We start from the raw sequence: 72,089 nt of genomic DNA on the forward strand, positions 1-72,089 counted from the left end.
CTCCATGATCATCGTTGTCACCGGCATGACACCATGATCTCCATCATCATGATCTCCATCATCGTGTCTTCTTGAAGTTGTCTCGTCATCTATTACTTCTACTACTATGGCTAACGCTTTAGCAATAAAGTAAAGTAATTACATGACGTTTATGTTGACACGCAGGTCATAAATAAATAAAGACAACTCTATGGCTCCTGCCGGTTGTCATACTCATCGACATGCAAGTCGTGATTCCTATTACAAGAACATGATCAATCTCATGAAGCAAATATGCCCTAGAGGCAATAATAAAGTTATTATTTATTTCCTTATAATCATGATAAATGTTTATTATTCATGCTAGAATTGTATTAACCGGAAACATAATACATGTGTGAATACATAGACAAACAAAGTGTCACTAGTATGCCTCTACTTGACTAGCTCGTTAATCAAAGATGGTTATGTTTCCTAACCATGAACAATGAGTTGTTATTTGATTAACGAGGTCACATCATGAGTTGAATGATCTGATTGACATGACCCATTCCATTAGCTTAGCACCCGATCGTTTAGTATGTTGCTATTGCTTTCTTCATGACTTATACATGTTCCTATAACTATGAGATTATGCAACTCCCGTTTGCCGGAGGAACACTTTGGGTGCTACCAAACGTCACAACGTAACTGGGTGATTATAAAGGAGCATTACAGGTGTCTCCAAAGGTAGATGTTGGGTTGGCGTATTTCGAGATTAGGATTTGTCACTCCGATTGTCGGAGAGGTATCTCTGGGCCCTCTTGGTAATGCACATCACATAAGCCTTGCAAGCATTGCAACTAATGAGTTAGTTGCGGGATGATGTATTACAGAACGAGTAAAGAGACTTACCGGTAATGGGATTGAACTAGGTATTGGATACCGACGATCGAATCTCGGGCAAGTAACATACCGATGACAAAGGGAACAACGTATGTTGTTATGCGGTCTGACCGATAAAGATCTTCGTAGAATATGTAGGAGCCAATATGGGCATCCAGGTCCCGCTATTGGTTATTGATCGGAGACGTGTCTCGGTCATGTCTACATTGTTCTCAAACCCGTAGGGTCCGCACGCTTAAGGTTACGATGACAGTAATATTATGAGTTTATGCATTTTGATGTACCGAAGGTTGTTCGGAGTCCCGGATGAGATCACGGACATGACGAGGAGTCTCGAAATGGTCGAGACATAAAGATTGATATATTGGAAGCCTATATTTGGACATCGGAAGTGTTCCGGGTGAAATCGGGATTTTACCGGAGTACCGGGAGGTTACCGGAACCCCCCGGGAGCCATATGGGCCTTAATGGGCTTTAGTGGAAAGGAGAAAGGGGCAGCCCAAGGTGGCTGCGCGCCTCCCCCCTCCCCTAGTCCTATTAGGACTAGGAGAGGTGGCCGCCCCCCCTCTCCCTCTTTCCCCCTCGGGGAATCCTAGTCCAACTAGGATTGGGGGGGGGGGAGGAGTCCTACTCCCGGAAGGAGTAGGACTCCTCCTGCGCCCTCCTCCTGGCCGGCGCCCCCCCTCCCCCTTGGCTCCTTTATATATTGAGGCAGAGGCACCCCAGAAACACACAAGTTGATCCACGTGATCTATTCCTTAGCCGTGTGTGGTGCCCCCAGGCACCATAGTCCTCGATAATACTGTAGCGGAGTTTAGGCGAAGCCCTGCTGCTGTAGTGCATCAAGATCGTCACCACGCCGTCGTGCTGACGGAACTCTTCCCCGACACTTTGCTGGATCGGAGTCCGGGGATCGTCATCGAGCTGAACGTGTGCTCGAACTCGGAGGTGCCGTAGTTTTGGTGCTTGATCGGTTGGATCGTGAAGACGTACGACTACTTCCTCTACGTTGTGTCAGCGCTTCTGCAGTCGGTCTGCGTTGGGTACGTAGACAACACTCTCCCCTCTCGTTGCTATGCATCACATGATCTTGCGTGTGCGTAGGAATTTTTTTGAAATTACTACGAAACCCAACATCTCATACATCACATATATCATTCATCACATCATTTTGGCCATATCACATCACACGGCACATGCTGCAAAAACAAGTTAGACGTCCTCTAATTGTTGTTGCAAGTTTTTACGTGGCTGCTATAGGTTTCTAGCAAGAATGTTTCTTACCTACGCCAAAACCACAACGTGATATGCCAATTTCTATTTACCCTTCATAAGGACCCTTTTCATCGAATCCGATCCGACTAAAGTGGGAGAGACAGACACCCGCCAGCCACCTTATGCAACTAGTGCATGTCAATCGGTGGAACCAGTCTCACGTAAGCGTACGTGTAAGGTCGGTCCAGGCCGCTTCATCCCACGATGCCGCCGAATCAAGATTATACTAGTAACGGCAAGCAAATTGACAATATCCACGCCCACAACTGCTTCGTGTTCTATTCGTGCATAGAAAGTACGCATAGACCTAGCTCATGATGCCACTCTTGGGGAACGTAGCAGAATTCTAAAATTTTCTACGCATCACCAAGATCAATCTATGGAGTCATCTAGCAACGAGGGAGAGAGGAGTGCATCTACATACCCTTGTAGATCGCGCGCGGAAGCGTTCAAGAGAACAGGGTTGATGGAGTCCTACTCGTCGTGATCCAAATCACCGATGACCAAGTGCCGAACGGACAACACCTACGCGTTCAACACACGTACGGTTGGGAAGACGTCTCCTTCTTCTTGATCCAGCAAGGGGGAAGGAGAGGTTGATGAAGATCTAGCAGTACGACGGCGTGGTGTTGGATGCAGCAGGATCCCGGTAGGGCTTCGCCAAGCACAAGCGGGGAGGAGAGGGAGGCTCCAAGAGCAAGGGTACGGTTTCCCTCCCTCTCCCCTCTTTATATAGGGGCCTTGGGGGGCGCCGGCCCTAGGAGATGCAATCTCCATGGGGGCGGCGGCCAAGGGTGTTGGGGAACGTAGCAGAAGTTTACAATTTTTCTACGCATCACCAAGATCAATCTATGGAGTCATCTAGCAACGAGGGAGAGAGGAGTGCATCTACATACCCTTGTAGATCACGAGCGGAAGCGTTCAAGAGAACGGGGTTGATGGAGTCGTACTCGACGTGATCCAAATCACCGAAGATCCTAGTGCCGAACGGACGGCACCTCCGCGTTCAACACACGTACGGAGCGAGGACGTCTCCCGCGCCTTGATCCAGCAAGGAGGAGGGAGAGGTTGAGGAAGAGGGCTCCAATAGCAGCACGACAGCGTGGTGGTGATGAAGCTGCAGTACTCCGGCAGGGCTTCGCCAAGCTCTTATGGAGGAGGAGAGGTGTTGGGGAGGGGAGGGGCTGCGCCTTGGATATTCCTTGCAGCCCTCCCCTCACCCCTCTATTTATAGGGGAAAGGGGAAGGGGGCCGGCCCCCTCTAGATCGCGGCCAAGGGGAGGGGGGCTTGCCCCCCCCCCAAGCAAGGGGGCGCCCCCCTTAGGGTTTCCCCCAACCCTAGGCGCATGGGCCCTAGGGGGGTGTGGCGCCCCAGCCCACTTGGGCTGGTTCCCTTCTCTATACAGCCCATAAGGCCCTCCGGAAGAGGTGGACCCTCCCGGTGGACCCCCGGAACCCCTCCGGTGGCCCCGGTACAATACCGATATGCCCCCGAAACTTTCCGGCGACCATATGACAACTTCCCATATATAAATCTTTACCTCCGGACCATTCCGGAACTCCTCGTGACGTCCGGGATCTCATCTGGGACTCCGAACAACATTCGGTAATAACATACAAGTCTTCCTAACAACCCTAGCGTCATCAAACCTTAAGTGTGTAGACCCTACGGGTTCGGGAGACATGCAGACATGACCGAGACGACTCTCCGGTCAATAACCAACAGCGGGATCTGGATACCCATGTTGGCTCCCACATGCTCCACGATGATCTCATCATATGAACCACGATGTCGAGGATTCAATCAATCCGTATACAATTCCATTTGTCAATCGGTACGTTACTTGCCCGAGATACCGAGTCTGCGGAACGTCTTGGAGGAGGTCTATTCCTTCGTTGACCGTGAGAGCTTGTGGGCTAAGGGGACTCCCCTGCAGGGATTTGAACTTTCGAAAGCCGTGCCCGCGGTTATGGGCAGATGGGTTTGTTAATGTCCTTGTAGATAACTTGAACCTTAACTTAACTAATGAATCAACTGAGTGTTACCGTGATCCTTCTCGGCGGAGTCCGGGAAGTGGACACGGTGTTGGAGTAATGCTTGCGCAGGGTTCTCTAGTCTCGCTCGCTCTTTGCCTCCTCTTCGCTCTCTGCGAATAGGATAGACCATATATGCTAGTCGCTTGCTGCCTCCACTTATTACCTTGCCTTACGTATAAGCTTAAATAGTCGATCGAGGGTGCGAGATTGCCGAGTCCCTGTGGCTCACAGATTACTATTACAAGATGCAGGGCCTGATGACCGCTCCAGGTGACGCGCTCGAGCTCAAGTGGGAGTTCGACGAGGACTCTCAGTGTTTATGTCCTTTGATGTTCAGTAGTGGTGCCCAGTGTAATCGGGACCGTGTCGCATGTTGGGTTATCTTTTATTTTGGCGCCGTAGTCGGGATGAGTGTTTGGGATGTAATGTTATATGTACCTTGATTGAGGAGATAAGCCAACTATGTTGTCTCCCCTTTATTATTATATTACATGGGATGTGTAAAGATTACCACTTGCGACATATGCCTTCAATGATTATGTATAAGTCTATCCCAATACCTCGTTTCAATCTCGTTACTGAACAAGTCACTTTACTTGCGCCGTATGCATGATCCCTGTCAACCACTTGGTCACATTGAGCTCATTATGATGATGCATTACCGAGTGGGCCCAGAGATACCTCTCCGTCACACGGAGTGACAAATCCTAGTCTCGATTCATGCCAACCCAACAGACACTTTCGGAGATACCTGTAGTACCTTTATAGTCACCCAGTTACGTTGTGACGTTTGGCACACCCAAGGCACTCCTACGGTATCCGGGAGTTGCACAATCTCATGGTCTAAGGAAATGATACTTGACATTCGGAAAAGCTACAGCAACGAACTACACGATCTTTGAGCTATGCTTAGGATTGGGTCTTGTCCATCACATCATTCTCCTAATGATGTGATCCCGTTATCAATGACATCCAATGTCCATAGTCAGGAAACCTATGACTATCTTTTGATCAACGAGCTAGTCAACTAGAGGCTCACTAGGGACGTGTTGTGGTCTATGTATTCACATATGTATTACGATTTCCGGATAACACAATTTTAGCATGAACAATAGACAATTATCATGAACAAAGAAATATAATAATAACCATTTTATTATTGCCTCTAGGGCATATTTCCAACAGTCTCCCACTTGCACTAGAGTCAATATTCTAGTTACATTGTGATGAATCGAACACCCATGCAGTTCTGGTGTTGATCATGTTTTGCTCTAGGGAGAGGTTTAGTCAACGGATCTGCCACATTCAGGTCCGTATGTACTTTACAAATCTCTATGTCTCCATTTTGAACACTTTCACGAATGGAGTGGAAGCGACGCTTGATATGCCTGGTCTTCCTGTGAAACATTGGCTCCTTGGCAGGGCAATAGCTCCAGTGTTGTCATAGATGAGAGTCATCGGGGCCTGACGCATTGGGTATGACTCCTAGGTCAGTAATGAACTCCTTCACCCGCGACTGCTTCTTTTGCTGCCTCCGAGGCTGCCATGTACTCCGGCTTCACATGTAGATCCCGCCACAACGCTTTGCTTGCAACTGCACCAGCTTACTGCCCCACCATTCAAAATATACACGTATCCGGTTTGTGACTTAGAGTCATCCAGATCTGTGTCGAAGCTAGCATCGACGTAACCCTTTACGACGAGCTCTTCGTCACCTCCATAAACGAGAAACATATCCTTAGTCCTCTTCAGGTACTTCAGGATATTCTTGACCGCTGTCCAGTGTTCCATGCAGGGATAACTTTGGTACCATCCTACCAAACTTACGACAAGGTTTACATCAGGTCTGGTACACAGCATAGCATACATGATAGACCCTATGGCCGAGGCATAGGGGACGACACTCATCTTTTCTCTATCTTCTGCCGTGGTCGGGCATTGAGCCGTGCTCAATCTCGTACCTTGCAATACAGTCAAGAACCCCTTCTTTGACTGATCCATTTTGAACTTCTTCAATATCTTGTCAAGGTACGTACTCTGTGAAAGACCAATGAGGCGTCTCGATCTATCTCTATAGATCTTGATGCCTAATATATAAGCAGCTTCTCCAAGATCCTTCATTGAAAAACTCTTGTTCAAGTAGGCCTTTATGCTTTCCAAGAATTCTATATCATTTCCCATCAACAGTATGTCATCCACATACAATATAAGAAATGCTACAGAGCTCCCACTCACTTTCTTGTAAATGCAGGCTTCTCCATAAGTCTGCGTAAACCCAAACGCTTTGATCATCTCATCAAAACGAATGTTCCAACTCTGAGATGCTTGCACCAGCCCATAAATCGAGCGTTGGAGCTTGCACACCTTGTCAACATTCTTAGGATCGACAAAACCTTCCGGCTGCATCATATACAATTCTTCCTTCAGGAAACCATTAAGGAATGCCGTTTTGACGTCCATTTTCCATATCTGATAATCATAGAATGCGGCAATTGCTAACATGATTCGGACGGACTTCAGCTTCGCTACGGGTGAGAAAGTCTCATCGTAGTCAACCCCTTGAACTTGTCGATAACCCTTAGCGACAAGCCTAGCTTTATAGATGGTCACATTACCATCCGCGTCTGTCTTCTTCTTAAAGATCCATTTATTTTCTATGGCTCGCCGATCATCGGGCAAGTCAGTCAAAGTCCATACTTCGTTTTCATACATGGATCCTATCTCGGATTTCATGGCTTCCAGCCATTTGTCGGAATCCGGGCCCGCCATCGCTTCTTCATAGTTCGAAGGTTCACCGTTGTCTAACAACATGATTTCCAGGACAGGGTTGCCGTACCACTCTGGTGCGGAACGTGTCCTTGTGGACCTACGAAGTTCCGTAGCAACTTGATCTGAAGTTTCATGATCATCATCATCAACTTCCTCTCTAGTCGGTGCAGGCACCTCAGGAACATTTTCTTGAGCTACGCCACTTACCGGTTCAAGAGGTAATACTTCATCAAGTTCTACCTTCCTCCCACTTATTTCTTTCGAGAGAAACTCTTTCTCTAGAAAGGACCCATTCTTGGCAACAAAGATCTTGCCTTCGGATCTGAGGTAGAAGGTATACCCAACAGTTTCTTTAGGGTATCCTATGAAGACGCATTTTTCCGATTTGGGTTCGAGCTTTTCAGGTTGAAGTTTCTTGACATAAGCATCGCATCCCCAAACTTTTAGAAACGACAGCTTAGGTTTCTTCCCAAACCATAATTCATACGGTGTTGTCTCAACGGATTTCGACGGAGCCCTATTTAAAGTGAATGCAGCAGTCTCTAAAGCATATCCCCAAAATGATAGCGGTAAATCGGTAAGAGACATCATAGATCGCACCATATCTAATAGAGTGCGATTACGACGTTCGGACACACCATTACGCTGAGGTGTTCCAGGCGGCGTTAGTTGTGAAACTATTCCACATTTTCTTAAGTGTGTGCCAAATTCGTGACTCAAGTATTCTCCCCCACGATCTGATCGCAAGAACTTGATTTTCCTGTCACGTTGATTCTCAACCTCACTCTGAAATTCCTTGAACTTTTCAAAGGTCTCAGACTTGTGTTTTATTAAGTAGACATACCCATATCTACTCAAGTCATCAGTTAGGGTGAGAACATAACGATAGCCACCGCGAGCCTCAACACTCATTGGACCACACACATCAGTATGTATGATTTTCAATAAGTTGGTTGCTCGCTCCATTGTTCCTGAGAACGGAGTCTTGGTCATTTTACCCATGAGGCATGGTTCGCACGTGTCAAATGATTCGTAATCAAGAGACTCTAAAAGTCCATCTGCATGGAGCTTCTTCATGCGTTTGACACCTATGTGACCAAGGCGGCAGTGCCACAAGTATGTGGGACTATCATTATCAACCTTACATCTTTTGGTATTCACACTATGAATATGTGTAGCATTACGATCGAGATTCATTAAGAATAAGCCATTCACCATCGGAGCATGACCATAAAACATATCTCTCATATAAATAGAACAACCATTATTCTCAGATTTAAATGAGTAGCCATCTCGAATTAAATGAGATCCTGATACAATGTTCGTGCTCAAAGCTGGCACTAAATAACAATTATTGAGGTTTAAAACTAATCCAGTAGGTAAATGTAGAGGCAGCGTGCCGACGGCGATCACATCGACCTTGGAACCATTCCCGACGCGCATCGTCACCTCGTCCTTCGCTAGTCTCCGTTTATTCCGCAGCTCCTGCTTTGAGTTACAAATGTGAGCAACCGCACCGGTATCAAATACCCAGGAGCTACTACGAGTACTGGTAAGGTACACATCAGTTACATGTATATCACATATACCTTTAGTGTTGCCGGCCTTCTTGTCCGCTAAGTATTTGGGGCAGTTCCGCTTCCAGTGACCACTTCCCTTGCAATAAAAACACTCAGTCTCGGGCTTGGGTCCATTCTTTGGCTTCTTCCCGGCAGCTTGCTTACCGGGCGTGGCAACTCCCTTGCCGTCCTTCTTGAAGTTCTTTTTACCCTTGCCTTTCTTGAACTTAGTGGTTTTATTCACCATCAACACTTGATGTTCCTTTTTGATTTCCACCTCCGCTGATTTCAGTATTGAATATACCTCAGGAATGGTCTTTTCCATCCCCTGCATATTGAAGTTCATCACAAAGCTCTTGTAGCTCGGTGGAAGCGACTGAAGGATTCTGTCAATGACCGCGTCATCCGGGAGATTAACTCCCAGGTGAGTCAAGCGGTTATGCAACCCAGACATTTTGAGTATGTGCTCACTGACAGAACTATTTTCCTCCATCTTACAGCTGAAGAACTTGTCGGAGACTTCATATCTCTCGACCCGGGCATGAGCTTGAAAAACCATTTTCAGCTCTTCGAACATCTCATATGCTCCGTGTCTCTCAAAACGCTTTTGGAGCCCCGGTTCTAAGATGTAAAGCATGCCGCACTGAACGAGGGAGTAATCATCAGCACGTGACTGCCAAGCGTTCATAACGTCTTGGTTCTCTGGGACAGGTGCGTCACCTAGCGGTGCTTCTAGGACATAATCTTTCTTGGCAGCTATGAGGATGATCCTCAGGTTCCGGACCCAGTCCGTATGGTTGCTGCCATCGTCTTTCAGCTTGGTTTTCTCTAGGAACGCGTTGAAGGACAACATGGGCCATTTGATCTACAAGACATATTGTAAAGATTTTAGACTAAGTTCATGATAATTAAGTTCATCTAATCAAATTATTCAATGAACTCCCACTCAGATAGACATCCCTCCAGTCATCTAAGTGAAACATGATCCGAGTTAACTAGGCCGTGTCCGATCACCACGTGAGACGGACTAGTCAACATCGGTGAACATCTTCATGTTGATCGTATCTTCTATACGACTCATGCTCGACCTTTCGGTCTTCTGTGTTCCGAGGCCATGTCTGTACATGCTAGGCTCGTCAAGTCAACCTAAGTGTATTGCGTGTGTAAATCTGGCTTACACCCGTTGTATTCGAACGTTAGAATCTATCACACCCGATCATCACGTGGTGCTTCGAAACAACGAACCTTCGCAACGGTGCACAGTTAGGGGGAACACTTTCTTAAAATTATTACGAGGGATCATCTTATTTAAGCTACCGTCGTTCTAAGCAAATAAGATGTAAAACATGATAAACATCACATGAAATCAAATAGTGACATGATATGGCAAATATCATTTGCTCCTTTTGATCTCCATCTTCGGGGCTCCATGATCATCGTGGTCACCGGCATGATACCACGATCTCCATCATCATGATCTTCATCATCGTGTCTTCTTGAAGTTGTCTCGTCATCTATTACATCTACTACTATGGCTAACGCTTTAGCAATAAAGTAAAGTAATTACATGACGTTTATGTTGACACGCAGGTCATAAATAAATAAAGACAACTCCTATGGCTCCTGCCGGTTGTCATACTCATCGACATGCAAGTCGTGATTCCTATTACAAGAACATGATCAATCTCATGAAGGAAATATGCCCTAGAGGCAATAATAAATTTATTATTTATTTCCTTATAATCATGATAAATGTTTATTATTCATGCTAGAATTGTATTAACCGGAAACATAATACATGTGTGAATACACATACAAACAAAGTGTCACTAGTATGCCTCTACTTGACTAGCTCGTTAATCAAAGATGGTTATGTTTCCTAACCATGAACAATGAGTTGTTATTTGATTAACGAGGTCACATCATTAGTTGAATGATCTGATTGACATGACCCATTCCATTAGCTTAGCACCCGATCGTTTAGTATGTTGCTATTGCTTTCTTCGTGACTTATACATGTTCCTATAACTATGAGATTATGCAACTCCCGTTTGCCGGAGGAACACTTTGGGTGCTACCAAACGTCACAACGTAACTGGGTGATTATAAAGGAGCATTACAGGTGTCTCCAAAGGTAGATGTTGGGTTGGCGTATTTCGAGATTAGGATTTGTCACTCCGATTGTCGGAGAGGTATCTCTGGGCCCTCTCGGTAATGCACATCACATAAGCCTTGCAAGCATTGCAACTAATGAGTTAGTTGCGGGATCATGTATTACAGAACGAGTAAAGAGACTTACCGGTAACGAGATTGAACTAGGTATTGGATACCGACGATCGAATCTCGGGCAAGTAACATACCGATGACAAAGGGAACAACGTATGTTGTTATGCGGTCTGACCGATAAAGATCTTCGTAGAATATGTAGGAGCCAATATGGGCATCCAGGTCCCGCTATTGGTTATTGACCGGAGACGTGTCTCGGTCATGTCTACATTGTTCTCGAACCCGTAGGGTCGCACGCTTAAGGTTACGATGACAGTTATTATGAGTTTATGCATTTGATGTACCGAAGGTTGTTCGGAGTCCCGGATTGTGATCACGGACATGACGAGGAGTCTCGAAATGGTCGAGACAATAAAGATTGATATATTGGAAGCCTATGTTTTGGATATCGGAAGTGTTCCGGGTGAAATCGGGATTTTACCGGAGTACCGGGAGGTTACCGGAACCCCCCGGGAGCCATATGGGCCTTAATGGGCTTTAGTGGAAAGGAGAAAGGGGCAGCCCAAGGTGGCTGCGCGCCTCCCCCCTCCCCTAGTCCTATTAGGACTAGGAGAGGTGGCCGGCCCCCCTCTCCCTCTTTCCCCCTCGGGGAATCCTAGTCCAACTAGGATTGGGGGGGGGAGTCCTACTCCCGGAAGGAGTAGGACTCCTCCTGCGCCCTCCTCCTAGCCGGCGCCCCCTCCCCCTTGTCTCCTTTATATACTGAGGCAGAGGCACCCCAGAAACACACAAGTTGATCCACGTGATCTATTCCTTAGCCGTGTGCGGTGCCCCCAGCCACCATAGTCCTCGATAATACTGTAGCGGAGTTTAGGCGAAGCCCTGCTGCTATAGTGCATCAAGATCGTCACCACGCCGTCGTGCTGACGGAACTCTTCCCCGACACTTTGCTGGATCGGAGTCCGGGGATCGTCATCGAGCTGAACGTGTGCTCGAACTCGGAGGTGCCGTAGTTTCGGTGCTTGATCGGTTGGATCATGAAGGCGTACGACTACTTCCTCTACGTTGTGTCAGCGCTTCCGCAGTCGGTCTGCGTTGGGTACGTAGACAACACTCTCCCCTCTCGTTGCTATGCATCACATGATCTTGCGTGTGCGTAGGAAATTTTTTGAAATTACTACGAAACCCAACAGTGGCATCCGAGCCTAGGTTATTTATGTTGATGTTATATGCACGAGTAGAACACAAGTGAGTTGTGGGCGATATAAGTCATACTGCCTACCAGCATGTCATACTTTGGTTCGGCGGCATTGTTGGACGAGACGACCCGGACCAACATTACGCGTACGCTTACGCGAGACCGGTTCCCCCGACGTGCTTTGCACATAGGTGGCTTGCGGGCGATTGTCTCTCCAACTTTAGTTGAACCAAGTATGGCTAGGCCCGGTCCTTGCGAAGGTTAAAACGGAGTCTATTTGACAAACTATCGTTGTGGTTTTGATGCGTAGGTAGATTGGTTCTTGCTTAAGCCCGTAGCAGCCACGTAAAACTTGCAACAACAAAGTAGAAGACGTCTAACTTGTTTTTGCAGGGCATGTTGTGATGTGATATGGTCAAGACATGATGCTGAATTTTATTGTATGAGATGATCATGTTTTGTAACCGAGTTATCGGCAACTGGCAGGAGCCTTATGGTTGTCGTTTTATTGTATGCAATGAAATCGCGATGTAATGCTTTACTTTATTACTAAGCGGTAGTGATAGTCGTGGAAGCACAAGCTTGGCGAGACGACAACGATGCTACGATGGAGATCAAGGTGTCACGCCAGTGACGATGGTGATCACGACGGTGCTTCGGAGATGGATATCACAAGCACGAGATGATGATGGCCATATCATATCACTTATATTGATTGCATGTGATGTTTATCCTTTTATGCATCTTATATTGCTTTGATTGACGGTAGCATTATAAGATGATCTCTCACTAAATTATCAAGAAGTGTTCTCCCTGAGTATGCACCGTTGCGAAAGTTCTTCGTGCTGAGACACCACGTGATGATCGGGTGTGATAGGTTCTACGTTCAAATACAACGGGTGCAAAACAGTTGCACACGCGGAATACTCAGGTTATACTTGACGAGCCAAGCATATACAGATATGGCCTCGGAACACGGAGACCGAAAGGTCGAGCGTGAATCATATAGTAGATATGATCAACATAACGATGTTCACCATTGAAAACTACTCCATCTCACGTGATGATCGGTTATGGTTTAGTTGATTTGGATCACGTAATCACTTAGAGGATTAGAGGGATGTCTATCTAAGTGGGAGTTCTTTAATTAATTTGATTAACTGAACTTAAATTTATCATGAAACTTAGTACCTGATTAGTATCTTGCTTGTTTATGTTTGATTGTAGATAGATGGCTCGTGCTGTTGTTCCGTTGAATTTTAATGCGTTCCTTGAGAAAGCAAAGTTGAAAGATGATGGTAGCAATTACACGGACTGGGTCCGTAACTTGAGGATTATCCTCATTGCTGCACAGAAGAATTACGTCCTGGAAGCGCCGCTGGGTGCCAGGCCTGCTGCAGGAGCAACGCCGGATGTTATGAACGTCTGGCAGAGCAAAGCTGATGACTACTCGATAGTTCAGTGTGCCATGCTTTACGGCTTAGAATCGGGACTTCAACGACGTTTTGAACGTCATGGAGCATATGAGATGTTCCAGGAGTTGAAGTTAATATTTCAAGCAAATGCCCAGATTGAGAGATATGAAATCTCCAATAAGTTCTATAGCTGCAAGATGGAGGAGAACAGTTCTGTCAGTGAGCATATACTCAAAATGTCTGGGTATAATAATCACTTGATTCAATTGGGAGTTAATCTTCCAGATGATAGCGTCATTGACAGAATTCTTCAATCACTGCCACCAAGCTACAAGAGCTTCGTGATGAACTATAATATGCAAGGGATGAACAAGACTATTCCCGAGCTCTTCGCAATGCTGAAAGCTGCGGAGGTAGAAATCAAGAAGGAGCATCAAGTGTTGATGGTCAACAAGACCACTAGTTTCAAGAAAAAGGGAAAAGGGAAGAAGAAGGGGAACTTCAAAAAGAACGGCAAGCAAGTTGCTACTCAAGAGAAGAAACCCAAGCCTGGACCTAAGCCTGAAACTGAGTGCTTCTATTGCAAGCAGACTGGTCATTGGAAGCGGAACTGCCCCAAGTATTTGGCGGATAAGAAGGACGGCAAGGTGAACAAAGGTATATGTGATATACATGTTATTGATGTGTACCTTACTAATGCTCGCAGTAGCACTTGGGTATTTGATACTGGTTCTGTTGCTAATATTTGCAACTCGAAACAGGGACTACGGATCAAGCGAAGATTGGTTAAGGACGAGGTGACGATGCGCGTGGGAAACGGTTCCAAAGTCGATGTGATCGCAGTCGGCACGCTACCTCTACATCTACCTTCGGGATTAGTATTAGACCTAAATAATTGTTATTTGGTGCCAGCGTTAAGCATGAACATTATATCGGGATCTTGTTTGATGCGAGACGGTTATTCATTTAAATCAGAGAATAATGGTTGTTCTATTTATATGAGTAATATATTTTATGGTCATGCACCCTTGAAGAGTGGTCTATTCTTGTTGAATCTGGATAGTAGTAACACACATATTCATAATGTTGAAGCCAAAAGATGCAGAGTTGATAATGAGAGTGCAACTTATTTGTGGCACTGCCGTTTAGGTCATATCGGTGTAAAGCGCATGAAGAAACTCCATTCTGATGGACTTTTGGAACCACTTGATTATGAATCACTTGGTACTTGCGAACCGTGCCTCATGGGCAAGATGACCAAAACACCATTCTCCGGTACTATGGAGAGAGCAACAGATTTGTTGGAAATCATACATACAGATGTATGTGGTCCGATGAATATTGAGGCTCGTGGCGGATATTGTTATTTTCTCACCTTCACAGATGATTTAAGCAGATATGGGTATATCTTCTTAATGAAACATAAGTCTGAAACATTTGAAAAGTTCAAAGAATTTCAGAGTGAAGTTGAAAATCATCGTAACAAGAAAATAAAGTTTCTACGATCTGATCGTGGAGGGGAATATTTGAGTTACGAGTTTGGTGTACATTTGAAAAATTGTGGAATAGTTTCGCAACTCACGCCACCCGGAACACCACAGCGTAATGGTGTGTCTGAACGTCATAATCGTACTTTACTAGATATGGTGCGATCTATGATGTCTCTTGCTGATTTACCGCTATCGTTTTGGGGATACGCTCTAGAGACGGCCGCATTCACGTTAAATAGGGCACCATCAAAATCCATTGAGACGACGCCTTATGAACTGTGGTTTGGCAAGAAACCAAAGTTGTCGTTTCTGAAAGTTTGGGGCTACGATGCTTACGTGAAAAAGCTTCAACCTGATAAGCTCGAACCCAAATCGGAGAAATGTGTCTTCATAGGATATCCAAAGGAAACTATTGGATACACCTTCTATCACAGATCCGAAGGCAAGACTTTTGTTGCTAAATTCGGAAACTTTCTAGAAAAGGAGTTTCTCTCGAAAGAAGTGAGTGGGAGGAAAGTAGAACTTGACGAGGTAACTGTACCTGCTCCCTTATTGGAAAGTAGTACATCACAGAAAACTGTTTCAGTGACACCTACACCAGTTAGTGAGGAAGCTAATGATAATGATCATGAAACTTCAGATCAAGATACTACTGAACCTCGTAGATCAACCAGAGTGAGATCCGCACCAGAGTGGTACGGTAATCCTGTTCTGGAAGTCATGCTACTAGATCATGATGAACCTACGAACTATGAAGAAGCGATGGTGAGCCCAGATTCCGCAAAATGGCTTGAAGCCATGAAATCTGAGATGGGATCCATGTATGAGAACAAAGTATGGACTTTGGTTGACTTGCCCTATGATCGGCAAGCAATTGAGAATAAATGGATCTTCAAGAAGAAGACTGACGCTGACGGTAATATTACTGTCTACAAAGCTCGACTTGTCGCGAAAGGTTTTCGGCAAGTTCAAGGGATTGACTATGATGAGACCTTCTCACCCGTAGCGATGCTTAAGTCTGTCCGAATCATGTTAGCAATTGCCGCGTTTTATGATTATGAAATTTGGCAGATGGATGTAAAAACTGCATTCCTGAATGGATTTCTGGAAGAAGAGTTGTATATGATGCAACCAGAAGGTTTTGTCGATCCAAAGGGAGCTAACAAAGTGTGCAAGCTCCAGCGATCCATTTATGGACTGGTGCAAGCCTCTCGGAGTTGGAATAAACGTTTTGATAGTGTGATCAAAGCATTTGGTTTTATGCAGACTTTTGGAGAAGCCTGTATTTACAAGAAAGTGAGTGGGAGCTCTGTAGCATTTCTGATATTATATGTGGATGACATATTGTTAATTGGAAATGATATAGAATTTCTGGATAGCATAAAGGGATACTTGAATAAGAGTTTTTCAATGAAAGACCTCGGTGAAGCTGCTTACATATTAGGCATTAAGATCTATAGAGATAGATCAAGACGCTTGATTGGACTTTCACAAACAACATACCTTGACAAAATTTTGAAGAAGTTCAAAATGGATCAAGCAAAGAAAGGATTCTTGCCTGTGTTACAAGGTGTGGAATTGAGTAAGACTCAATGCCCGACCACTGCAGAAGATAGAGAGAATATGAAAGATGTTCCCTATGCATCAGCAATAGGATCTATCATGTATGCAATGCTGTGTACCAGACCTGATGTGTGCCTTGCTATAAGTCTAGCAGGGAGGTACCAAAGTAATCCAGGAGTGGATCACTGGACAGCGGTCAAGAACATCCTGAAATACCTGAAAAGGACTAAGGATATGCTTCTCGTATATGGAGGTGACAAAGAGCTCGTCGTAAAAGGTTACGTTGATGCAAGCTTTGACACTGATCCGGACGATTCTAAATCGCAAACCGGATACGTGTTTACATTAAACGGTGGAGCTGTCAGTTGGTGCAGTTCTAAACAAAGCGTCGTAGCTGGATCTACATGTGAAGCGGAGTACATAGCTGCTTCGGAAGCAGCGAACGAAGGAGTCTGGATGAAGGAGTTCATATCCGATCTAGGTGTCATACCTAGTGCATCGGGTCCAATGAAAATCTTTTGTGACAATACTGGTGCAATTGCCTTGGCAAAGGAATCCAGATTTCACAAGAGAACCAAGCACATCAAGAGACGCTACTGGTGAAAATCTTTTGTGACAATACTGGTGCATTACCGAGTGGGCCCAGAGATACCTCTCCGTCATACGGAGTGACAAATCCCAGTCTCGATTCGTGCCAACCCAACAGACACTTTCGGACATACCAGTAATGTACCTTTATAGTCACCCAGTTACGTTGTGACGTTTGGCACACCCAAGGCACTCCTACGGTATCCGGGATTTGCACAATCTCCTGGTCTAAGGAAATGATACTTGACATTCAGAAAAGCTACAGCAAATGAACTACACGATCTTTGAGCTAAGCTTAGGATTGGGTCTTGTCCATCACATCATTCTCCTAATGATGCGATCCCGTTATCAATGACATCCAATGTCCATAGTCAGGAAACCTATGACTATCTTTTGATCAACGAGCTAGTCAACTAGAGGCTCACTAGGGACGTGTTGTGGTCTATGTATTCACACATGTATTACGATTTCCGGATAACACAATTATAGCATGAACAATAGACAATTATCATGAACAAATAAATATAATAATAACCATTTTATTATTGCCTCTAGGGCATATTTCCAACAAAGGCGTGGCTTCCCCCCAAGCCAAGTGGGGGGCGCCCCCACCCCTAGGGTTTCCCAACCCTAGGCGCAGGGGAGGCCCAAGGGGGGCGCACTAGCCCACCAGGGGCTGGTTCCCCTCCCACTTCAGCCCATGGGGCCCTCCGGGATAGGTGGCCCCACCCGGTGGACCCCCGGGACCCTTCCGGTGGTCCCGGTACAATACCGGCGACCCCCGAAACCTTCCCGGTGGCCGAAACTGGACTTCCTATATATAAATCTTTACCTTCGGACCATTCCGGAACTCCTCGTGACGTCCGGGATCTCATCCGGGACTCCGAACAACTTTCGGGTTACTGCATACTAATATCTCTACAACCCTAGCGTCACCGAACCTTAAGTGTGTAGACCCTACGGGTTCGGGAGACATGCAGACATGACCGAGACGTCTCTCTAGTCAATAACCAACAGTGGGATCTGGATACCCATGTTGGCTCCCACATGCTCCACGATGATCTCATCGGATGAACCACGATGTCGAGGATTCAATCAATCCGTATACAATTCCCTTTGTCAATCGGTACGTTACTTGCCCGAGACTCGATCGTCGGTATCCCAATACCTCGTTCAATCTCGTTACCGGCAAGTCACTTTACTTGTGCCGTAATGCATGATCCCGTGATCAACCACTTGGTCACATTGAGCTCATTATGATGATGCATTACCGAGTGGGCCCAGAGATACCTCTCTATCACACGGAGTGACAAATCCCAGTCTCGATTCGTGCCAACCCAACAGACACTTTCGGAGATACCTGTGGTGTACCTTTATAGTCACCCAGTTACGTTGTGAAGTTTGGCACACCCAAGGGACTCCTACGGTATCCGGGAGTTGCACAATCTCATGGTCTAAGGAAATGATACTTGACATTCAGAAAAGCTACAGCAAACGAACTACACGATCTTTGAGCTATGCTTAGGATTGGGTCTTGTCCATCACATCATTCTCCTAATGATGCGATCCCGTTATCAATGACATCCAATGTCCATAGTCAGGAAACCATGACTATCTTTTGATCAACGAGCTAGTCAACTAGAGGCTCACTAGGGACGTGTTGTGGTCTATGTATTCACACATGTATTATGATTTCCGGATAACACAATTTTAGCATGAACAATAGACAATTATCATGAACAAAGAAATATAATAATAACCATTTTATTATTGCCTCTAGGGCATATTTCCAACACCTCCTCCCCGACAACCTCTACTACGATGAGAGGTACGCCCCCGACTCCGTCCTGTCGGACACGTGGCCCCAGGACGAGCACGATGTGCGACGCGCGTCCTACTTCGCCGGCACGGTGTCGGGGCCGCGGCGGCCACGTCGGGAGGTGCGCGGGCGTACGCTGGTGCACGGCCTCACGCCCACGCCGTCGCCTTCCCCGTCTCCGTCACCACCTCCACCTCCTCGCATGACAGCGGAGGAGGAGGCCCATCTCATGGCGCATGTCATGGAGGACTCCATGCGCACGCACGACGAGCGCCAATGGGAGGGCCTCGAGGAGATGACGGCTCTCTCCGCGGCCGGCGACGTCGCCATCCCCGAGCTGGAGATGGTGCCGAAGGAGGAGGTGAGGGAGGAGCCGCCGGTGGCCGCCTTCCACCCGGGCCTGGTGGGCCAGGGGTGGAGCTGGTCGTGCACGGCGGAGCAGATGGCGGCCGCCATGGGGGTGTGAACTGGTGCCCCACGCCGCCGCAGTCGCCGGAGCGGGACGCCTCGCCTCGGGAGGAGGTGGTGCAGGCACCGACCACCTTCCAGCCCGTCGCCCCCGTGCACCGCGGACCGCCGGCCCACCTCTGGACGCCACCGGACTACGTCGACCTCGTCAGCGACGACAACGACACCGGCGGCCACTGAAGGCGGCGACAACGGCCATGACATCAACGGGCGCGGCAAGAGCGCGCGGGCGGCGTTTTTTTATTTTGTTTTATGTAAATTATGGAACTGAGCCGTTTAAGTGAACCGTGAAACTGGGCCGTTTTGTGGCCGTGACCCCTAAATATGTTTTAAGTTTTTTTAACTGCGTTTATTTATTTCTTTAGGCATTTTATTTAATGTTTTTTGCTTTTTTTATCACATCCATCCTGGACATGATTTGGGGTGCGGTCGCACGTTGGGTGCACCCACGACCCAACGGACAAACACGGACATGGGCGAACACATTGCCGCCCCAAAGGAACAAAATTCGGCCAAACCGGACGTCTGTTTAGGGTCATGCGGTGGAGTTGGCCTAACTCTATTTCTTGAGCGCCTAACCACTCTCACTACCACCTCTCTATCATAATCAAGTAGCTCTTGTATCATGCTCTAGGCAAACATCCCGGGACCTATTAATATGTTTTTGGTTAAGCATCATCGCCGCTTCAGTGATGTCCGCTTCCAGAATAAATGGTAAAGATCTCCATTCAAGTGCAAATGCAACTCCCTCGGGACAAGTTTGTAGTTCTACCTCCAGTGCGCAATTGCATGTGAACAAGTGAGGACATGAGGAGAAAATAATTTGACCGGCCGCACGAAGCACCATCCCATCGAAGCAACATTCCTATGTAGGCGAGATGGGCATGGTTGCAACACACAGACACGTCCATACCATGGGCAGAGTTTGAGATCGTGGTGCCTGAGAAGTCCTTGCAAGTGTACAAGGTTGCGGCCCGATTGTTAGTTGGAGATGGAACAAGCACCTTGTTCTGGGAAGCCCGGTGGTTGCATGGGCTCCAGGTACAAGAGGTAGCGCCTAGCATCTAGGTCGAAATCACTATTCTGACCTCTACTGCAATCTTTGCTACAAAGAACTCGACATAAAAGTAATTCACAATCCGACCCTTTTAGCAATGCCACAACCCATGGCGTTTCTGCTCCAAACAAAAACACCAAGCCACGCCACGTTGCTGTCCTGGCCTCACTCGCCGAGGTGTCAGGCTCGAAACGCCGAGCCCGATTGCGTTTGTGGAAACGCCAATGAATTCGGCGTTTCTGGCCACGCTGAAAATGCCAATGGCCATGACGTTTCTAAATGGAAATGCCAAAGGCCATGCATGGACGTAGCAGCACTCCTGTCCAAGGCATCATGCATGCATGCATGTACTTTGGGGGATATCCATCTTTAGTTTGTACTAGTGGCATGCGTTGCATGCATGTATGTACTGCTGTGCAGTTTTTCCCTGAGAGAACGCGGAACGTTTCCTGATCCTGCGCAATCTTTTTGTGTACCACGCAAGGGATGGAGCAGCTACTTTTCCTGATCCTAAAAATAAAAATTGTGTAGCACGCAAGGGATGGATATAGCAAAATGATTTGTTGAGAAGATGATCAGCAAGGAAATAACCTAAAAGCTATGCTGCGCCAACTGATCTGACAAAACAACTGGCAGTTGTTATACTATCAGTAAGGAAATACACGGGCCAAAAAGTCACGCCAATGATGCTCTCGTCCCAGTGAAATTTCTGGCCGGCTTACCGAACGTGTACGTTATTGCCCTGTACTAGTGGCATGCGTTGCTGGCATGGCATGGAAACGCCAACGCTCAAGGCGTTGCTGGCAAGGGCAGCAATGTTCACTTGCTTGGCGTTTTCATGTGGATCGGCAAAGCTAGCTAGCTGGGCGTTTGAATATGGATTTAAAATGCGAGCTACTTCGGCGTTTCTATATGAAGAAGAAACGCCACGGGTTGTGGCGTTGTTAAAAGGATCAGATCGTGAAATACTTTCATGTTGAGTTCATTTTGTGACAAAGATTGCTGAAAAGGTCAGAATAGTGATTTCGGGCTAGCATCTACTCCCTCCGTTTCAAAATAGATGACCAAACTTTATACTATAGTTAGTATAAAATTGAAAACAATTTTGATGACCAAACAAGGCCAGAACTTGGCCGCAATGATGCCATCTGTAGATCATGTACTATGTAGAGTAGAAGCGGAAGGTATAGCATGGAAACAAGCAGGAATTCTCAAAGGCGAGGCGCACGCCTTCTTTGGGGTGGTGTCGGCGTGGGCTAGTGTGAGAAGTTAGCTAATGTGAGGGTGTGTTTAAGTGGAGTTTGGTGTCACATAATATGTAACTGCCAACGTGGATGGGCTCCTTACCCCATCCTATTTTTTAATATATACTACAACCGTCCTTGTTTATTGGTCCACTTAGTATTTTGTGTCACATTTTGTTCATGAATTTAATTAATAAAATGTTAATGCATGTCCCAAAAAAATATCATTGAAAACTATGTTCAAACACGAATCCAACAATATAAATTTTTTATAACATGCATTAACATTTTGACAATTAAATCTATGATCAAATTTTGACACATAATACAAAGAGGACCAATAAATCTGGACGGAGGTAGGAGGTAGTAGTACGCACACTCGCGCGTATTCGAAAAAATCCCAACGTCCTTGCAGGCTTTGCCAACATGGTGACACCCTGTTTTTGTTGTTGCTATTTAGAAATAGGGGATAAGCGGTGAGAGTGAGAGTGATGGCAATATATGCAACAAGTTACGAATGTACACCATTTGATGGACGAAAGCAATTACACTTTATTCGAGAGTTTCCTCCAAATTTTTTTCTTGGGCAACGTATACATTATAATCTCAGCACCACCATAGGCCACTGAATCAAATTTCCTTTTTCCATTAGGAAAACTCAACCTCTGAGCAAATAATAAATAATACTACCACAGCTCCACATAATAAATAAATAAATAAAATAATGTTTATGTGTGGAGGATGGGCGGGCTGGAGTAGGGCCCGTTGAGCCAGCCGTCGCTGATGTGCTTGTATGCTGCCTCGGTGAGGTGGATGCCGTCCCAGCTGAGGTGGTCGGCCGGGTTGGCGCACGCCGCCGCGCCCGGCATCCCGCACCGCGCTCTGTTGGCGTAGTTGTACTTGCCTCCCCCGGAGCCGCAGCACGCCTCGAAAACCGCGTTGAAACCTGCAGAGACCCTTGTTAGCTAGCTAGACGGATCGATCACTACCTAGAACGTGCATGAACAGTGCCCCGGTCGGCGCCGGTGCTCCATGCATGCATGCATGTGGAGGCATGTGTTGGTTGGGCGTGTCAGCCAGTGCCGATCCACCATTACTTGGCCATCATGTCAGCTCTAGATCTTCTTTGTGAATGATTTTTTTGAATGCTTTTTTTTTGAATGATTTGAAGATCTTCTACTCGTCGCCGCGCAGGAAATGCAGGAATCTCACATGCAGGGACATGTGCCCAGAGTGGGTATGCAAGTAGCACCACACTGATACTGATGCCGACGCTGACACTAGTGCCGTGTCCACTGCTGCTGCTAGCTCGTGCACAAACGCGGAATCTATCTATCCACACGTTATGCGTGGCTTGTCTGTCCCTGGCGTGTTAGTTAGACTTATTGCTGAAAGAAGATGCCCAACGGCTACCTAAGACTAAGAGAGTACTGGTCGGTCGGAAGGAAATGTGGGAACTACTCCGCGTGCGCACGTACGTACCGTATTTGCTTGGGTTCTGGACCATGTCGTAGACGGCGGAGTAGAAGTCGGCGTACATGATCCGCGCCGCCCGGCCGTAGCGCTTCCGGAGGCGGGCAATCTTGGCCTGGAGCAGGTTGTTGTGGAACGTGGAGAGGTCGTTGAACTTGCGGAGGCAGCCGAGGCTGTCGTAGTCGGCGCTGCTGTTGGTGCCGTAGACAGTGAGGTAGATGGGGAAGCACCCGATGGGGAGCACCCCGGGCACCACCACATCCCTGGCCCCCATGGCCACCACCTTCTCCACGCCCCTGATGATGGTGTTGACGATCTTGGTCGTGTACCTGCCAAAGTTTTGAATAGCAGGCTATGATAAGTAGCGGTAGTACTCACCCAAATCAGCTATATATCGGTGAAAAATCATGCAAAATCAGGCTATAGCGGACAGGATTTCATTTAGCGGCATTGGTACCGGCTCGCTTGGTCCGGGTTGTAGTTGCCGAACAGCATCGCGTTGTAGTCGTTGCCGCCGAACTCGCCGAACACCACCAGCGAGTCCCGCAGGTACCGCTTGCAGTCGTTCCCGCACACGGTGGCGGTGATCTGCTGGAACCACTGGATCTGGAAGCTGATGGGCCCGTTGTTCCAGATCTTGTCCGAGAGGCCGAGGCCGCGGAAGAAGGGCGCGTCCATGGCCGTCGCCCCCGTGATGGCCATGTTCGCGCCCTGCTTGAAGTCCGTGCCGTTCGCCTTGGACGGTGGCAGGAACGGCACCCCAAACTTGGTGCCTGCAATGCGTCATCGTACGTACGTCAAGCAAGAACGATTTATTTGAGCAAGATGGAGTGTGTGTGCGGAGCAGCGGAGCACAGCACTTACTGAGGAAGTCGACGATGACGCGGCCGTCGGAGCACCGGCAGGTGGGGGTGCCGAAGTAGGTCTCGCCGTAGGGCGGCTGCGTGAAGGTGATCGCCGTCGGCTTCCCGCTCGTGCACAGGTTGCCCGTGTCAGTGATGGAGTCGCCGAAGTTGAACACCGCGTTGTACTTCTGGGCCTGGGCGGACGCCGCACCCGCAAGAAGCAGCAGGGCCAAGCATGGCAGCAGCTGCCGCCGCACCGGCACTGGCACCGCCACCGCCGACGACCTCATCGTCCCAGCCGCTGGCTGCTGCGGACGAGACAGAGGGGGAGGGAGGCACGCAAAGCGGCAAAGAAGAAAGCTACGGAAAGGAAAAGGAATGGGGGATGCATGCTCTTGGCCAGTGGCCGGGCTTTCTATAGCCCCCGTGACCGGCGCTTTAATTCGCTTTCGATTCGAATCTCTTGTCCGCTGAGACTGAGGACGAGCGTCAAGCATGTTACTACCCAGCTAGCTAGATTGTCCTCCCCTTCAGTATTTTATGGTATTTTATCAGTGGTTGCCAGGGAGAAATTTGTCTCTCTCTTTGACCTTTGCTACACTTTCAGCTCGGTTTGTCTTCCCCAGAGAGGAAACTTCACGTGAGAGATCACCACCACCGCCTTATTATTCTCCGATTCTCTGTAAAGGTCAGCATACTACGATCCTGCCATGATACCAAAGGACGCACAAAGCAGCTCCACACATGCATGCGTGCGTGGCTAGCTCTGCTCCATGGAGAGCTTCACCTGCCCATATGGCACCGTGTGTGATCTGAATGTTAAGATTCATACAAGTACAAAAGATAGTTGGGAAGAAATAACCCAATCGGACGTACGGTAAAATTTTTCTCTATGCAACCTCTCCTCTCAGACAAGTAACTCCCGGATAGATCGGATCTCGTACACAGGCGGAAAGGAGGCGACCATGGATTCCCTTTGCATGACGCCAGAGTCGCCGCTGTTTCCCCCTCCCTTCGCCGGCCGCTCTGGGGCTGGGAGGGAGGGGGAACTCGGATTTGTGCGTCGGGTGGGTTCTCAGTAGGGAGTAGGGTTAGCGTTGAGGGAGATTTTGCCGAGGCCGTTGCAGCGGCGTCACAACTGAATAAGTTTTCCCGGGCTCTGATCACGGTCGGGTTCGTTGAGGTTGTAGGCTATGGTGTTTGGAGGCTGATCGAAACTGGCCGGTTTTGGTCCTCGGATAGGTGGTGCTTGTGTGGAGAAGGAGATTCTTCTTCCACCTCGTCGGTATGATTTTCTGTTGTAGTTCTTCATCTTTCTTTGTGCTGCTGATGGAGGGATGTCCTCCTTTGCCCCGGCAGTTGGCTCGGCCGCATCGTCGGAACCAAATCATAGTTCTCTTCCACCTGAAAGGGGCACATGTGTTCCTTGTCTTTTCGATGCTGGAGCAAAGAAAACGGGGACATCATGGAGGCGATCATGCCGTGGTTGAAGATGATGAGTTGCTTGGGTCTGATTGCAAATTTTTGTGTTACAGGGGCCGACTCACAAGATTCAAGGACGATGACACAGAACTTCGGAGATCTTCGTGTTTTATAATTGTTTTACAGTGCTTTTTGTTATTCTGGTTCTTTGTGGATGCATTAGGACGTGCTTGTATGAATCAAGGACTTTGTATTAATTTGCAATTTGAATACAAGCATACTTTCTAAAAAACAACTTTCTCTATGACAACGGAAAGTTGTAGTCATGGTATCTCCAACGCCAACCCTCAAAACGTCCATAGCCGCCCGGACCGCGTGGTCCGGACGTGTTTTGCCATTCAATGCGGGTTTGTATCGGTTCCTGACCGGTTCTAAAAGAAGCATTGGGGGCGCGAGATGAAGAGGGTAAAGAGGGTGGGAGAGGATAACGATGTACCTAACATGTAGGCTCATGTAGTCAGTGATAGAAAAAGTGGTTCTTCGACGGTACTAACTTTTACCAGACAAACATATCAGGGTTGCTTTAGGGTTGGGATTGACCGGGATCAGTAGTTTGGATACAAATTTCAGGGATTAATTGTTCAAGATATGATTTCGATGAGACGTACGTGTTCAAGGTATATTTCAGACTTTTCTCTTTCAGAAACATGATATAATTAATGTAGCATAAGTTTTTGTTATCTTACTAGTTTTTTCCTTCTTACAAACTGATATGCGTACAATCTGATTGTTTCTAGCTTTATGGTTCCCATAGCCCACAACAATTCATTCATCTCCTCATTACCCCCCCCCCCCCCCCCCCCCCCCCCCCCGGCCCCCTTTTTACTAGTATTTTGTTTCTTTGCATCAATCGAAGCAAGAGAGGAATACTTTGACATTGTAACATAGCCTAATCCGGAAGGAATGGGGAATGTATGAAGTGTCCAAAGGTTTGCTTGGTAGGAAATGCTATGAATGAATATTATTTGTTCGTTCCATTCATGTAGGTTGGCATCATGAAATCGACTACATAGCTCCAAGACCTTGAACTCATCAGTCGGGGGAACTCCCATGGCGATGTACCTACCCACAACCTCCATGGCTCTATGACATCCGGGAAGATCTGCCTTGCACATCGGTGAGCATTAATTAATCTTCATTGAGGAGGGGCATCTACCAGTGGTACCCAACCTCATATCACAACGATAGGCCGTGTCCAACGTCAGGTACTCGATCAAAGGTGCGCTCTCGAGAATGTGGATCGTGAGATGGATCTAGCCCTTGGATGGACAAAACCCTGTGATAGTCACCTGCCTGAGGCGGTCATACTGGCGCTTCAGCCTCTGCCCCGGCACTCGTCATTGTCCTCTCCAATAACGAGGTCGGTCCTAAGGGCACCCTGCTCTACCTGCATATAGATACACATGTAGGATCAACAATAATGTTATTGTTACGACAAACAATTAACACACTAATTGGCATAGATAGCTCCAAATGATATACATAATGATTTACCTGCAAGATGAAAGAATCCACTACAGGAGAAGCATCAAGAAAAGAAACCAAAGAGAAGATGTCGCAGCTTGGAGGGAGGGACATTACTCCTCTACCGAGTCCGATGTCCATGTTCTTGAGATGAGGGAGCTCCGAGGGCAACATTGGAATGTTGATGTTCTGAAGAAGAACAAATCCCAAGGTTAACCATGTGCTTGTTTGTTCCAACATAAAACTACAGTACACATTCATATATTGTTGATTAAATATACTATGAGAGAGCATATATACCTCAGCACGAGACTGGATGGTGAGGTTCTCGACATTTCCTGCAATAGATGGAAGCCCCGCGCGAGCATCAGAGAGAATGCAACACAAGCTTACATTCTTAAGCGGCAAAGAATTTTGGATAGATATATTGAACAAGGCTCCACTATAATGGAAGGAGTTGGGGCATGGAGCATCGATCTCTACTATTTGTAGCCTCTTGAATTCTATAACAGCAAGAAATTTTAGTTCCGCAACGTACATGGTATTCTCAAGCAACTTACCCCACTGCGTAAGGATATCTCCAGCCGCTCCAAGGCAGTAGATTTGGAGAGCGACTGCAATAATTCTTCCTCATTAATATTGAGAAAACGAAGATGCACCTTTTTTCTATCTTCTTAACAGGCCAAGTGTCGGAATGGGATCTAAAGCACAACTAGTGAGGTGAAGAGACTGAATTGAACTTGCAACTGCTTCGTTGGACAAAACCCAACATCGGAATTTGTAGATTTTCTTCATGAAAATATACGTAGCCAAGCTAAGTTCTTTAGTCCCAGACTTGACGGTGATTTGGAGCCACCTGTCCAAGCAGAGGCTTTGATTTCCTTGCAAGGGTTAAGCCCAAGTTTAAGCATTTCCACCTTAACCCCATTGCTGTGATGGTTCAAGAATTCGGTCAACTTTGTCAATGATATAGGTTCCTCTTTCCTAAAATTTCTTGTTACTCAACTCTCAAGTGTATCAGAGTTGAGTACGAGCTTGGAATAGTATCTCACAAACATAGAAACCCACACGAGCAGCTGCTTGCACTCACAACAGAGAATGTATATGATGTGGGATGTCTTGCAAAACCAAGGTTGACAAGTTTCAACGGTCAGATTGTACTCTCTTCGTTCTAAAAGATGGAGTAAGATGTATTAGTTTTTTAGAGAGTCAAAGTTATCTAACTTTGACCAAGTTTATAGAGAAAACAATCAATGTCTACGATAGCAATTCTTTAACATTAGATTTGTTACTTGCTGCTAAAATACTTGAATGCCACCGATCGAGATTATTATTTTTACTTGCTACGTGCTATGTCTGATGAATATACACCTGGCTGGCAGCAACACATACCTGTGGGAGATCCTCAAAAACGGCCATGGCCGATATATTTTGGGCAGCTTGAGAAATATGGTGTTGCTGTTGGAAGGTTCCCACCGGTTGATGCAGCCTCTGGTCGACTATCTGCGGTGCAGCAGATCTTGCCTCAGTTCTGCCCTACAAATTTTGCCAAAGAGACGTGCAAATTCTCAAGAGCCAGCGCTGGTTCAACAAGGAAAGATGGAACCAAGCCGAGCCAGGTTAGGTTACGATCGACGGAAGCGACGGGATAATCTGAAATTGGTTCAACATGAGATCGATTTTCGCCTAGATCTAACGGAAGAAGCGCGGCGCATTGGACAGGAACCGATTGAGAGGGCCGGCGACGGGAGGAGCTGGACACGCCGATCTCGCCTGTGCACCGGCCAAGTTTCGATTGTGTCTAGGTTTTTTGGGCCGAAACGGCGGCTGCGGTTCCCGTTTCAGCTCTCCGGCCCAGGACAACCTCCGATTTGATCAGAGTTAGCTGATCTAATAACTCTAGTTAAACTCTCTGCCATCCAAGTCGTTGTAGTATAGTGGTAAGTATTCCCGCCTGTCACGCGGGTGACCCGGGTTCGATCCCCGGCAACGGCGTTTCATTTTTTTCTTTGCCTCTCTTTTGTTTCTGCACTTCTACAGCAATCGCGCCAAACCTGTTGCAGTTCGTCAGTAGGCAACGGCGAACTTTTAGGAGTTGTCGATGGCAGAGAAAACCAACGTCATTTTTGTTCTTGTTTTTTGCACAACTGCAGGAGTTGGCGATGGGTGCAGGAAGCCAATCAATACAAAGTTCGTCCAAATTTAACATCGTTAGCTTTACTTGATGGAAATTCTATGGATCAACGGTGGCACATTAACAGTAGACCATGTATTTATATGTCTCAAAAAAAAAAGTAGACCATGTATTTAGTAGACGGCGTACAGCCCTGAATATCCTCCATGTGTGTGAGTGGACGATCGGGTCGCTGTCGCCGATCAGCACGATCCTTCGATCCTTCCTTCGCCGCAGAAAGGCCTATAGCCGGAAGAGGACAAGACTCGCCGCATGTAGATCAGCGACGACCTTGTGGGAGCGGTACTGAAAATTTTACAAGATGATGTGCTTCCTGGTTCGAATGACGACTTTCAAACATAAAATCACACTTCTTGAAATAGCCTCCCAAGCCCTAACCCTTTGTTGATGTCCTTCACCACTGGCTTGTAATCACATGCAATCATCAAACGGTTCAAAGAAAAATCATTGGCTAAAGCCAATGCTTCACTGACACGCTACAACTTCATGACTGCTGGATCATTCAATCCCGGAAGTACAATCGTTGAGGATCCGATATAATTGCCATGTTCATCTCTTTGCACCGCGGCTGCTGCACCCACATCCCCATTGTGAGACATACCTCTGTCGACATAGATCTTTGCCTGGCCGCTCGGAGGGTGCTTCCAAGTGTTAGACATCGTTATCGCATGTGCACGCCTCCGCGGTGTCGTTGTTCCGGTAGTCCTCTTCAGGCTATCCAACTCTGAACACTCTCTCGGGGGGTGTTGGTGTCGGCTGTTGTGGTTGTGTTTGGCATCTTGCAATGGGGTGTGTGGATAGAGGAATGCAGTGACGGTCCTCTTCTTCGATCTCATCGAATGAAGTTGACGGTGCTGGGATCTAGCGGACATGGGGATCGAAGAACCCTGGCTGACGTGCCACAAAGTTTCGGTCTTGTTGCTTGAGACAGTCCGGTTCATCGGCTCGAAAAGCATCCTTGTATGCAAAGGTGCTCCTCTAGATCTTGGTATGAAGGCAGTTCCCCTCTTTCTTCGATGTTGCTTCAACAACGGAGGAGGACGATGGTGGGCGATGTTTTGGTGTGGCACAAGATTCTGCCAAAGTAAAATTTTAGTTTTACTTCTTGCGAAGTCTTTGATTCAATATTGCAAGACATCTATGTATGTCTTCTGTGATGACCACATATGTACTCTTTGTAATACGTTTGTCTAATAAAATATATGTGATTATGTAAAAAAGAACTCTGAAATAAATCTTGCTACAAAAAGATGTGTCCACATTGGACTTTGATAATAAATGGACTCCACTCATGTATTGGTGTATTGCTTTTGTGTGTGTTGTCAAAACCGCCCAAAAAGCGACAAACCCACACGGAAACGTTTCCTTTTTTTTGGAGAACACGGGGAATACGTGTATCACACTCCATCTCCAGTCCGTTTCGGCCGAGTTACCGACTGGATCAAACACACGCTCTAGTTTTTAGGCCACGCCCAACGCAGTATCTACTATATCTAAATAGCTAGCCTTCACTAATTATTTCTCTCAACATGCAAGCATGCCACATCATCACACAACATGCATGACAAAAGGCCCACCTCCACTATCATATATCTCTCAACATGCAAGCATGCCACTTCATCATGAAACGTCATGAAAAAAAGACTCATCTCAACATGCAAGCATACATGAGAATTTTCATTCTATTAAGTTATTTATATTTAATAAACATTTTACAACTATATAGTAATGAAACGCAATAAATTATATGTATTTTCAGTTTTAACTTTTTATATTATTACTTCAAATATTCACGCGTCATACAACAAAACACATTTAAATATGTTGCTAAATATTTTCGCAACAACGTGCAGGATATCATCTAGTTTCCGAAAATAGGAGGAGACGGGGCGCAATAAACCCCCAAATTCCGCATAACATTCAGATACATACGCCGCCGCCGTTATCCGGCTGGATCTCCACCGCTACGGGGCAATGGCAAAGAGGTCCAGGAAGAAGAAGGAGCAGCCGGCGGCGGCGGCAGAGAGCCTCCCCGAGGACCTCCTCGTCGAGGTCCTTGCGCGGGTGCCCTACAGATCGCTCTGCTGCTTCAAGTGCGTGTCCAAAGCATGGCGCGCCCTCTGCTCCGACCCCGGCCTCCCGAAGAGGTCGCCGCAGGCCCTGTCGGGCTTCTTCTGCTACGCTCGCAGCGACTGGAATAACGAGCTCTGCTTCCGCAACCTGTCGGGCCGAGGCCGGCCCCTCGTCGACCCCGGCCTCCCTTTCCTGCGCGGCGCGTGGGACGGGGGCGTCCAGACCGTGGACTGCTGCGGCGGCCTCCTCCTCTGCAAGTGCTGGAAGATATCGTCTGCCACCAGCTCCGGCGCCGACACAGAGTTCGTTGTGTCCAATCCAGCTACGGAGAAGTGGACTGTCTTGCCTGCTAACGAGGAGCTGCTTCAGGAGAGGAACATCATCCGTCTGGCTTTCGACAATTCGACCCGGCCGCTCCCTCCCGCTTCGCCGTGTTCGTGCTCGTGCGGGGCGACGGGATCACCAGAGTGGAGATCTTCTCATCGGAAACCGGAAGGTGGGCTTCCAAGGAGAGCGAATGGGGCGACCACACTAGCGTGGTTGATCATGATGGTTCCGTCTCTCTCTTCTTCGGTGGCGCGCTGCATCTAACTACCCACGATTCTTCGGTGATCACGGCGGATGCGGAAGGGAATACTTGGCGGGAAATCCGAATGCCGCCTCACCATAGCAGACACCTCCGATTATGGTTATATTGGGCAATCTCAGGGACGCCTGTATGCAACGCATATGGATTACACTAATGGTAATCGCCAGCTCTCGGTCTGGGTTCTTGAAGATTATGCCAGTGGGCAGTGGACTCTGAAGCATACCGCCAACATGTCGGAATTGATAGGCCATGATGAGGTGTGTACATTTGTAGCATTCGGTCCGGACTCCGGAATGCAAATCGATCTTTTTCCAAATCAATGGGTTGAATGAAAGGCTTGTGTCATACGATGTGGAAAACCGGAGACCTCGTGTTGTCTTCTGTTTTGAGAATAGTCATTATGATCTCCGGTGCAAACCTTATATTCCCAGTTACATAGAATGGTTGTCCGATGGTTGTAAAAATTAAGCAGCTCCATGGTCACTTCATGAAAGTCATCAGATGTTAAATATGTATGGTTCAGATCTTCTACGCACAGCTTGGTTTTCTTCTGTACTTTGATGTTCCAGTCCATGCCTTTGTGGCTTTGAACAATGTTGTGTAGAAAGGGTTTGCTACTGTGGTTTGCCTAGTCAGTAGTCACTTCAATTCGTTTGCTTTCATGGACTAGTTGTGGACTGCGGTCGCAAATCTGTGGTTTTGGTAATAAGTCATCTATGGTTGCGATTATCTGCATTTTCACATTTCCTTTCTATTTATTTCCTGTAATTATCTGCATGCATGTTCACCTCAACCATACTCGTATGTATTTGGAAACAGGATGTGTTAGAAGGGAGAGAGAGATTGGTGGAATTGTTGATGTATTGCTTGAGCCTCATGGGCATATATATAGGAGTACATGGTCATCTTGGAGTACAAGGCAGGGTAGAATAAATCCTACGCTATCCTAAATAAATATTATACTCAACACCCCCCGCAGTCACAATGGTAGCAACGCAGACGGTAAGACTGGAGAAGAATCCGAAGGCATGCCGATGGAGACCACCCCCCCCCCCCCCCCCCCCCCCCAACAGTTGTATCGGTCGATGCATCGCGGAAGTCGTTGTTGGAGTGGAAACCGACGAGGCTGCTCAAGCAAGGCGGTAGCCCTTTGTGCCGTTTGTCGAGGTAGCCGAGAGCGTGGGTGGTGTAGCCATGCGAAGAATGCTGTGGTCGATGTCGAGTCGGGGTGGCCGGTGTCGAGATAGTCGTCGTGGAGCGAGAAGAAGAGGAGCGGCGGCGGCGGCCTAAGGAGGCGACGGTGCTCGAAGTAGGCGAGAAAGAACCCGATAGCATGATGAAGACCGGCACGGACGGTGGCGTTCCCGTGCCTAGGGAGGCGGCGCAACGCATACCACGTAGAAGTCGACGCGCGGGGACGACGGAGTAGACCGCGCGCCGTGATGCTATGACCCGAAGGGGCGACGCAGCGGCAGCGCACCGGTCGGGGTGACGGCGGGGAAGACCTCATGGCGGTTGCAGGGACCGCGTGCCACGCTCGCTACGGCCTGACCGGGCAACGCAGTGGCAGTGCGAGGGTCGATGCAGCCTCGGGGACGGCGGTTTACCGCGGGCCGCGGCACTACGGCCTGAAGAGGCGATGCAGTGGCAACGTGCGGGTTGGTGCAACCATGGGAATAGCCTCCCGGCGGCGGAGATCACGTGCCGCGGCGCTACGACCCGAAGGAACGACGCAGCGGCAGCGCGGATCGCTGCAGCCACAGGGAGAACCACAGGGCAGCGGATCGCTGCAGCCACGAGGAGAACCACAGGGAAGCGGCGCTGCGGCCTGACAGGGCTACGCAGCGGCAGCCCGTTGCTCGATCGGTGATGGGGCGCGCCGAACACGGCGTACTTCCAAAATAAAAGTTTGGTGTTCGGAAATCGCCCCTACCATGAAGGTTAGGCACGGGGCGAAGCACGTGATTCTCAAGTATTTGAGAACCTGGAATGCCACCACACCATCATGGATGATGATCCTTTTTCCTCACGATTTTCATATCCACAACCACATGTGCAGTAGATTAGGTAGTCCTGCGAGCAAGTCAACATCCTCATGCACCAGTTTCTCAACATTAATTACCAAACTCCAGAGCTTTTGGTGTTGGACGATCCAAACACGAACCCTCGAAAACGTCCAACTTGTTGCAACATGGAGTTCCTCAAGATTACTCTCAGTACTGTTAGTTCTCCAAGAAACCAATTCAACAGATGGAGGAAAATATATATTACTCTTTCTATTAACTAATATAAGAGCGTTTAGTTTACGGAGGGAGTACTATCAGATCAAAGATTTCTCTTATTGCAACTGAGAAATTAGGCCACGGAACACCAGAAAATGTCCATAAGAATTCCACGTTGGATGGTGGTATGTTCCACATCATCGCAACAAAAATCAAGATGACTGAATCTTAATATTCACATCACACGTGCGTAGTTGTCTTTCTCTTTCTTTCTCCCTAGCTAGGTGCCATATGGGCAGGTGAAGCTCTCCATGGAGAAGAGCCACGCATGCATGCATGTGTGGAGCTGCTTTGTGCGTCCTTTGGTATCATGGCAGGATCGTAGTATATATGCTGACCTTTACAGAGAATCGGAGAATAATAAGGCGGTGGTGGTGATCTCTCACGTGAAGTTTCCTCTCCGGGGAGGACAAACCGAGCTGAAAGTGTAGCAAAGGTCAAAGGGAGAGACAAATTTCTCACTGGCAGCCACTGATAAAATACTAAAGGGGAGGACAATCTAGCTAGCTGGGTAGTATTCCTTTCGTTCCAAATTACTCGTTGTAGAAATGGATGTATCTAGAATTAAAATACATCTAGATATATTCATATCTGCGACAAGTAATTCGAAACGGAGGGAGTTGTAAGAATAGGTATAAGCGCTCCTACTCCTCGAGGGAGCCGCATCGTATGTATTTATATTGAGGCGAACGTGCCTTGCCGTAGCGTACAAGTCCAGAGAGAATACCGATCTGGTTCGGTTTAGGAGACAGGGATAGCTACGGGAGGAGAAAGAGATAGAGATAGGTTAAGATTACATAAGATGAACAGCTCAAACTCTAACACCCTCCCTTAATTTAAACTATCCTATGTTAAGATTTCTCTTGAACTCTTCAAAAGACTTGGCTGGCAAAGCTTTGGTGAATCCATCAGCCACTTGATCCTTGGATGGAATGAACCGTATATCCAACTTCTTCTCTGCAACTCTTTCACGCACAAAGTGAAAATCAATTTCAATGTGTTTGGTTCTACCATGAAACACTGGATTAGCAAAAAGATAGGTTGCTCCCAAGTTGTCACACCATAGACAAGATATACGAAGTTGCTTGATTCCTAGCTCATGAAGCAAAGATTCCACCCAAATAATTCAGCAGTTGCATTTACTAGTGATTTGTATTCAGCCTCTATGCTTGACCTTGACACAGTGGCCTGTTTTCTGGCACTCCAAGAAATAAGATTTGAACCAAAAAACACTGCAAATCCTCCAGTTGACTTTCTGTCATCAACACATCCTGCCCAATCAGCATCAGAGAAGGCACTGACAAGTGTGGAACTAGAACGTCTGAACTGGAGTCCCAAACTCACAGTATGCTTAATGTATCGTACAATCCGTTTGACAGACGTCCAATGAGTAGAGGTAGAAGCATGCAAATATTGACAAACCTTGTTTACAACAAATGATATATCTGGCCATGTCAAAGTTAAGTATTGTAGGGCTCCAACAACACTTCTATATTTTGTGCTCTCCTCTGCATTAAGAGGTTCTCCCTGATATGCTGAAAGTTGTTCTGAAGAAGACAATGGTGTAGGTGAGGGTTTGCAATCCTTCATTCCCATATGAGTTAGAAGTTCAGTGGCATATTTCTCTTGATTCAACACTACGCCATCTTGAGTCTTCTTAACTTCAATGCCCAAGAAGAAATGTAAATCACCAAGATCCTTCAAAGCAAACTCTGAACTCAAATCATGCAAGAGAGCATTAGTGGCATCTTGAGAAGAACTTGCAACTATAATATCATCCACATATATGAGCACAAAAATCATTGTGTTTGCCTTATTATAAATGAAGAGAGATGTATCTGCCTTGGATGGAATAAACCCAAGATGCTTCAACTGTGAACTTAGCCTTGAGAACCATGCTCTAGGTGACTGCTTCAGACCATAAAGAGCTTTGCCGAGCTTGCAAACATAATGAGGTGTTTGTTTGTTTTCATATCCTGGTGGTTGCCTCATATAGACCTCCTCTTCCAGAACACCATGCAGAAACGCGTTCTGAACATCTAGCTGTCGAAGACTCCATCCCCTAGAAACAGCAATGGCTAGCACAAGTCTTATAGTAGCAACTTTTACAACTGGGCTAAAGGTATCTTCATAATCAATACCATACCGTTGCTTGAATCCCTTGGCAACTAGCCGTGCTTTGTATCTATAAGTTGAGCCATCTGCTTTTCTTTTGATTCTATAGACCCACTTGCAGTCAATAATATTTTTACCTCTCTGACTTGGCACCAAGTGCCATGTTTTATTTTTCATGAGCGCATCATACTCTTCATCCATAGCCCTTTTCCATTTAGGATCTCCAAGTGCATCTCTCAACTTTGTTGGTTCACCTGAAACACATAACATCCCATATGGTACAGTACCATCTCTTCTTATTTTGGGATTTCTAGTACCTTTTTGTAGCCGGGTCATGACCCTTGAGGTGGTAGCAGGCTGTTCTTGCTGCTGCACAGAAGATTGCACAGATCAGCTGGTGGCAGAAGATCCAGGAGATCCATCCATGTGTGTAGACTGTGCTGGTGCACCGGATCTAGTGGACCCTGGTGTGGCCTGACCTGAGCTAGCAACGGTTGGGTCCACAGAGTAATCCGGAGCAGAGGATCCCGAAACTGCTGCTCCTGTCCCCTGCATGCGCATGCCGGACGAGGGAAATCCCGCGTCGTCTCCTATCCCCCGCATGTGCGCTGACGTGGCAGACGCGGAGCGGGCTGGGGATGCCTGATTCTCCTGTTGGCTGACAGGCGTGTGATTCCGCGCGGATCTCCGCCCGTGATCCAAGGCGGATCGGCGCACAAGCGTGGAAGGCACCGCCGCATCCTCCTCGTGTTCTGCACCTGCTGCTTCTTCTTCAAACACATGAAATATAGGGTCAATTTGTACCGGATTTTGATCATCTTGGCCCCTTTGAACGCCGTTTTCTTCATGCACCTGCACAGACAAAGTACTCGGAGTAGAACTAGAAGGAATATTAGCACATTGGTTAGTACAATTGTTATCACCCCCTTGATCAAACTCCGGAAGTAGAAGAATTTATTTTCGAAGAAGGGCACCGGCATTTGGATGAAGTGACTTGAAAAGAAAGACAGATTCATCAAAAACAACATCCCTAGATATGAAGACTCTGCCAGTAGAGACATCAAGACATTTGACCCCTTTGTGTATATGACTATAACCTAAGAAAACACATTGTTTGGAATGAAACGCAAGTTTGCGTGTGTTGTATGGTCGAAGATTCGGCCAACATGCACAACCAAATATGCGGAGGGATGTATAATCAGGAGTAATACCAAAAAGACGAGTGATAGGATTCTCAAATTTGATGACTTTACTGGGTCTAATATTGATAAGGTATGTTGCGGCGAGAAAGGCCTCATCCCAGAATTTGAGAGGCATAGATGCATGAGCTAGCAATGCTAGTCCTACTTCAACAATGTGGCGATGCTTTCGTTCAGCAGAACCGTTCTGTTGGTGAGCATGGGGACAAGATACATGGTGAGAAATTCCAATCTTTTGGAAGAAGTAATTTAGTTTCTCATACTCACCTCCCCAATCCGTTTGCATGGCAAGAATTTTAGAGTTCAGTTGACGTTCAACAAGACTTTGAAAGTTGCTAAAAACTTGAAAGACATCGGATCGCTTCTTTAGCAAATAAATTCAAGTAAACTTGCTATAGTCATCAATAAAGCTTACATAATAAGAAAATCTACCGACTGAAGTGGGGGCTGGTCCCCACACATCTGAAAAAAATAAGTTGTAATGGAGCAGTAGATACACTAGTAGAGATGGGATATGGTAATTGATGACTTTTTTCTTGTTGACACGCATCACAAACTGACTCAATACTAGACACAAAAGGAAGTTTATTTTTGCTAACGACATGTTGAACTATGACTGAAGATGGATGACCCAAGCGTCTATGCCACTTTTCTGAAGATGGTTTGGTGACACTCCAAGATTGTTTATTTGACTCCGGCGAAGAAGAAGATGATATGATTGGATAAAGACCTCCCTCGCATCTTCCTCTAAGAATGACTCTCCTCGCTGCCAAATCCTTAATCACAAAAGAATAAGGATAGAATATGATGAGAACATTATCGTCAAGTGTAAAACGATGAACAGAGACAAGATTTTTCGATGCATGAGGGATATGTAAGACATTGTTTAGACGAAAATTTTTCTGAGGGGTTTTAACAATTGAGTTACCAATGTGAGTAATATCCATACCAGCTCCACTTGCCGTGTGCACTTGATCACCTCCATGATACTTCTCCCGCATCGTCAATTTGTCAGGCTCTCCTGTGATATGCTCGGTAGCTCCCGAATCTGCATACCAGTTAGTGTCGATGCCATATGAGTTGGTGACGAGGTTGACCTTCTTTTTTTCCCGACGATCTTCCTTGTACCGATCCCAGCAGTCCCTGGCGCCGCCAGCATGGTATTTGTAACATATCTGGCACTCTGGGTAATCATCCTCATGTTGCTGATACTGCTGTGGTGGCGGCTGGCGTTGACGCTGCTGGTAGCCGCTATTTCCACCGTTGCGAGCAGAAGGAGAAGGAGCACAGTCAGAACGACCACGTCCTCTTCGTCCGCGGCCTCCTCTGCCCCGATACTGGCCGCGTCCCCTGTACACGGCGTTAGCTGACGAACGAAAGCCTGGTCCGTCGCCTAGCATCTCCATCCTCTGACCGAAAGCGGAAATCTGTGAGAAAAGGTCATCAACCGTGATGGAGTTTTTGATGGCGCCAACTGCTGCGACGATGGGATCGTAATCCCTATCGAGTCCGGCGAGGATGTAGTCCACCATCTCTCCATCTGTCACCGGACGGCCTGCTGCCGCAAGCTCGTCTCCGAGGCTCTTCATCTTGGCGATGAAGGCATTGCTGGACATGTTGCCCTTCTTGGTGTTGGAGATGGCGATCCTCAAGTTTGTTATTCGCGATTGCGACTGCACAGCAAAGATTGTGGTAAGGGCGGTCCATAGATCAAAGGTACTTTCCTTACCAATAACTTGCGTGAGGATTTCTGGAGTGAGCGAATTCAGCAGATAACTTAGGACCTGCTGATCTTTGGCAATCCATGGACTATACAGTGGGTTCGGCTCGATGGTCGTGGTCTTGTCCGCCTTGGCGACCTCCACTGTTTTCGGCGGCGTTGCATCGCTGCCGTCGAGAAGATCGGTCACCTGCGCGCCTCGCAGGGCTGGCAGAACTTGCGCCTTCCATAAGAGGTAATTCCCCCTTGCGAACTTCTCTGTTGGAGGAGCGCCGAGGTTGAGGCCGACGACGCTGGAACTCATGATGAAGACGAAGGAAGGGCGCTAGGGTTCTGGTTATTTTTGTTGTGTCGCTAGATGATAGGGAAGAGGCTAGCTCTGATGCCATGTAAGAATAGGTATAAGCGTTCCTACTCCTCGAGGGAGCCGCATCGTATGTATTTATATTGAGGCGAACGTGCCTTGCCGTAGCGTACAAGTTCAGAGAGAATACCGATCTGGTTCGGTTTAGGAGACAGGGATAGCTACGGGAGGAGAAAGAGATAGAGATAGGTTAAAATTAATTACATAAGATGAACAGCTCAAACTCTAACAGGAGTAACATGCATGACGCTCGTTCTCAGTCACAGCCATTGGAGTGTGGTCGGCCGGGCGGGCGAGAGATTCGAAAGCAGATTAAAGCGCGGGTCACGGGGGCTATAGAAAGCCCGGCCACTGGCCAAGCATGAAGCATCCCCATTCCTTTTCCTTTCCGTAGCTTTCTTCTTTGCCGCTTTGCGTGCCTCCCTCCCTCTCCTGCTCTCTCGTCCGCAGCAGCCAGCGGCTGGGACGATGAGGTCGTCGGCGGTGCGGCAGCAGCTGCTGCCATGCTTGGCCCTGCTGCTTCTTGCGGGCGCGGCGTCAGCCCAGGCCCAGAAGTACAACGCGGTGTTCAACTTCGGCGACTCGATCACGGACACGGGCAACCTGTGCACGAGCGGGAAGCCAACGGCGATCACGTTCACGCAGCCGCCCTACGGCGAGACCTACTTCGGCACCCCCACCTGCCGGTGCTCCGACGGCCGCGTCATCGTCGACTTCCTCAGTAAGTGATGTGCTCGGTTCTCCACACACACACTCCATCTTGCTCAAATAAATCGTTCTTGCTTGACGTACGTTTGCATGCAGGCACCAAGTTTGGGGTGCCGTTCCTACCGCCGTCCAAGGCGAACGGCACGGACTTCAAGCAGGGCGCCAACATGGCCATCACGGGGGCGACGGCCATGGACGCGCCCTTCTTCCGGGGCCTCGGCCTCTCCGACAAGATCTGGAACAATGGGCCCATCAGCCTCCAAATCCAGTGGTTCCAGCAGATCACGGCCACCGTGTGCGGCGACGCCGCCGCCTGCAAGCGCTACCTGCGGGACTCGCTGGTGGTGTTCGGCGAGTTCGGCGGGAACGACTACAACGCGATGCTGTTCGGCAACTACAGCGCGGACCAGGCGAGGAGGTACACGCCCAAGATCGTCAACACCATCATCAGGGGCGTGGAGAAGGTGGTGGGCATGGGGGCCAGGGACGTGGTGGTGCCCGGGGTGCTCCCCATCGGCTGCTTCCCCATCTACCTCACCGTCTACGGCACCAACAGCAGCGCCGACTACGACAGCCTCGGCTGCCTCCGCAAGTTCAACGATCTGTCCACGTTCCACAACAACCTGCTCCAGGCCAAGATCGCCCGCCTCCGGAAGCGCTACGGCCGGGCGGCGCGGATCATGTACGGCGACTTCTACTCCGCCGTCTACGACATGGTCCAGAACCCCAAGAAATACGGTACGTACGTGTGCACGCGGAGTAGTTCCCAAATTTCCTTCCGACCGACCAATACTCTTAGTCTTAGGTAGCCGTTGGGCATCTTCTTTCGGCAATAAGTCTAACTAACACGCCAGGGACAGACAAGCCACGCATAACGTGTGGATAGATAGATTCCGCGTTTGTGCACGAGCTAGCAGCAGCAGTGGACACGGCACTAGCTAGTGTCACTGTCAGCATCGGCATCAGCATCAGTGTGGTGCTACTTGCATGCCCACTCTGGGCATATGTCCCTGGATGTCCTGCGCGGCGGCGAGTAGAAGAAGATCTTCACATAATTCAGAAAAAAATCATTCCAACATAAGTTCTTGAGCTGACATAATAATCGCCAAGTAACAGTGGATGGACACTGACTGACACGCCCAACCAACACATGCCTCGACCCGGCAGTCCACATGCACGCATGCAGCACCAGCGCCGACCGGGACACTGTTCATGCACGTTATAGGTAGTGATCAATCAATTAGAGTACGGTGTTGTGCAAAGTTGGGTCATCTATTTTGAAACGAAGGGAGTAACTCGCAACGGTGTTGTGCTGTGTGTGTGCAGGTTTCAACGCGGTTTTCGAGGCGTGCTGCGGCTCCGGGGGAGGCAAGTACAACTACGCCAACAGAGCGCGGTGCGGGATGCCGGGCGCGGCGGCGTGCGCCAACCCGGCCGACCACCTCAGCTGGGACGGCATCCACCTCACCGAGGCAGCATACAAGCACATCAGCGACGGCTGGCTCAACGGGCCCTACTCCAGCCCGCCCATCCTCCACACATAAACATTATTTTATTTATTATGGAGTTGTGGTAGGATTATTTATTTATTATTTGATCTGAGGTTGAGTTTACCTAATGGAAAAAGGAAGTTTGATTCAGTGCCATATGGTGGTGTTGAAATGTATACGTTGCCCAAGAAAAAAAAACCGGAGGCAACTCTTGAATAAATTGTTAGTGCTTGCCCGGACCGACTTACGTCAGCGAATTCCCTATATGACACTTACTGCGTCAAAATGTTGTTGGTTCACACAGGCTTCCGTCAAATGGTATAAATTTGTAATTTGTTCTCTATTTCTTTTTTCCCATTGGGCATGTATTGCACTAAGTAACTTTCATTTAGGATTAGCAAATAAATAACTACGACGAGAACATGGTGTCATGATGCTGGCTAGGCCTGCAAAGACCACACTATAGCCCATTCACGTTCGAGCCCTGATTGCCGCGTGGTCCTTAGAAATTTCTTCTATAAAAAATACTACACAACGAAGACGCGCGTTGCCGCACCCATACATTCCACATAAATAATACTCATGAAATATTAGGGAAATAATTCAATTTTTCAAATAACGGTTCAGGTTACAATGCTAAAAGTCCGCAACCATTGACAAAGACTGTTTGATTTTTGCTAGAACAAAGAATGTTTCATTGAGAGGCCACATCTCTACTTGGATGCTCAACATCAGTTCCTTTCCTAGAACAAATACATAGCAACAAAAAGTTATCCTCCAATCCCGAAGAAGAAAAGCACCAATGATCTTGTCTGTGATGGTACCTTATAGTTGACACCCAGGGGAGGTGTATGCAAAATGCATGCCTTCGTTGCGATATGATACAGATGCAAACTCAAGTCTAGTTAGGCTGACCATTTAACTGAACACACACTAATACCGGCATACCTGAAATGAACAAGATGAGCTTTTACTAATCACTAGTAAATGCGCACGTGCAATACACATTAATATTTAGACAATATATTAATTGCATGCGAATATTAGGTATGCTATTATTTATGTGTTAATTTTGTGATTAGTGCTATATTTGGTATTATATTAATTGCACGTTAAACACGTTGACGCTCGTCATTGGAGCAGTCTAGGTCGTTGGATTGACTTAGTTTGATGGTCGAGATCAGCTGGATCTGCCCTTTTGGATCTTTTTATATTGGTATAGGTAAACTGAGCTTCTATAATCTGCAAATTTTAGAAAAAAAGCTTCTACCGATCAGAAAAGCTACATTATTTATGAACAATGTTATCACATGTTTGTTCGGATATTAGGATATACATTCATCTGAAAATATGCAAACCCTCGGTTTGCTCATAGTATTTTAAATAGCAAGCATGTAATGTAGGCACAATAGAAATCATCCATTTTAATCAAATGCCCAAGTATGTTCGTGATAAAGCTGATTTGTATTTACTTTCTTTTTAGCACGTAGAGATTCGTGCATCAAATAGTAAGACATGTAGTAGGGATAAGAATGCTAAACATAAAAAATAATGAAACTGCAATGGTCTACTTTGCAGTTCATTTAAGTAATCCTTCACATAAATACATGGGCCCAACCAAAATGTGACCTTAAAGTACAGTGGAAATGGATAAAATAAAGACCAAATGTTGTCACACATGTATCTATATGCAAGAACAACAATGAAAATCACCTGATAGTATAATAACTCAAGAATTACATTAGTCACATTCTCATGGCATAAAAAATAATGTCATGGAAAAGCATACCAAGAAAATAATGTATGACAGTTTTATGAAGCTATGTACCACTATGCGATGCGATTTTCTGATATGCTTTTATTGCAAGTTTATGGTCACCACATGGTGGTACAGGAAACTCCACCTAATAACCCGTGGCATCTGAAACGATATAGGAAATTGAAGAGCATCTTCACTTGGATGGATATCCAAATACTTAGCTTTGAAACATGGTAGATATCAGACATGATTCAAATCTTCATGGGGCCTATAGAATCTGAAAGCAACAAGCTCCTAAAAGCAACTTGGTCCAAATGGTTCAGAAAAATATATTGGTTGGATCAAGCTTCTACACACCACATACTTGCAAGGATATCTATAACATAACTAGATAACTCGGCCGAGCAAAGAAACAAATGGAAGTATAATAATTGTGCTCTGCTAAAATGACCCTTTCTAAGTCGGGATTTGTAACACATACCATTTGAGAAATGGTTTAGATATTTCCAGAAATGATTCAAGAATGGTAACTTATAAGTTATAAGGAAAAGAAGTAGGGAAACTAATAGTTACACTCTCTCATGTGCCAAATCTTGATCACTCATCATTGGAATAAAAAAATTAAGCTCTTCCTACTTACCATTCGGTGTCTTTGAGAATAGCAATCAATACAAGGAGCAGGCACCACAGAAGCTCAGAGCATCTACAGCCACGCCCCCAGCAGGCCCTCCCAAGGAGTTTTTGCTGCGTCGGCGCCGAAAAATCGGCCCAGTCGCGCCCCCAGGAGTCCGTTTTTCGCCAGTTTGGGCCAAAACTAGCGCTGGCGGACCCAGATCGAACCCGTCGCGCTGGGGGGCGCCCGGGGACGCCGGGGCGAGTGGTTTCGGCGCGAAAGCGGATGGGCCCGTCGAGTCAGCGAGACGCCACTTCATCGCCCTCATCGCCTCGGTTCCCGTGGGAATCAATGCGAAGGCTGCCGCGCCGGTCAGCCTCCATTGATGCCTCTCACGGGCGGCGCGCGATGCGCGTCTAGCCACGCATCGCCCGGCATGCAGCCCGTCACCGCCCCGCTACGGCTATAAAAGGCGACCTCCCCGCCGGTGGACGCCACAACTCTCATTTCCCACCTTCTCCGGCGTAGATAGCAACACTCCTCTCTTCCTGCCTACGAGAAACATGGCCGAGAGGTACCCAGGCGACGGCATGGCGGCGAACGGCTTCGGCCGCCGCCACCTCCAAGAGCAGGAGGCGCGCCTGCTCTACGAGGCTGAGTACCCGGTGCCCCCGGACATGCGGGTGCCGGGGACCTGGCGGCTGAGCGCCGCCGGCGTACCGGTGCCACCGGTGCCCGAAGGAGCGGTGCGGCGTGCCGAGATCGCCCGCATCCACTCTTCCCTGACGCAGGCGCAGAGGGACGAGCCGCGCTACGCCGCCGACAGCCACACCCTCTGGATCATGTACTTCCAGCGCCGTCGCGACGAGCAGATCGTTGCCACCAACGGCGTCATGCCCCGCGGCCGCTTCAATGCCGACAGTCGACGCGAGTGGTGGGGCGTGCCAGGCCGCACCCTCGAGGCCGTCCTCGACCACATCGAGACCGGCAACGTGCCGCGCCTCGAGTATCCGCAGCGGCCGACCTTCTCTCGCCATCGTGGTAGCTCTTGGACACCGCGGCGGATGGAGCCGGGGTCGTCCTTGTCGTCGGGTTCTGGTTCACCGGCCGCGCTCCGCCCCGTCAAGACCGAGCCAGAGGAGACGCCGCTCGGGCGCCGCACCTGCAGCGGTGCCCTCGTCATCAACAAGGGTGCCCGGCCCTCCCCGCCTGGTCCGGCTCCGGGGAGGCGCTCCCGCCGCCTGGTCTGGCCGAAGCCCGAGCCGGGGCTGCTCCTGGTGAAGCTGGAGCACGTCGACATGGCAGCCCCCGACAACGAGTCCGCTCTCAAGTGGGCGAAGGAGGACTACGTCCATGAGCAGGTCCGCCGCCAGCGCCGGGCGTACGCGGAGCTCCAGGCCCGGCGCCGCGGGCGCGAGGAGCGCGGGTCATCTTCCTCGACAACGACGAGGAGGACGAGGCTGGTGTTGGGGAACGTAGTAATTTCAAAAAATTTCCTACGCACACGCAAGATCATGGTGATGCACAGCAACGAGAGGGGAGAGTGTTGTCTACGTACCCTCGTAGACCGGAAGCGGAAGCGTTATAACAACGCGGTTGATGTAGTCGTACGTCTTCACGGCCCGACCGATGAAGCACCAAAACTACGGCACCTCCGAGCTTTTGCACACGTTTAGCTCGATGACGATCCCCGGACTCCGATCCAGCAAAGTGTCGGGGATGAGTTCCGTCAGCACGACGGTGTGGTGACGATCTTGATGTTCTACCGTCGCAGGGCTTCGCCTAAGCACCGCTACAATATTATCGAGGATTATGGTGGAGGGGGCACCACACACGGCTAAGAGATCAATGATCAATTGTTGTGTCTCTGGGGTGCCCCCTGCTCCCGTATATAAAGGAGTGGAGGAGGGGGCCGACCAAGGAGGGCGGCGCGCCCAAGGGGGGGAGTCCAACTCTCACCGGGAGTAGGACTCCCCCTTTTCCTATTAGGAGTAGGAGAGGGAAGGAAGAGGAAGGAGGGATGAAGGAAAGGGGGGCCGGCCCCCTCCCTTGCTCCTTTCCCCTCCTTTCCACTAAAGCCCAATAAGGCCCATATTCCTCCCGGGGGGTTCCGATAACCTCCCGGTGATCTGGTATTGTCCCAATCTCACCCGGAACCTTTCCGGTGCCCAAATATAGTCGTCCAATATATCGATCTTTATTTCTCGACCATTTCAAGACTCCTCGTCAAGTCCGTGATCACATCCGGGACTCCGAACAACCTTCGGTACATCAAAATATATGTCAGGACCCCGATTCTAAGTCACACCGATCTAGCCTGTAACACCTCATATCACTTTGCGGCCTCACGCACGGTATTCCCACGGGTGTCGCCTTACCATGGCCCGGGACCATCTGCGCCTTTTGGCTCACGTATATGATAGTGTCGCTAACATCCATATGACAAAGAACCCGTGCCGACATGACTAGTCGTGAACCCAAAGTGGCACTAACTTACGGGGACATGCATACATGAATCAACATCGAGCATGTCGGTTAGCAGCGTGTGAATCCGGGCTGTAGCTTGGGCTAACAGGACTCCAGGAACCCAGGCTGTAGCAGGCTAGGCAGGACTCCATATGTCACCGCGTGACATTTCCCCGAAGGGACAGACACAGGAACGAAGTGAATCACATGCCGGCCAGTCAAGTGCTCTGGAGCAGTAGTGCTAGGCTAGCAGGACTCCGGTGAACCGGGCTGTAGCGGACTACTATGGCTCATGGAAGCACAAGACTACATTTCCCCATAAGAGAGGCTACCAAGGATAGACAACTAGGTTGTCGGATCCCACACATACCAAGCATTTCAATCATACACACAATATGCTCGATATGTGTAAATACAACATGGCACCACAACATAACTCTACGACTCAAGTATTTATTCATTAGGCTCCGAGGAGCGAGATATTACAAACATGGGTCTCATGACCCAACATACAGAGCATACAAGCAACAAGCACATGCGGAAGCTTAACTTGTCTGAGTACAGACAACTACAAATGAAGAAGGCTGAGAAGCCTGACTATCTACAAGACCCTCCCAAGGGTACAAGATCGTAGCTGAGGTAACAAGCTAAACGTCGAAGTCCACGTGGAACTACTAGCGAGACCGACGTCTCTCTGCAAAACATAAAATAGGCAAACGTGAGTACAAATGTACCCAGCAAGACTTACATCAGAACTAGCTACATATGCATCAGTATCAATAAAGGGGGTGGTGGAGTTTGACTGCAGCAAGCCAGCTTTGACACGGTGGCTATCCTGAACTACGACTGCTGGTAACTCTTTTGAGGTGGCGCACACGAGTCCACATATTCACCATATCACTACACCACTATGGATCCGCTCCCGTCTCCCTACGAGAAGGCCATCCATAGCACTCACGCTTATCTTGCGCATTTTAGAGTATCCACTTTCACTTGTCTATGAACTATGCAAGGGGTCCAAGTTTCCATATCCTAGGAATCCGGCTATTCGAATAGATAATGACAACCCTGCAGGGGTGTACTTCTTCACACACGCTCTCGCCACTTACCACCATGTACACGTCGTGTATCTCGGCAACCTTCAAGCGGAAGCCTGGCGAGGGAGTCGGCCACGACCTGACTAACCAACAAGTCTCTAGTCCGGGTTTATCGCCTATTCGGGTTCCATCCGTAAGGAGATCCGGCCGGGGTGTCACTCACGGCCCCAAACGATGTGAGCAGGGTTCCTAAGCCCACCATCCGGGTGCCACTTGGTACACCGTGCCACTGTGCCTAGTCTGTCCCAAGCCCACCTGTACCGGGTGCCACTTGGTAGACTACTAACACTACCTACAAACACCAGAAACTAGTTGCAACTCCTGGACAGAGATCGAGTTGATTAATAAGCCGAGAGGGGCCGAGTTACCGGAACCCAATGTGTGGTAGTAACTGTTCATGGATCACAAACACAAAACTCAGTTCCTGAGAACGGCTGCAATGAGACAACCCACCATGTACTCCTACATGGCCTCTCACCGCCACCTTTACCAAATCGTGTTCACACACTTAGCTCTCAAACGCAGGACATGTTCACCACATTCCAATTCATTCCCGATGAACCAGACCTGACTCAACTCTAAGCAGTAGCAGGCATGACAACAAGCATGAATGAGTAGGCACAACAGGGCTCAAACAACTCCTACTCATGCTAGTGGGTTTCATCTATTTACTGTGGCAATGATAGGTCATGCAGAGGAAAGGGTTCAGCTACCGCAGCATGTAACAGTTGAATCGGTGTTGTCCTAATGCAGTAAAAGAGAGCAGGAGCGAGAGAGTGGGATTGTATCGGAATGAACAAGGGGGTTTTGCTTGCCTGGCACTTCTGAAGATAGTATAGCTCTTCATCAGGGTCATCGATCACATCGTCGGAACGTCGTCTACTGAGAGGGGACAATTACCGGCAAACAAGGAAGAACACAATCAATGCGATGCAACAATATGATGCATGATCATGACATGGCAATATGCTGTTGATTGAGCTAATGCAACTAGCAACAAGTTAAATGGAGTTGGTTTGAACACTAGGTTCAAGTTCAAACTCCACATATGGTTATTTAAATGCCATACATTTTATTTGTCCTAAAAAGTAGCTATAAGTTGTTCTAACATGCATGAAAAAGGTACAGATGGATAGATTGGATTTTTCTGATCATTTTTCATATATAAATTATTTCATTTGGAGTTACGGTTGATTTTCTATGATTTTTAGAAGTTTAGGCAATTTTCTGGATTTTCTGAAATAAATTAAATCCAGAAAATAGCTTATTGCGTCAGCATGACATAAGCCTGCGGTCAGCAGGTCAACTGGGCTGCCCCTGGTCAAACCTGACCAGTGGGACCCGCGTGTCAGTGTAACGGGGCAGGAATAGAGGCTGACCTGTGGGGCCAGGTCAATGTTGATGTGGCATGGTCAACTGATGTGTGGGGCCGGCCGTCTTAATCTAAACTAAATAGAAAATAATTCTGGGGTTAGTTATCCGTGGGGCCCTGCAGTCGGTGTCACCAGGGGGTAATTAGCGGAGATGTTAGCGGCTAATGACGTTGACCGTTAGCACGCCAGAGTTTTGGCCGGCGGCGACCTCAAACCGCGGCGTCGTCCGCCGGAGTTGCGCCAGAGGCGACGGATCGACGCGTAGAGGACAACAGGAGGTAGCCCATGCCCGCGCGCATCCAGGGGAACCAACGGAAGGGCGCGGGGTGGCCGGAGTTTGCCGGAAGCGAGCTCGTGGCGGCGGCCGGAGTTCGGGAGCAGATGGGTTCGGGGCTAGAGAGCGTGGGAGGGGAAGATACTGGTGGCTACGGGTTCGCGGAGACGCGCTGAGCACACTGGTGTGCTCGGACACGGGCTGCAGTGCCCATGGCCGCGTCTGCGTCATCGCCGACGGCGAGGAGCTGACGGCTTCCTTGGAAGATGCGGCTAGAGGATGGGAACGAGCTCACGGAGGAGGGGGGAAAGGCGGCGGAGCTCACAGTGATCTCGAGGGCGTCGTCAGCGGCTCGGGGAAGATCTGGTGTGGCCGGATTTCTGGTGGCCAGAGCTTCAAGACGAGGTCGGGGACTATGATACAGGCTTCCGGCGTCGTATTCGTTGGCGGAGAGCTTCAGGGCGAGGCAGCGGAGCCGGTGGATGCGTCGGCGAGACGAGGGGGTGGCTCAGGGCGCGGCAGCGGCGAGCGGCGGCGACGGTGGCGCTCGGATGTGCGAGAGAGAGGGTCAGAGGGGGATGTGAGAGAGGAGAGAGGCAGAGGGAAACGAGGGCGTCTCTGTGGCACGACTGGAAGCGCCGAGATGCCGTGAGGTGGCAAGCAGGGCTGTCGCGGCTCGGCTGGGTGCCGGGCACGCAGCTGCTTCTCCTCCTGGCAGGAGGAAGAAGACAGTGCTGTCCCTGGTGGGCTGGGCCTGCAGCAGTGATGGGCTGCACAGGGCAGGCTAGGTAAGTGGCTCAGGTACTCTCCTTTCCTTTCTTTCTAATTCTGTTACAGTTTTCTATTTATTTTGCTCTGTTTTGATTTAGTAATAATACTAAACCATTTTGTTGCTTCTGAAATTATTTGTGGATGCAATATGGACTAGCCCAAAGCCCCACAATATTTTTCAGAATAATTGGAGTTATAAAAGTATTTATAGGAATTTATAACCCCAAGTCAAATACAATATGAGTTAATTCAAAAATCCAAAAATGTCCTAGAAATATATTCATCATTTTTCGCAGAGGTTTCTACCTTAACCAAAAATCATGAACTTTTCTTGAGGCACTTTGGGTTCATTGAAAATGTTTTTTTGGTTGAACCTAGTTGAATTCCTTTTGATGCCAGGGTTTGATCATCCCCATTTCAAGTTTCTGAGAATTTTAAACATGATGCACACATGAAGGGCTAGCCTAGAGCATACCAAAACTAGGGATGTGACAACTCGCCCCCACTAAACAAGTATCTCGTCCCGAGATTCAAGCGTAGGGTAGGATGAAGGGGGAACGCAAACTAACATAATCTTCACGATCCAGGTGGCACTTCATAAGAACGTTGAATTGGTCACCATCTTTGTCTCGATGTGATGCTCTGAGAACTCCAACCCACATGACAACGAGAGGAAAGGAAAAACTCTAGAAGGATCGATCTTCTCGAAGATCGAACAACTCAGGATCAGCTCATGGAATGAGACATAGAAACATCTCTCGAGCTGAGACACGAAGCACACATCTAGAGGGATGGAGTGGAACAGATGACGAGGGTTCATTAGGTAGACAACAATTCCACACTTTGGAAGGTGGTGATCGGTTGTCAACGTAGCGAGGAGTTGAGTTGCCATGATACCTAGCGAGACATCTTAAGGAAGGTGACTCGCAGAAACATTCCCTTAAGTGGCAAAAAGAATTACTTTTGATTCTGAGATCATTGAAACTCTTTATACCAGCCTAAGGCAATCACAACAATCGTTTGGCGGAGTACTAAGGGATGGTATACTCGGACTAGAATGGATGATGTGGACTACCTTGTTGAAGACAACGCAAGGGATGATTTTTTCTTATCATCGGAGATGGATGTGACCCATGGTAGGACCACTTTTGAAGATGATCCTGAACAACAATTGCTGGGGTGCAAGCTGGGAATAGAATGCAAATGCTGGGAATATTTCAACCATCATATCTGCCTGAGATTCAGATCTGGTTGGTAACAGGATATTTCAGGCAGCCTGTCTGACAAGGAAAAGTTGCAACACAAATCGACAGGATGATGTTGTGAGAATCTCGGGAGATGGACTATGGTAGTAAGCTCCAAAACATGAGCAGGTTTTGCTACAACACGTGAACACGCTATCCCAGACAAGCATGGCCACGTAGTAGTCTTATATTAAACACTACCGAGTTCAGTTGGGGGAACCATCATCGAGGATATCGAAGTCTTTTCATAAGTCCGGATTAGCTCTTATGAAGGGACTCCTTCTCCTTGAGCAAATCAGTCAGTGGCTTGGGGTGCTAGGAACACATATGGAGTGGAGGCGGCCAACCTATCAAACCATAGAGCACTTGCACGTGCATGACTGACTTGGGATGGTGCCATCGGAAACAAAACAATCTTCCTCGAACTCACGGCGTCAACTTGCACCAAATGCACGTGAATCAGAGAAAGTCACTTCTTTCACCAAACATATACCTCATGAACGGAACACGAAGGCAATGCTTACAAAAGTTTCCAACACTAGCTCAATGTTTAACATGAATCATGGAGGAGACAAGATGCTGCTGTTGGGCTCAACAGCAACTCATCAGAATTTCCATATCACTGGACTTCCATCATGATGTGAACAATGTGTTATTATTGGTCAGACCAAAAGATGTAATGGTGTATGCTCGAGGGATCAACCACGAGTAAGACAACATTACGAACATCGTTGGTACTGATTTGATTTGACGATAGCCCACACTCAAATCAAAGGATTGATAAGACAATAGGTCCAACAACTGATCACAGGGACCAATCGATGAAGATATCATCTTTCTTCAACACACACTACACAAGAATATCCCTTTGGAATGAACTAAGTTAGGCAAGCTTTTATCTTCCAACTCTCCAAGTTGTTATTCGGCTTAACCAACTAGCTCAGGGTATTCAACACAGATTCTTGGAGAAGAGGTGGTTGCAAGAAACCAAGTTGATCACGAACTCAACATAGCGGTCAGGTGACAACCTGGTAACACTTGTGAGAAGACATCCGGAAAATCATGAACCACCGATATGTTACTAAACTCGAGAACATTCTTGCTTTTCAGGGCAAGACGAAGGGACCAAGAGAGTGATGGATTGCCACAATCCTATCTCATTGATCGAGGAATGCACCAGGAAAAATGGGCTAGGTAGCACGATCAATCTTAGAATGATGGTTTAGTAACCAACACGCTAAGAATGGAATTATCGCCCGTTAAGTACCAAGCAACACAGTATCTAGGGGGATTGATTTCACACATCACGATTCACTTGTCGGCATTCCGGTTACAATAACACGGAAACCGAGGAATGAACAATGATGGCAAGGAATAACACTGCATCAAGAATTCACAAGGGGTGGTGCAATTCTCATGACATTCTTGACATATGATGGTAATACTTCAGGGTAGAACAGAATCAAAGGCTGGGTTGGCATTTGATTTGTGGATTACAACTGCTTTGACCCAATCCTGGAGATGGATAAGGTACTGGAGTTTGTTTCTCCTAGTCATTCCGGAATAGAATGGCTTGACAGACCACAAGAATATGAGATATCGATGAGCATGAGTGCATGACATGCTCTTTACTATCAAATGATAGACGGAGATTAGGATACAACTAGAGAGAGGGGCAACTCAAAGGAACATATATCTTTCTGAGTTGTGGATGCATAGATTAGTATGTCGAGCAAAGGTCAACATTTCTTCCGGATAACCCATGCAGAAAGGTAAAACTGGCAGATTCACAAAGTAAAATGGAGAACTCATCAAGAGCACTCTTATTGTGATGTTTGGTTCAACAAGGAACTTCTGCCATAAGTAGTGCATGGTATTGGAAGAAGGATTTACCACGGACCTTGAGGATTATCGCAAAGATTACTAATATCCTAAAGGAACTAGAAAACACTATCAACATGAAGTAAGTAGAGTGAACCTCGGGTTCAAGAACCAAGGAATGGAATACCTACTAACTAAATAACATCACGAGATGCTTTCGAGAATGGTGACCAGAATCATCACACCGGGAATACAAAGCATTGCTAGATTACCAGGTGACTCTCCAAGACACCTAGGGTCATAATAATAGCTCCAACATATATATCGAGGCAACAGAGTGCCTCAACTCACTAGCTAGTGTGCTTATTCTGACCAAAAGGACATCGGGAACGGAAAGAAGGAAGTTGCAAATGCATCAGACTATTTAGAAACCTGGGATGACTCGGAAAACATAACGACTATAAATGCTCAAAGATATTTGAGACATCCTGCAAAATAGTGGCATGACCACTCAACATCACAATATCAAGGTTCTGAGGCCAGCTATGAACATATGGAAGTAGTAGGAACTGAACTTAGGCTTGAATTCAACAATCCTAGGCAACTACGGTTTAGTAACACGTCATCCTGAGAGATAGAAAAGAAGCCTAGTTCCTAATCCCCGTAGAAAAGAAGAGGATTACTCAGATCAGAAGGGCATAAGGTAAAGGAATAAAAAGAGCCTTACGTTCCCTTCCACAATCAATTCCTTATATAACTAAAGCATTTCTAGACACGACTCCGACCAGCTTGGCTTGGTAATCCTATAGGCAGTCAGGCTCAGATACCAAAACTGTCAGGACCCCAATTCTAAGTCACACCGATCTAGCCTGTAACACCTCATATCACTTTGCGGCCTCACGCACGGTATTCCCACGGGTGTCGCCTTACCATGGCCCGGGACCATCTGCGCCTTTTGGCTCACGTATATGATAGTGTCGCTAACATCCATATGACAAAGAACCCGTGCCGACATGACTAGTCGTGAACCCAAAGTGGCACTAACTTACGGGGACATGCATACATGAATCAACATCGAGCATGTCGGTTAGCAGCGTGTGAATCCGGGCTGTAGCTTGGGCTAACAGGACTCCAGGAACCTGGGCTGTAGCAGGCTAGGCAGGACTCCGGATGTCATCGCGTGACATCTCCCCGAAGGGACAGACACAGGAACGAAGTGAATCACACGCCGACCAGTCAAGTGCTTCGGAGCAGTAGTGCTGGGCTAGCAGGACTCCGGTGAACCGGGCTGTAGCGGACTACTATGGCTCATGGAAGCACAAGACTACATTTCCCCATAAGAGAGGCTACCAAGGATAGACAACTAGGTTGTCGTATCCCACACATACCAAGCATTTCAATCATACACACAATATGCTCGATATGTGTAAATACAACATGGCACCACAACATAACTCTACGACTCAAGTATTTATTCATTAGGCTCCGAGGAGCGAGATATTACAAACATGGGTCTCATGACCCAACATACAGAGCATACAAGCAACAAGCACATGCGGAAGCTTAACTTGTCTGAGTACAGACAACTACAAATGAAGAAGGCTGAGAAGCCTGACTATCTACAAGACCCTCCCAAGGGTACAAGATCGTAGCTGAGGTAACAAGCTAAACGTCGAAGTCCACGTGGAACTACTAGCGAGACTGACGATCTCTCTGCAAAACATAAATAGCAAACGTGAGTACAAATGTACCCAGCAAGACTTACATCAGAACTAGCTACATATGCATCAGTATCAATAAAGGGGGTGGTGGAGTTTGACTGCAGCAAGCCGGCTTTGATGCGGTGGCTATCCTGAACTACGACTGCTGGTAACTCTTTTGAGGTGGCGCACACGAGTCCACAAATTCACCATATCAATACACCACCATGGATCCGCTCCCATCTCCCTACGAGAACGCCATCCATAGCACTCATGCTTATCTTGCGCATTTTAGAGTATCCACTTTCACTTGTCTATGAACTATGCAAGGGGTCCAAGTTTCCATATCCGAGGAATCCGGCTATTCGAATAGATAATGATAACCCTGCAGGGGTGTACTTCTTCACACACGCTCTCGCCACTTACCACCATGTACACGTCGTGTATCTCGGCACCTTCAAGCGGAAGCCTGGCGAGGGAGTCGGCCACGACCTGACTAACCAACAAGTCTCTAGTCCAGCTTTATCGCCTATTCGGGTTCCATCCGCAAGGAGATCCGGCTGGGGTGTCGCTCACGGCCCCAAACGATGTGTACAGGGTTCCCAAGCCCACCATCCGGGTGCCACTTGGTACACCGGGCCACTGTGCCTAGTCTGTCCCAAGCCCACCTGTACCGGGTGCCACTTGGTAGACTACTAACACTACCTACAAACACCAGAAACTAGTTGCAACTCCTGGACAGAGATCGAGTTGATTAATAAGTCAAGAGAGCTTGGAGCGCCCGGAGTCCAATGTGTGGTAGTAACTGTTCATGGATCACAAACACAGAACTCAGTTCCTGAGAACGGCTGCAATGAGACAACCCACCATGTACTCCTACATGGCCTATCACCGCTACCTTTACCAAATCGTGTTCACACACTTAGCTCTCAATGGTAGGACATGTTCACCACGTTCCAATTCATTCCCGATGAATCAGAGCTAACTCAACTCTAAGCAGTAGCAGGCATGAAAAACAAGCATGAATGAGTAGGCACAACAAGGCTCAAACAACTCCTACTCATGCTAGTGGGTTTCGTCTATTTACTGTGGCAATCACAGGTCATGCAGAGGAAAGGGTTCAACTACCGCAGCATGCAACAGTTGAATCGGTGTTGTCCTAATGCAGTAAAAGAGAGCAGGAGCGAGAGAGTGGGATTGTATCGAATGAACAAGGGGGTTTTCCTTGCCTGGCACTTCTGAAGATAGTATAGCTCTTCATCAGGGTCATCGAATCACATGTCGGAACGTCGTCTACTGAGAGGGACAATTACCGGCAAACAAGGAAGAACACAATCAATCGACTGCAACAATATGATGCATGATCATGACATGGCAATATGCTGTTGATTTTGGAGCTAATGCAACTAGCAACAATTTAAATGGAGTTGGTTGAACACTAGGTTCAAAGTTCAAACTCCACATATGGTTATTTAAATGCCATACATTTTATTTGTCCTAAAAAGTAGCTTATAAGTTGTTCTAACATGCATGAAAAGGTACAGATGGATAGATTGTTTCTGAATTTTTCATATATAAATTATTTCATTTGGAGTTACGGTTGATTTATCTATGATTTTGAAGTTTAGGCAATTTCTGGATTTTCTGAAATAAATTTAAATCTAGAAAATAGCTTATTGCGTCAGCATGACATAAGCCTGCGGTCAGCAGGTCAGGGCTGCCCCTGGTCAAACCTGACCAGTGGGACCCGCGTGTCAGTGTAACGGGGCAGGAATAGAGGCTGACCTGTGGGGCCAGGTCAACTGTTGATGTGCATGGTCAACTGATGTGTGGGGCCGGCCGTTCTTAATCTAAACTAAATAGAAAATAATTCTGGGGTTAGTTATCCGTGGGGCCCTGCAGTCGGTGTCACCAGGGGGTAATTAGCGGAGATGTTAGCGGCTAATGACGTTGACCGTTAGCACGCCAGAGTTTTGGCCGGCGGCGACCTCAAACCGCGGCGTCGTCCGCCGGAGTTGCGCCAGAGGCGACGGATCGACGCGTAGAGGACAACAGGAGGTAGCCCATGCCCGCGCGCATCCAGGGGAACCAACGGAAGGGCGCGGGGTGGCCGGAGTTTCGCCGGAAGCGAGCTCGTGGCGGCGGCCGGAGTTCGGGAGCAGATGGGTTCGGGGCTAGAGAGCGTGGGAGGGGAAGATACTGGTGGCTACGGGTTCGCGGAGACGCGCTGAGCACACTGGTGTGCTCGGACACGGGCTGCAGTGCCCATGGCCGCGTCTGCGTCATCGCCGACGGCGAGGAGCTGACGGCTTCCTTGGAAGATGCGGCTAGAGGATGGGAACGAGCTCACGGAGGAGGGGGGAAAGGCGGCGGAGCTCACAGTGATCTCGAGGGCGTCGTCAGCGGCTCGGGGAAGATCTGGTGTGGCCGGATTTCTGGTGGCCAGAGCTTCAAGACGAGGTCGGGGACTATGATACAGGCTTTCGGCGGCGTCTTCGTTGGCGGAGAGCTTCAGGGCGATGCAGCGGAGCCGGCGGGAGCGTCGGGGAGACGAGGGGGTGGCTCAGGGCGCGGCAGCGGCGAGCGGCGGCGACGGTGGCGCTCGGATGTGCGAGAGAGAGGGTCAGAGGGGGATGTGAGAGAGGAGAGAGGCAGAGGGAAACGAGGGCATCTCTGTGGCACGGCTGGAAGCACCGAGATGCCGTGAGGTGGCAAGCAAGGCTGTCGTGGCTCGGCTGGGTGCCGGGCACGCAGCTGCTTCTCCTCCTGGCAGGAGGAAGAAGACAGTGCTGTCCCTGGTGGGCTGGGCCTGCAGCAGTGATGGGTTGCACAGGGCATGCCAGGTAAGTGGCTCAGGTACTCTCCTTTCCTTTCTAATTCTGTTACAGTTTTCTATTTATTTTGCTCTGTTTTGATTTAGTAATAATACTAAACCATTTTGTTGCTTCTGAAATTATTTGTGGATGCAATATGGACTAGCCCAAAGCCCCACAATATTTTTCAGAATATTGGGAGTTATAAAAGTATTTATAGGAATTTATAACCCCAAGTCAAATACAATATGAGTTAATTCAAAAATCCAAAAATGTCCTAGAAATATATTCATCATTTTTCGCAGAGGTTTCTACCTTAACCAAAAATCATGAACTTTTCTTGAGGCACTTTGGGTTCATTGAAAATGTTTTTTTGGTTGAACCTAGTTGAATTCCTTTTGATGCCAGGGTTTGATCATCCCCATTTCAAGTTTCTGAGAATTTTAAACATGATGCACACATGAAGGGCTAGCCTAGAGCATACCAAAACTAGGGATGTGACAACTCGCCCCCACTAAACAAGTATCTCGTCCCGAGATTCAAGCGTAGGGTAGGATGAAGGGGGAACGCAAACTAACATAATCTTCACGATCCAGGTGGCACTTCATAAGAACGTTGAATTGGTCACCATCTTTGTCTCGATGTGATGCTCTGAGAACTCCAACCCACATGACAACGAGAGGAAAGGAAAAACTCTAGAAGGATCGATCTTCTCGAAGATCGAACAACTCAGGATCAGCTCATGGAATGAGACATAGAAACATCTCTCGAGCTGAGACACGAAGCACACATCTAGAGGGATGGAGTGGAACAGATGACGAGGGTTCATTAGGTAGACAACAATTCCACACTTTGGAAGGTGGTGATCGGTTGTCAACGTAGCGAGGAGTTGAGTTGCCATGATACCTAGCGAGACATCTTAAGGAAGGTGACTCGCAGAAACATTCCCTTAAGTGGCAAAAAGAATTACTTTTGATTCTGAGATCATTGAAACTCTTTATACCAGCCTAAGGCAATCACAACAATCGTTTGGCGGAGTACTAAGGGATGGTATACTCGGACTAGAATGGATGATGTGGACTACCTTGTTGAAGACAACGCAGGAGGAAGAAGACAGTGTTGTCCCTGGTGGGCTGGGCCTGCAGCAGTGATGGGTTGCACAGGGCATGCCAGGTAAGTGGCTCAGGTACTCTCCTTTCCTTTCTAATTCTGTTACAGTTTTCTATTTATTTTGCTCTATTTTGATTTAGTAATAATACTAAACCATTTTTGTTGCTTCTGAAATTATTTGTGGATGCAATATGGACTAGCCCAAAGCCCCACAATATTTTTCAGAATAATTGGAGTTATAAAAGTATTTATAGGAATTTATAACCCCAAGTCAAATACAATATGAGTTAATTCAAAAATCCAAAAATGTCCTAGAAATATATTCATCATTTTGGCAGAGGTTTCTACCTTAACCAAAAATCATGAACTTTTCTTGAGGCACTTTGGGTTCATTGAAAATGTTTTTTTTGGTTTAACCTAGTTGAATTCCTTTTGATGCTAGGGTTTGATCATCCCCATTTCAAGTTTCTGAGAATTTTAAACATGATGCACACATGAAGGGCTAGCCTAGAGCATACCAAAACTAGGGATGTGACAATATATAAACTCATAATGAAAGTGTCATCATAACGTTAAGCGTGCGGACCCTACGGGTTCGAGAACAATGTAGACATGACCGAGACACGTCTCCGGTCAATAACCAATAGCGGAACCTGGATGCTCATATTGGCTCCTACATATTCTACGAAGATCTTTATCGGTCAGGCATAACAACATACGTTGTTCTCTTTGTCATCGGTATGTTACTTGCCCGAGATTCGATCGTCGGTATCTCAATACCTAGTTCAATCTCATTACCGGCAAGTCTCTTTACTTGTTCCGTAATACATCATCTTGCAACTAACTTATTAGTTGCATTGCTTGCAAGGCTTAAGTGATGTGCATTACCAAGAGGGCCCAGAGATACCTCTCCGACCCAACATGTACCTTTGGAGACACCTGCAGAGCACCTTTATAATCACCCAGTTACGTTTGTGACGTTTGGTAGCACACAAAGTGTTCCTCCGGTAAATGGGAGTTGCATAATCTCATAGTCATAGGAACATGTATAAGTCATGAAGAAAGCAATAGCAACATACTAAATGATCGGGTGCTAAGCTAATGTAATGTGTCATGTCAATCACATCATTCTCCTAATGATGTGATCCCGTTAATCAAATGACAACTCATGTCTATGGTTAGGAAACATAACCATCTTCGATTAACGAGCTAGTCAAGTAGAGGCATAGTAGTGACACTTTGTTTGTCTATGTATTCACACAAGTATTACGTTTCCAGTTAATACAATTCTAGCATGAATAATAAACATTTATCATGATATAAGGAAATAAATAATAACTTTATTATTGCCTCTAGGGCATATTTCCTTCAGTCTCCCACTTGCACTAGAGTCAATAATCTAGATTACACAGTAATGATTCTAACACCCACGGAGCCTTGGTGGTGATCATGTTTTGCTCGTGGAAGAGGCTTAGTCAATGGGTCTGCTACATTCAGATCCGTATGTATCTTGTAAATCTCTATGTCTCCCACCTGGACTAGATCCCGGATGGAATTGAAGCGAATCTTGATGTGCTTGGTTCTCTTGTGAAATCTGGATTCCTTTGCCAAGGCAATTGCACCAGTATTGTCACAAAAGATTTTCATTGGACCCGATGCACTAGGTATGACACCTAGATCGGATATGAACTCCTTCATCCAGACTCCTTCGTTTGCTACTTCCGAAGTAGCTATGTACTCCGCTTCACATGTAGATCCCGCCACGACGCTTTGTTTAGAACTGCACCAACTGACAGCTCCACCGTTTAATGTAAATACGTATCCAGTTTGCGATTTAGAATCATCCGGATCAGTGTCAAAGCTTGCATCAACGTAACCATTTACGATGAGCTCTTTGTCACCTCCATATACGATAAACATATCCTTAGTCCTTTTCAGTTATTTCAGGATGTTCTTGACCGCTGTCCAGTGATCCACTCCTGGATTACTTTGGTACCTCCCTGCTAGACTTATAGCAAGGCACACATCAGGTCTGGTACACAGCATTGCATACATGATAGAGCCTATGGCTGAAGCATAGGGAACATCTTTAATTTTCTCTCTATCTTCTGAAGTGGTCAGGCATTGAGTCTTACTCAACTTCACACCTTGTAACACAGGCAAGAATCCTTTCCTTGCTTGATCCATTTTGAACTTCTTCAAAACTTTGTCAAGGTATGTGCTTTGTGAAAGTCCAATTAAGCGTCTTGATCTATCTCTATAGATCTTAATGCCCAATATGTAAGCAGCTTCACCGAGGTCTTTCATTGAAAAACTCTTATTCAAGTATCCCTTTATGCTATCTAGAAATTCTATATCATTTTCGATTAGCAATATGTCATCCACATATAATATCAGAAATGCTACAGAGCTCCCACTCACTTTCTTGTAAATACAGGCTTCTCCAAAAGTCTGCATAAAACCAAATGCTTTGATCACACTATCAAAGCGTTTATTCCAACTCCGAGAGGCTTGCACCAGTCCATAAATGGATCGCTGGAGCTTGCACACTTTGTTAGCTCCCTTTGGATCGACAAAACCTTCTGGTTGCATCATATACAACTCTTCTTCCAGAAATCCATTCAGGAATGCAGTTTTGACATCCATTTGCCAAATTTCATAATCATAAAATGCGGCAATTGCTAACATGATTCGGACAGACTTAAGCATCGCTACGGGTGAGAAGGTCTCATCGTAGTCAATTCCTTGAACTTGTCGAAAACCTTTTGCGACAAGTCGAGCTTTGTAGACAGTAACATTACCGTCATCGTCAGTCTTCTTCTTGAAGATCCATTTATTTTTCAATTGCTTGCCGATCATTGGGCAAGTCAACCAAAGTCCACACTTTGTTCTCATACATGGATCCCATCTCAGATTTCATGGCTTCAAGCCATTTTGTGGAATCTGGGCTCACCATTGCTTCTTCATAGTTCGTAGGTTCATCATGATCTAGTAGCATGACTTCCAGAACAGGATTACCGTACCACTCTGGTGCGGATCTTACTCTGGTTGATCTACGAGGTTCAGTAGTAACTTGTTCTGAAGTTTCATGATCATCATCATTAGCTTCCTCAATAATTGGTGTAGGTGTCACAGAAACAGGTTTCTGTGATGTACTACTTTCCAATAAGGGAGCAGGTACAGTTACCTCATCAAGTTCTACTTTCCTCCCACTCACTTCTTTCGAGAGAAACTCCTTCTCTAGAAAGGATCCATTCTTAGCAACAAATGTATCGCCTTCGGATCTGTGATAGAAGGTGTACCCAACAGTCTCCTTCGGGTATCCTATGAAGACATATTTCTCTGATTTGGGTTCGAGCTTATCAGGTTGAAGCTTTTTCACATAAGCATCGCAGCCCCAAACTTTCAGAAACGACAACTTTGGTTTCTTGCCAAACCATAGTTCATAAGGCGTCGTCTCAACGGATTTTGATGGTGCCCTATTTAACGTGAATGCGGCCGTCTCTAAAGCATAACCCCAAAACGATAGCAGTAAATCTGTAAGAGACATCATAGATCGCACCATATCAAGTAAAGTACGATTACGACGTTCAGACACACCATTACGCTGTGGTGTTCCGGGTGGCGTGAGTTGCGAAACTATTCCGCATTGTTTCAAATGTAAAGCAAACTCGTAACTCAAATATTCTCCTCCACGATCAGATCATAGAAACTTTATTTTCTTGTTACGATGATTTTCAACTTCACTCTGAAATTCTTTGAACTTTTCAAATGTTTCAGACTTATGTTTCATTAAGTAGATATACCCATATCTGCTTAAATCATCTCTGAAGGTGAGAAAATAATGATATCCTCCACGAGCTTCAACATTCATTGGACCACATACATCTGTATGTATGATTTCCAATAAATCTGTTGCTCTCTCCATAGTACCAGAGAACGGCGTTTTAGTCATCTTGCCCATGAGGCACAGTTCGCAAGTACCAAGTGATTCATAATCAAGTGGTTCCAAAAGTCCATTAGTATGGAGTTTCTTCATGCGCTTTACACAGATATGACCTAAACGGCAGTGCCACAAATAAGTTGCACTATCATTATCAACTCTGCATCTTTTGGCTTCAACATTATGAATATGTGTATCACTACTATCGAGATTCATCAAAAATAGACCACTCTTCAAGGGTGCATGACCATAAAAGATATTACTCATATAAATAGAACAACCATTATTCTCTGATTTAAATGAATAACCGTCTCGCATCAAACAAGATCCAGATATAATGTTCATGCTCAACGTTGGCACCAAATAATAATTATTTAGGTCTAATACTAATCCTGATGGTAGATGTAGAGGTAGCGTGCCGACCGCGATCACATCGACTTTGGAACCATTTCCCACGCGCATCATCACCTCGTCCTTCGCCAGTGTTCGCTTAATCCGTAGTCCCTGTTTCGAGTTGCAAATATTAGCAACATAACCAGTATCAAATACCCAGGTGCTACTGCGAGATGTAGTAAGGTACACATCAATAACATGTATATCACATATACCTTTGTTCACCTTGCCATCCTTCTTATCCGCCAAACACTTGGGGCAGTTCCGCTTCCAGTGACTAGTCTGCTTGCAGTAGAAGCACTCAGTTTCAGGCTTAGGTCCAGACTTGGGTTTCTTCTCCTGAGCAGCAACTTGCTTGCTGTTCTTCTTGAAGTTCCCCTTCTTCTTCCCCTTGCCCTTTTTCTTGAAACTAGTGGTCTTGTTGACCATCAACACTTGATGCTCCTTCTTGATTTCTACCTCCGCAGCTTTTAGCATTGCGAAGAGCTCGGGAATTGTCTTATCCATCCCTTGCATATTATAGTTCATCACGAAGCTCTTGTAGCTAGGTGGAAGTGATTGGAGAATTCTGTCAATGACGCAATCATCCGGAAGATTAACTCCCAGTTGAATCAAGTGATTATTATACCCAAACATTTTGAGTATATGCTCACTGACAAAACTGTTCTCCTCCATCTTGCAGCTATAGAACTTATTGGAGACTTCATATCTCTCAATCCGGGCATTTGCTTGAAATATTAGCTTCAACTTCTGGAACATCTCATATGCTCCATGACGTTCAAAACATTGTGAAGACCCGGTTCTAAGCCGTAAAGCATGGCACATTAAACTATCGAGTAGTCATCAGCTTTGCTCTGCCAGACGTTCTTAACGTCGTCAGTTGCATCAGCAGCAGGCCTGGCACCCAATGGTGCTTCCAGGACGTAATTCTTTTGTGCAGCAATGAGGATAATCCTCAAGTTACGGACCCAGTCCGTATAATTGCTACCATCATCTTTCAACTTTGCTTTCTCAAGGAACGCATTAAAATTCAATGGAACAACAGCACGGGCCATCTATCTACAATCAAACATAAACAAGCAAGATACTATCAGGTACTAAGTTCATGATAAATTTAAGTTCAATTAATCATATTACTTAAGAACTCCCACTTAGAAAGACATCCCTCTAATCTTCTAAGTGATCATGTGATCCAAATCAACTAAACCATAACTGATCATCACGTGAAATGGAGTAGTTTTCAATGGTGAACATCACTATGTTGATCATATCTACTATATGATTCACGCTCGACCTTTCGGTCTCAGTGTTCCGAGGCCATATCTGTATATGATAGGCTCGTCAAGTTTAACCTGAGTATTCTGCGTGTGCAAAACTGGCTTGCACCCGTTGTAGATGGACGTAGAGCTTATCACACCCGATCATCACATGGTGTCTGGGCATGACGAACTTTGGCAATGGTGCATACCCAGGGAGAACACTTTTATCTTGAAATTTAGTGAGAGATCATCTTATAATGCTACCGTCAGTCAAATCAAGATAAGATGCATAAAAGATAAACATCACATGCAATCAATATAAGTGATATGATATGGCCATCATCATCTTATGCTTGTGATCTCCATCTCCGAAGCATCGTCATGATCATCATCATCACCGGTGCGACACCTTGATCTCCATTGTAGCATCATTGTCGTCTCGCCAATCTTATGCTTCTACGACTATCGCTACCGCTTAGTGATAAAGTAAAGCACTACAGGGCGATTGCATTGCATACAATAAAGCGACAACCATATGGCTCCTGCCAGTTGCCGATAACTTGGTTACAAAACATGATCATCTCATACAATAAAATTTAGCATCATGCCCATATCACATCACAACATGCTCTGCAAAAACAAGTTAGACGTCCTCTACTTTGTTTGTTACAAGTTTTACGTGGCTGCTACGAGCTTAGCAAGAACCAATCTTACCTACGCATCAAAAACCACAACGATGGTTTGTCAAGTTGGTGCTGTTTTAACCTTCGCAAGGACCGGGCGTAGCCACACTCGGTTCAACTAAAGTTGGAGAAACTGACACCCGCCAGCCAACTGTGTGCAAAGCACATCGGTAGAACCAGTCTCGCGTAAGCGTACGCGTAATGTCGGTCCGGGCCGCTTCATCCAACAATACCGCCGAACCAAAGTATGACATGCTGGTAAGCAGTATGACTTATATCGCCCACAACTCACTTGTGTTCTACTCGTGCATATAACATCAACACATAAAACCTAGGCTCTGATACCACTGTTGGGGAACGTAGTAATTTCAAAAAAATTTCCTACGCACACGCAAGATCATGGTGATGCACAACAACGAGAGGGGAGAGTGTTGTCTACGTACCCTCATAGACCGGAAGCGGAAGCGTTATAACAACGCGGTTGATGTAGTCGTATGTCTTCACGGCCCGACCGATCAAGCACCGAAACTACGGCACCTCCGAGTTTTTGCACACGTTCAGCTCGATGACGATCCCCGGACTCCGATCCAGCAAAGTGTCGGGGATGAGTTCCGTCAGCACGACGGCATGGTGACGATCTTGATGTTCTACCGTCGCAGGGCTTCGCCTAAGCACCGCTACAATATTATCGAGGATTATGGTCGAGGGGGGCACCGCACATGGCTAAGAGATCAATGATCAATTGTTGTGTCTCTGGGGTGCCCCCCTATCCTGTATATAAAGGATTGGAGGAGGGGGCCGGCCAAGGAGGGGAGTCCAACTCCCACCGGGAGTAGGACTCCCCCTTTTCCTATTAGGAGTAGGAGAGGGAAGGAAGAGGAAGGAGGGAGGAAGGAAAGGGGGGCCGGCCCCCTTCCCAATTCGGATTGGGCTTGGGGGGGGCGCCCCTCCCTTGCTCCTTTCCCCTCCTTTCCACTAAGGCCCAATAAGGCCCATATACCTCCCGGGGGGTTCCGATAACCTCCCGGTGATCTGGTATTGTCCCAATCTCACCCGGAACCTTTCCAGTGTCCAAATATAGTCGTCCAATATATCGATCTTTATGTCTCGACCATTTTGAGACTCCTCGTCAAGTCCGTGATCACATCCGGGACTCCGAACAACCTTTGGTACATCAAAATATATAAACTCATAATGAAACTGTCATCGTAACATTAAGCGTGCGGACCCTACGGGTTCGAGAACAATGTAGACATGACTGAGACACGTCTCCGGTCAATAACCAATAGCGGAACCTGGATGCTCATATTGGCTCCTACATATTCTACGAAGATCTTTATCGGTCAGACCGCATAACAACATACGTTATTCCCTTTGTCATCGGTATGTTACTTGCCCGAGATTTGATCATCGGTATCTCAATACCTAGTTCAATCTCGTTACCGGCAAGTCTCTTTACTTGTTCCGTAATACATCATCTTGCAACTAACTTATTAGTTGCATTGCTTGCAAGGCTTAAGTGATGTGCATTACCGAGAGGGCCCAGAGATACCTCTCCGACAATCGAAGCGACAAATCCTAATCTCGAAATACGCCAACCCAACATGTACCTTTGGAGATACCTGTAGAGCACCTTTATAATCACCCAGTTACGTTGTGACGTTTGGTAGCACACAAAGTGTTCCTCCGGTAAATGGGAGTTGCATAATCTCATAGTCATAGGAACATGTATAAGTCATGAAGAAAGCAATAGCAACATACTAAATGATCGGGCGCTAAGCTAATGGAATGGGCCATGTCAATCACATCATTCTCCTAATGATGTGATCCCGTTAATCAAATGACAACTCATGTCTATGGTTAGGAAACATAACCATCTTCGATTAATGAGCTAGTCAAGTAGAGGCATACTAGTGACACTTTGTTTGTCTATGTATTCACACAAGTATTACGTTTTCGGTTAATACAATTCTATCATAAATAATAAACATTTATCATGACATAAGGAAATAAATAATAACTTTATTATTGTCTCTAGGGCATATTTCCTTCAGCTGGGCCGTCCAGCGCGCCACCTCGCCTCGCCGACCCTGGCCAGGGCTGCAGCAGAGACGTCGCCGGCCCAAGCCAGCCGCGCGATGATGACGACGATGACAGTGACTACACCCGCTTCTACAGGCGCGGCGGCGGCGGACGGTGGCGGCTAGGCGTAGTTTAGGCGTAGTTTGCATGTTTTCATGTTTTATGTACAAATTTGAATGAAATTTCGCCGAGTTCATGCAAATGTTGCCGAGTTTTCATATATTTTGTACACAACATCGCCGCACCCGAGGAGACCGGTGAGCCGACGTCTGGGAGCTAGGTCGCCCCCACGCGTCAATCTAGCACCGGCTCGCCCCAGGGGGCTCTTTTTCGGCGCCCTGGGGGGCCGAACGGCTGGAGATGCTCTCACACCATAGTTAAGGTGACTTGGTTACCTCTATATTCCTCTAACATGAACAATGTGGAGATTATTTTGAACACACTACATATTTTGCCACAATTTATACCTTTTGCAAGTGCTTTACTTTGAACTATGTGTTATAAACTTCTAATGAATGGATGGATGGGAGGATGGCTTTTGGCATAACTCACTGCACGGAACTAGAATAGCGATATTAGATCAGAATTAAGAAGAAACAACCTTCACTCTAAGCATCCCTAGAAAAGTGAGCCTGAGCCTGCGGCAATGCATGGGAATATAGGACGTGGCTAGAGAGCGCCGCGGCGCTCGTTTGTTGCCTGGAGCGAACAATCGTATATAGTAATTACATGTCTTTGTGTCCAACTGTCTACACTAGAAAAGGAAATTGTTTGACCACATCCTACACGCACATGTCTATCAATGCAATTAGGCTAAATCTTATCCCACGTGCATTTATTTTAGGGTTCAAAAAGTTGTAAAAGCCATAACTTTTGATTCAAGCATCGAGATTCAATTCCGTTTTCACCATAAGGTTTCTCACGATGAGTTCTTCAAAACTAGATCCTATATGAGTAGGTTTCGTCAAAAAAAATTCAAGGGCAACTTTGGGTGCAATGGAGGCAACTATAGTGCTATAGGGAAGCAATTTTTCTTTTTGGACTAGTAGGACTGGCTATTAGGTTGATTTGCGTAAAAAATGAGAAAAATCACACAAAACATAAGGCAACTTTAGTGCTACATACAAAGCAAATTCACTGCACCATGTGTATCTATGAATTTTGCTAATATTATCCCAACTTGCATATCATGATTGCTCAATTGTCTATTGTTGATGGTCAATTCCTACATTTGATGTTCAATTTCCTATACATGCTATAAATTAACTATCATTGATGTATAGTTGCCTGCTATTGGTAATTAGTTGCCGACAATTATTCCACAGTTGCCTAACTTTTCAAAATAGTTGCCTACAATACTGTGAAGTTATTTATCATTGTTTTTTAAGTTACCTATAAACACTCTGAAGTGGCCAAGATTCATCATCATGTTGCCTATCATAACTAACAATAGTAGACACAAAAGCATCACTGGTAGAAGACTCTATAGTATTATAGGCAATTAAGAAACAACGACATACTAGCATGAACAATAGGCAAATTAGAGGTACTGGCGAGGAAGTTGGGAGAAAATTAGACAAAATTAACTAGGACACAGAATGTAGTGAAGTTGCCTGCTTTTAGCACTAAAGTTGCCTCTGGTAGAAGGAAAGTTGTGATGTTATATACCTCTGTTTCGAAGTTGTTTTGTATCATTAGTTAGATTCTTATTGTTGCTAATTAGTTATTTTAAATGGAGTGAACTTGCTTCTGTTTAGTACTAAAGTTGCCTCATCTAGCATCAAAGTTGCTTTTAAAAATACTAGTAATAATGTACATGCAATGCACGTTTATATTAGATAGGATATTAGTTGCACGTTATATTAGGTAAGATATATTTGTTGCACGTTGCTATTTGGTAAGATATTAATTACTTTTTTTACGGGAATGGTAGGATATTAATTACATGGCAGATTTTATGGGATAGCGTTGAGTCAAAATATGTTTATAACCAATGGCAGTGTTGGGTAATTAGAGCGTTAAACGTGTGTGGTGTTCAACATTGAAGCGATTTGAACCGCTAGATAACATGATTTGACGGTCGAGATGATTTGGATCTGCCCTTTTGGGTCTTTTTATATTGGTATAGATTAAAGAAACATATTCATGTGGAGTTTAGTTTTGGAAAGCTCGTCGCGACCTGACTAGCCAACTCATGTGTGTTCTCCATCATTATATCTGAAGATTTCAATGATTTTTGTAGGCAACTCGACCAAAAATTAAGGATTTGCGTAGGTTTCTAGGCAATTGTCTGATCCGCCCCGCTATGAAACTTCTGATAACCCCCTATGAAACTTCTCATCTAACATCGCGACCTGACTAGCCAACGACCATGCGCTCAGTAGTGTTGGCAACTTAGGTCCCATGATGGACACCTTTCATAGTATTTTAGGCAATTGCGGATCACCCGTGGGAAGCTTCGTAGTGATGTAGGCAACTTGGTTTCTGAGGCAGACAACTATGAAACCATGTTAGACAACTTCCCACTTTACGGTGAACAACTTTCACAATATGGTAGGCAACGAACTCTGTAACCACATATTACCTATTGCACACAACTAAGTAGGAGGCTACTACGCGAATTCACTTATACACATGGTGCAATTCTTCTAGCATCGAATTGCTCATATTTTGCACTACACTTGCCTCATCTAGCATCAAAGTTGCTTTTTAAAAAAGATCATCAAAACATATTCATATGGGATCTAGTTTTAAAGATCTCGTCACAAGGAATTCAGCGGTGAAAACGGATCATCATTCGGACACGCGATGTGAAAGTTATAGTTTTTTGAATTTTCTTGTACCAGAATTAATGCACGTTACATCATCGCTGGGTTGACACGGTTCGTCGGACGAGGTGAAGAAAAATCAACGCACTGTACTTGAAGAATCTTTCCATATATAGAATAAGTGGGTGGACAGTTTGCCAAATCCGGAAACAGTTTGTTGCATTGTTCAGTCCATGAGCGTGCGCTCGCGACGTCCATTAAGCGCAGCTGCACGATTGAGTATTTGGGAATAAACACGGGTTGAGGACGCGGTAGGGCAAGGTGGGGCGCTGGCCCTACCTTGAGTTCTCGTAATTTTTACTAGGTATATACATCAATCTGATTTGATCAAATCGCTAATAATAATCGTCAAACATTTTGTTGGGCTGTGATTTAACGTGGACATCTTATCGGGCCGTAACCAACCTCACCAGCCCACAGGAGCATGCACGGACTGGGTGCACGCTGGCGCGCAGTGGAGCAACAACAACTTGTCATGGCGGCAACATCAGCCAAATCTGGGAGGAATGATGAATGCCTAAACCGTCCAAAGTTTTACTTGGTAAGAAATACTATCAATGAACATTATTTGTTCCATTTGAGTAGGTTGGCATCATGGCATCGACTACACAACTCCAAGACCTTGAATTCAACGGTTGGGGGAACTCTCATGTTGATGTACTCATGTACCTATCTGCAACCTCCACGGCTCTGTGACATTAGGGGATATCTGTCTTGCACATTGGTGAGCATTGACTATTCTTCATTGAGGCGGCACATCTACTAGTGGTACCAAACCTCATATCGCAGAGATAGGTTGTGTCCAAACCTCATATCGTAGAGATAGGTTGTGTCCAACATCAGGTACTCGACCAAAGGTGCGCTCTCGAGAATGTAAATCATGAGCTGGATCAAGCTCTTGGATGCACAAAACCCTGTGATAGTCACCTGTCTCGGGCGGTCATAGCAGTGCTCCAACATCTGCCTCAGACGCTCGTCATCGTCGTCTCCAACAACGATGTCGGTCCTAAGGGCACCCCTCTCTACCTGCATATGCATGCACATGTAGGATCAACAATAATGTCATTGTTATGACGAACAAGCAACACACCAATTTGCATAGAGAGCTCAAATGATATACATAATGACTTGTACCTGTAGGATGAAAGAATCCAATACAGGAGAAGCATCAAGAAAAGAAACCAAAGAGAAGATGTCGCGGCTTGGAGGGAGGACACTACTGCTCTACGAAGTCCGGTATCCAAGTTCTTGAGATGGGGGAGCTTTGAGGGTAGCATTGGAATGTTGACGTTCTGAAGAAGAACAAATCCCAAGGTTAACCTTGTGTTTGTTTGTTCCGGCATAAAAGTGCAATAGACATACATATATTATTGATTAAATATACTTTGAGAGCGCATATGTACCTCAACACGAGAGCGGATGGTGAGGCTCTCGACATTTCCTGCAATGGATGGAAACCTCACGCGAGCATCAAAAAGAATGCAACACAAGCCTACATGTATAAGTAGCAAAGAATTTGTGGTAGAGATATCTAACAAGGACCCACTATAATGAAAGGAGATGAGGCTTGGAGCATCAATCTCTACTATCTGTAGGCTCTTGCATTCCTCAACACCAAGGGAGTTGAGCTGCTGCAGCGTACAAGGTATTCTCAAGCAACTTATCCCACTGCATAAGGTGATTTCTGGCCGCTCCAAGGTGGCGGATTTGGAGAGCGAGTGCCATAATCCTTCCTCATTAATATCGACAAGACGAAGATGTAAAGTTTTCAATCTTCTCAACAGGCCAAGTGTTGATATGATATGGGATCGAAAGCGCAACTGGTGAGGTAAAGAGACTGAATTGAACTGGCAACAACCTCGTCGGACAAAACCGAGCATGGGAAGTTGTTGATTTTCTTCATGAAAACATTCATAGTCAAGCTAAGTTCTTGAATCCCAGACTTGCCGGCGATTTGAAGCCACCTGTCCAGGCAGGAGGCTTCGACTGTCGTGCAAGGGTAAAGTCCAAGTTTAAGCGCCTCCACCTTGACCCCATTCTTGTGATGGTTCTCAAGAATTTTGTCAACTTTGTCGATGATATAGGTTCCTCTTTCCTCAAATTTCTTGTCACTCAATTCGAGTCTATCGGAGTTGAGTATGAGCTTGGAATAACATGTCCACGAACATAGAAACCCACGCGACACGCATGCAACACGAGCAGCTGCTTGCACTGGCAACAGAGAATGTATACGGTGGAGGATGTCCTGCAAAACCAAGGTTGACAAGTTTGGCTGGCCAGATAGTACTTA

At 46.8% G+C, this 72,089-nt stretch overlaps 3 protein-coding genes and 1 non-coding gene across 4 annotated transcripts; 3 read left to right on the forward strand and 1 right to left on the reverse strand.

Moving 5' to 3' along the window:
• Positions 1-22,104: 22,104 nt before the first annotated feature.
• On the reverse strand, positions 22,105-24,304 carry LOC125528187 (GDSL esterase/lipase At5g45910-like). Its single transcript, XM_048692695.1, has 4 exons — positions 23,910-24,304; positions 23,503-23,818; positions 23,055-23,374; positions 22,105-22,518 (listed from the first exon to the last, which is right to left on the reverse strand). Exons 1-4 carry the CDS (start codon positions 24,178-24,180, stop codon positions 22,301-22,303), a joined length of 1,125 nt encoding a protein of 374 aa, XP_048548652.1. The 5' UTR covers positions 24,181-24,304; the 3' UTR covers positions 22,105-22,300.
• Positions 24,305-28,759: 4,455 nt separating this feature from the next.
• On the forward strand, positions 28,760-28,831 carry TRNAD-GUC. The gene has a single exon. It is a non-coding gene; the product is annotated as a tRNA-Asp (tRNA).
• Positions 28,832-31,004: 2,173 nt separating this feature from the next.
• LOC125528197 (F-box protein At5g62510-like) lies at positions 31,005-31,775 on the forward strand. Its single transcript, XM_048692705.1, has one exon. The coding sequence runs from the start codon at positions 31,005-31,007 to the stop codon at positions 31,692-31,694; it is 690 nt and encodes a 229-aa protein (XP_048548662.1). The 3' UTR covers positions 31,695-31,775.
• A 7,886-nt stretch (positions 31,776-39,661) lies between these two features.
• LOC125528206 (GDSL esterase/lipase At5g45910-like) lies at positions 39,662-41,902 on the forward strand. Its single transcript, XM_048692712.1, has 3 exons — positions 39,662-40,093; positions 40,177-40,818; positions 41,407-41,902. Exons 1-3 carry the CDS (start codon positions 39,841-39,843, stop codon positions 41,622-41,624), a joined length of 1,113 nt encoding a protein of 370 aa, XP_048548669.1. The 5' UTR covers positions 39,662-39,840; the 3' UTR covers positions 41,625-41,902.
• The last annotated feature ends 30,187 nt before the right edge of the window (positions 41,903-72,089 follow it).

The sequence above is a fragment of the Triticum urartu genome, chromosome 1, assembly GCF_003073215.2.
Source record: "Triticum urartu cultivar G1812 chromosome 1, Tu2.1, whole genome shotgun sequence".
Lineage (NCBI taxonomy): Eukaryota > Viridiplantae > Streptophyta > Magnoliopsida > Poales > Poaceae > Triticum > Triticum urartu.

What these genes read in the sequence shown, in the direction of transcription:
- LOC125528187 (XM_048692695.1), bottom strand. Translation starts at nt 24,180, where the DNA reads ATGAGGTCGTCGGCGGTGGCGGTGCCAGTGCCGGTGCGGCGGCAGCTG. An exon ending in AACCCGGACCAAGCGAGCCG is followed by an intron (nt 23,375 to 23,502) that starts GTACCAATGCCG and finishes AAACTTTGGCAG; the next exon opens with GTACACGACCAAGATCGTCA. An exon ending in CCAGAACCCAAGCAAATACG is followed by an intron (nt 22,519 to 23,054) that starts GTACGTACGTGC and finishes GGGTCTCTGCAG; the next exon opens with GTTTCAACGCGGTTTTCGAG.
- LOC125528197 (XM_048692705.1), top strand. Translation starts at nt 31,005, where the DNA reads ATGGCAAAGAGGTCCAGGAAGAAGAAGGAGCAGCCGGCGGCGGCGGCA.
- LOC125528206 (XM_048692712.1), top strand. Translation starts at nt 39,841, where the DNA reads ATGAGGTCGTCGGCGGTGCGGCAGCAGCTGCTGCCATGCTTGGCCCTG. An exon ending in CGTCATCGTCGACTTCCTCA is followed by an intron (nt 40,094 to 40,176) that starts GTAAGTGATGTG and finishes GTTTGCATGCAG; the next exon opens with GCACCAAGTTTGGGGTGCCG. An exon ending in CCAGAACCCCAAGAAATACG is followed by an intron (nt 40,819 to 41,406) that starts GTACGTACGTGT and finishes GTGTGTGTGCAG; the next exon opens with GTTTCAACGCGGTTTTCGAG.